The sequence below is a fragment of the Schistocerca cancellata genome, chromosome 5 (assembly GCF_023864275.1).
Source record: "Schistocerca cancellata isolate TAMUIC-IGC-003103 chromosome 5, iqSchCanc2.1, whole genome shotgun sequence".
NCBI classification, from domain to species: domain Eukaryota; kingdom Metazoa; phylum Arthropoda; class Insecta; order Orthoptera; family Acrididae; genus Schistocerca; species Schistocerca cancellata.
In genome coordinates, this window is record NC_064630.1 from 401762864 (window position 1) to 401834952 (window position 72089).

Below are 72089 nucleotides of genomic sequence, written 5' to 3' on the forward strand. Positions count from 1 at the left end.
CTGAGGAATGAAATAAATAGGAAGTGCAGGGAAGCTAAGACGAAATGGCTGCAAGAAAAATGTGAAGTCATCGAAAAAGATATGATTGTCGGAAGGACAGACTCAGCGTACAGGAATGTCAAAACAACCTTTTGTGACATTAAAAGCAACGGTGGTAACATTAAGAGTGCAACGGGAATTCCACTGTTAAATGCAGAGGAGAGAGCAGATAGGTGGAAAGAATACATTGAAAGCCTCTATGTGGGTGAAGATTTGTCTGATGTGATAGAAAAAGAAACAGGAGTCGATTTAGAAGAGATAAGGGATCCAGTATTAGAATCGGAATTTAAAAGAGCTTTGGAGGACTTACGGTCAAATAAGACAGAAGGGATAGATAACATTCCATCAGAATTTCTAAAATCATTGGGGGAAGTGGCAACAAAACGACTATTCACGTTGGTGTGTAGAATATATGAGTCTGGCGATATACCATCTGACTTTCGGAAAAGCATCATCCACACAATTCCGAAGACGGCAAGAGCTGACAAGTGCGAGAAATATCGCACAATCAGCTTAACAGCTCACGCATCGAAGCTGCTTACAAGAATAATATACAGAAGAATGGAAAAGAAAATGATAATGCGCTAGGTGACGATCAGTTTGGCTTTAGGAAAAGTAAATTTACGAGAGAGGCAATTCTGACGTTACGGCTAATAATGCAAGGAAGGCTAAAGAAAAATCAAGACACTTTCATAGGTTTTGAAGACCTGGAAAAAGCGTTCGACAATATAAAATGGTGCAAGCTGTTCGAGATTCTGAAAAAAGTAGGGGTAAGCTATAGGGAGAGACGGGTCATATACAATATGTACAACAACCAAGAGGGAATAATAAGAGTGGACGATCAAGAACGAAGTGCTCGTATTAAGAAGGGTGTAAGACAAGGCTGTAGCCTTTCGCCCCTACTCTTCAATCTGTACATCGAGGAACCTATGATGGAAATAAAAGAAAGGTTCAGGAGTGGAATTAAAATACAAGGTGAAAGGATATCAATGATACGATTCGCTGATGACATTGCTATCCTGAGTGCAGGTGAAAAAGAATTAAATGATCTGCTGAACGGAATGAACAGTCTAATGAGTACACAGTATGGTTTGAGAGTAAATCGGAGAAAGACGAAGGTAATGAGAAGTAGTAGAAATGAGAACAGCGAGAAACTTATCAGGATTGATGGTCACGAAGTCAATGAAGTTAAGGAATTCTGCTACCTAGGCAGTAAAATAACCAATGACGGACGGAGCAAGGAGGACATCAAAAGCAGACTCGCCATGGCAAAAAAGGCATTTCTGGCTAAGAGAAGTCTACTAATATCAAATACCGGCCTTAGTTTGAGGAAGAAATTTCTGAGGATGTACGTCTGGAGTACAGCATTGTATGGTAGTGAAACATGGACTGTGGGAAAACCAGAATAGAAGAGAATCGAAGCATTTGAGATGTGGTGCTATAGATGAATATTGAAAATTAGGTGGACTGATAAGGCAAGTAATCAGGAGGTTCTACGCAGAATCGGAGAGGAAAGGAATATGTGGAAAACACTGATAAGGAGAAGTGACAGGATGATAGGACATCTGCTAAGACATGAGGGAATGACTTCCATGGTACTAGAGGGAGCTGTAGAGGGCAAAAACTGTAGAGGAAGAGAGAGATTGGAATACGTGAAGCAAATAATTGAGGACGTAGGTTGCAAGTGCTACTCTGAGATGAAGAGGTTAGCATAGGAAAGGAATTCGTGGCGGGCCGCATCAAACGAGTCAGTAGACTGATGACAAAAAAAAAAAAAAACAAAAAACAAAAAAAAAGAACAAGTATATATACACCGAGGTGACAAAGGTCATGGGATACTCCCTAACATCGTGTCGCACCTCCTTCTGCCCTGGATACCGCAGGAACTCGACGTGGCACGGCTCAGTAAGTTGTTGGGAGACGTGCATATTTATGAGAATTGAAACTGGGAAATGCACATTTTGGAATTCCTAAAATAACTTAGTTCAGCCACATTTACACTTAGTATCACTGCAGGACTTGGGGAGAGACAAATCTGTAAGTTGACATATTTTCCATGTTTTCATTCAGTAATGTCGTATGGAATAATGTTGTGTGTTAACTCATGTTTACGAAAGAGAGTCTTCATTGCCCAAAAATGTGCTGTAAGAATAATATGTGGTGCTCACCTGCCATCATCTTGTAAACATATGTTTAAGTAGCTGGGTCTTCTGACTGCTGCTTCTTACTACATTTATTCCGCCATGAAGTTCGTTGTAAATAATATACTGTAGTTCAAAAGGAACAATGATGTACGTAATTACAATAACAGAAGAAAAATTACATTCATTACTCCACACTAAGATTGTCTCCAGCACAGGAAGGGTTGTACAGTGTTGCAACTAAAATGTTCGATTACTTATCCAGTGATATAAAATTTCTCACATACAGCAAAATAAAATTTTAATACCAACGGAAATAGTTTCCACTTTACAACTCTATCTTTTTCGTAGAAGAATTTCTATTATTGTAATATGTAAAAGGTGACGGTTAGGAATTACTAACTCACATCCACATATTTAAAACGTCTTATAAATGTTCAGCATGTAGCCGCATTTACGTATTACTTTAGAATGCTAATGTAACATGAATTGTTTCACACAATTGCGATTTATCGTGCAAAATGATCCATTGAATGTGAAAGTAACTAACTAATCAATTAACAGACGCAATGAGCATCCTTTGGCGCCTAAATATTTAATCTGCTCCACCTTCATATCATGTAAAAGAATTACTTTATCATTTTTCGGCTTACTTGTTAATAACTCTGTCATGTTCTTCCATGGAGATCTGAATTATGATCTTACCATTATCGATATCTATTTCTCGTTTCATTATGTGATATCTACGCAACACACTAATTTTCGGTTAAACAAGAGCTGACGAGCAGTCATATCAGAAGATGTGTTGATGCTCCTGAGAGCTATCTCGATAGCATTGTTATACCTTTGAATTAGCTTTTTGACTGCGCAAACACGTAGAGCTCTTAAATGATTGAACTAGAAAGATTTTGTTCGTCTGCAACATAAAGAAGGTTTAAAAGTTGGACAACAGCACTGTCATTCTGCAAAAAACGGCACAGGACGTCCAAGATTATTTGAACTGACTGAATGACGTCTTGGAAAGGTGTCGTAAAGCGAATATAAGTTAAACAATGATTGCATACTGTAGTAAAATGAAATTAGGCGATGCTGAAAGTGTTAGATTAGGAAGCAACATACCAATACTTTATGCGAGTTTTGTTTTTTAGCTGTTTTTAGCTGTTCACTACACACCGGAAGCAGCTACTAGGGTAGCAGAGTACGTGTGGCGTGCACACGGGGGTTTTTTAGGTTAGAGGGACCCCCCCTTGGGCGAAACGATAAAATACCTGACGGCTTACCAGAGAGGACATTATCATCGTTGATAAAGAACGTCCGTCCTCAGAGACCAAAAACAGGAAAAGTTAACGTAATATTGGTAAACTGCAGGAGTATCCAGGGCAAGGTTCCTGAATTAGTATCTCTTATTGAAGGAAATAGTGCGCATATAGTATTAGGAACGGAAAGTTGGTTAAAACCGGAAGTGAACAGTAACGAAATCCTAGACACAGAATGGAATATATACCGCAAGGATAGGATAAACGCCAATGGTGGAGGAGTATTTATAGCAGTAAAGAATTCAATAATATCCAGTGAAGTTATTAGCGAATGCGAATGTGAAATAATCTGGGTTAAGCTAAGTATCAAAGGTGGGTCAGATATGATAGTCGGATGCTTCTATAGACCACCTGCATCAGCAACCGTAGTAGTTGAGCGCCTCAGAGAGAACCTGCAGAACGTCGTGAAGAAGTTTCGTGATCATACTATTGTAATAGGGGGAGACTTCAATCTACCAGGTATAGAATGGGATAGTCACACAATCAGAACTGGAGCCAGGGACAGAGACTCTTGTGACATTATCCTGACTGCCTTGTCCGAGAATTACTTCGAGCAAATAGTTAGAGAACCAACTCGTGAAGCTAACGTTTTAGACCTCATAGCAACAAATAGACCGGAACTTTTCGACTCCGTGAATGTAGAAGAGGGTATCAGTGATCATAAGTCAGTGGTTGCATCAATGACTACAAGTGTAATAAGAAATGCCAAGAAAGGAAGGAAAATATATTTGCTTAACAAGAGTGATAGGGCACAAATCGCAGAATATCTGAGTGACCACCATCAAACGTTCATTTCTGAGGAAGAGGATGTGGAACAAAAATGGAAAAAATTCAGAAACATCGTCCAGTACGCCTTAGATAAGTTCGTACCGACTAAGGTCCAAAGCGAGGGGAAAGATCCACCGTGGTATAACAATCATGTACGAAAGGTACTACGGAAACAAAGAAAGCTTCATCATAGGTTTAAGAGTAGTCGAATCATAGCTGATAAGGAAAAGCTGAACGAAGCGAAAAAGAGCGTAAAGAGAGCAATGAGAGAAGCATTCAACGAATTCGAACATAAAACATTGGCAAACAATCTAAACAAGAACCCTAAAAAGTTTTGGTCATATGTAAAATCGGTAAGCGGATCTAAATCCCCTATTCAGTCACTCGTTGACCACGATGGCACCGAAACAGAGGACGACCGAAGAAAGGCAGAAATACTGAATTCAGTGTTCCGAAACTGTTTCACTACGGAAAATCGTAACACGGTCCCTGACTTCAGCCGTCGCACGGACGCCAAAATGGAAAATATTGAAATAAACGATATCGGAATTGAAAAACAACTGCTATCACTTAGTAGCGGAAAAGCATCCGGACCAGACGAGATACCCTTAAGATTCTACAGTGATTATGCTAAAGAACTTGCCCCCTTTCTATCAGCAATTTATCGTAGATCGCTGGAAGAACGTAAAGTACCTAGCGACTGGAAGAAAGCGCAGGTCGTTCCCATTTTCAAGAAGGGTAATAAATCAGATGCGAATAATTATAGGCCTATTTCGCTTACGTCAATCTGTTGTAGAATAATGGAACATGTTTTGTGTTCTCGTATTATGACGTTCTTAGATAATACAAATCTCCTTCATCATAACCAACATGGATTCCGCAAACAGAGATCATGTGAAACTCAGCTCGCCCTATTTGCCCAAGAAATTCACAGTGCCGTAGACACTGGCGAGCAGATTGATGCCGTATTCCTGGACTTCAGGAAGGCATTTGATACGGTTCCGCACTTACGTTTAGTGAAAAAAATACGAGCTTACGGAATATCGGACCAGGTTTGTGATTGGATTCAGGATTTCCTAGAAGAAAGAACACAACATGTCATTCTTAACGGTTCAAAATCTGCAGATGTAGAGGTAATTTCGGGAGTACCGCAAGGAAGCGTGATAGGACCTTTATTGTTTACAATATACGTAAATGACTTAGTTGACAACATCGGTAGCTCCGTGAGGCTATTTGCAGATGACACGGTTGTCTACAAGAAAGTAGCAACATCAGAAGACTCGTACGTACTCCAGGAAGACCTGCAGAGGATTAATGCATGGTGCGACAGCTGGCAGCTTTCCCTAAACGTAGATAAATGTAATATAATGCGCATACATAGGGGCAGAAATCCATTCCAGTACGATTATGCCATAGGTGGTAAATCATTGGAAGCGGTAACGACCGTAAAATACTTAGGAGTTACTATCCGGAGCGATCTGAAGTGGAATGATCACATAAAACAAATAGTGGGAAAAGCAGGCGCCAGGTTGAGATTCATAGGAAGAATTCTAAGAAAATGTGACTCATCGACGAAAGAAGTAGCTTACAAAACGCTTGTTCGTCCGATTCTTGAGTATTGCTCATCAGTATGGGACCCTTACCAGGTTGGATTAATAGAAGAGATAGACATGATCCAGCGAAAAGCAGCGCGATTCGTCATGGGGACATTTAGTCAGCGCGAGAGCGTTACGGAGATGCTGAACAAGCTCCTGTGGCGGACACTTCAAGAAAGGCGTTACGCAATACGGAGAGGTTTATTATCGAAATTACGAGAGAGCACATTCCGGGAAGAGATGGGCAACATATTACTACCGCCCACATATATCTCGCGTAATGATCACAACGAAAAGATCCGAGAAATTAGAGCAAATACGGAGACTTACAAGCAGTCGTTCTTCCCACGCACAATTCGTGAATGGAACAGGGAAGGGGGGATCAGATAGTGGTACAATAAGTACCCTCCGCCACACACCGTAAGGTGGCTCGCGGAGTATAGATGTAGATGTAGATGTAAAGAGAAGATGTAAAATTCATACTGGCAGTAGCAAGAATATGGTTTGTGAAAAAGTGAAATATTAACATCTATTTTAAGTCATATAAAGTCTTTTCTGTTGCTATTTGTTTGTATGATACCGAAGCCTGGGCAAGAAGCAGTTTGTGACAAGAAGACAATACAAAATTTTGAAACGCGGTGCTACGGATGCTGAAGACTAGCTGGAAAGATCGAATAACTCGTAAGGAGATAATAAATCGATTTAGGGGAAATGGAAATTTATGGCACAACTTCAGTATAACAAGATATCGCTTTGTAAAACACCTTCTGAGGCATCGATAAATCGGTAGTTTGATAACAAACGAAATTTTGAGCGTAAAATTTGTGTACCGAGACAAAAATTTGGCTAGAGTAAGCAGGTACACATTGATATAACTTCCACTGTTTATACAGAAATGGAAAGCCGTGTAGAAGATAGATTATCGTGGAGAGCTACATAAAGACCATATGAAAAACATTGTTCTTGATGTTCTGTTAGTAAGTAGTTGTCACTACACTTTTATTTATCAAACTGTTTCCCGATATAGATTGATGACGAACGAATCTTTACGGTCAATTTTTTAAACAGCAGAAAAAAGGAATCAAGGAATGTGTGAAGACCTCTATTTTCTTTCCTTATTTGAGTCGCACAGTTAGCTCATCTTGTTACTTTGTCAGTTCAGACACTGTCTGCTGCAAGTGCTCCAAGAGAACGAGGACACGGCGAGATGTAGTGCAAAGAGTGAAAAAAAAAAGTACGTCCCTGGTGCGCGGGTAACGAGTTAGGACTCTCAGTTGTTATAAAGAACGGCGAGGGCGCGGGACAGGAAAACATAGCGTTTTATGCACTCCCGGCAGGAAGCAATGGTCCTATCTTTACGGAGATCTCCCTTTCCTCACGGCAGGTCTGTCCTTACGAACTTTTGCAGCTTCTCCGCGACATTAAAAAGTCGGCTTATCCCTTCAAGAAGAGTTCTCCTGCAGAAACTTTTAATAATGCTCATTTCTTTTCCACAGTCGGGAGTATTTTTCCTTCGCCGGCCGTGTCACTTTCTTGTGACTGCAGTAAAGACAGTCTGCAATCAATGCCACAGAACAGGAAGGTGTGTTTGAATAGCACGCGCCCGGGAACTACTAGAAATCAGTGGCCCCTCTGGGAATTCGTCAAAAAGGGCGTACTTGAACGTTCTATTCAAAGTGACGACTCATACGTAACATGATTACCGAACTGTGTGGAACATTAGATGAAAAAAAAAACTAAATGTAAATTCCAATAACTACAGAAGTTCAGACTGCTATGTAGAAGATCTTCGGACCACTCGTCTACATCCACGACAATACTTCGCAAGCCACTTGATGATGTGTGGTGAGATTACTTCTGGTACCACAGAATGATCAACCCTTTCCTGTCCTGTTCGCGAACGGCGCAAGGGGGGAATGACTGTCGGTAAGCCTCCACATTAGCTTTAATTTCTGGAATTTTCTCATAGTGGTCCTTTCGCGAGACGTATGTGGGAAGGAGTGTCCAACTGTTCTTGGAAATTTCTCTCTCGAAATGTCCATAGTGTTGAGAAACGACTCTCTTGTAGCGTCTGCCACCGAGACTGTTCAGCACGCTCTCGCGCCGACTAAACGATCCCATGACGAAACGCAACTCTCTTCGTTGGATCTTACTTCTTCTAGTCATCCAACATTCTCATACCCCCAGAGTGATGGGCAATAGAGAAGAATTGGACTTACAATTATGTTGTGACCCACTTCTACCAGTTTTACCCGGTTAGGATCCTATATTGGTGAACAGTACTTATGAAATGGTCGACAAGCGTCTTTAAAGCTTTAGTGGATGACTTCCATAAGATTCTTCCGGTGAATCTCAGTCTCGTATCTGCTTTTCCTACAAACTCTTGTATGTAGTCTTTCCATTTGAGGTAGCTCCGGACAGCTATTCCTAAATATTTTATGGTGGACATTTTTTGCAGCAATTTGTCATTAATAGTGTAGTTGTACAGTAGTGGATTTCTTTTCGTACGTATGTAGTCTGTGTTACATTCCTTACGTTCAGGGTCAATTGCTAGAACTTACATCATTCATCCGTCCTCTGTAGAGGCTTCTGCAGACCGCTACAGTGTCCTGGCGCTGTTAACTTCCTACAGACAACCTCATCGTGTTAAAAAGTTTCTGACCCATTCTAATAGATCAAATGGTTCAAATGGCTCTGAGCACTATGGGACTCAATTGCTGTGGTCATAAGTCCCCTAGAACTTAGAACTACTTAAACCTAACTAACCTAAGGACATCACACACATCCATGCCCAAGGCAGGATTCGAACCTGCGACCGTAGCGGTCGTGCGGTTCCAGACTGTAGCGCCTTTAACCGCTCGGCCACTCCGGCCGGCTCTACTAGATCATTTATATACACTGTAGAGGTTGACGGTCCGGTCACACTTCCTCAGGGTATCCCGTTAGTTACTTTTACCTCTGTCGATTTTCTTCTGTTAAGATGGACGTGTTGAGTCCTATCTGCAAGTAAGTCTTTAATGCAGTCGCAAATCTGGTGCAATATTGTGTCACCAAATATTATTCCCTTATGTAGATTCGTTAAAATGTATGTGATTGCTTGATATATTTCTGCCTCACATTATCCTTCCCATAATTGGCCTCCGAATTTTCTTTTCCGTGGTCTCAGTAAGTCTTTTAGTTTTTGACGTTTCAGATTTCATCTCATATTTGTGTGTTATAGTTGGTGTCACAGTTATTTTGCATCTTACCTTTCCATTTTTAATTTGATGTTTGTGTTCGTAGATAGTATCATTTATATGCCCTGCACTTCGTTTGCTTTTTCTAGTTGTTTCCTAATCTCGTTTTCGACATTTCCATTGTCGCACAGCTTACTGAAAACGTATTTAAATGTCACTACTCAGTGAATAATTTTTGCATCTACTCCCAGACTGCATTTAATTGTAACCATAGATATGGGAATACAGTTTAATTTTGAGTGTACATGACCATATTTAGAATTTTGGGTGCCACTTTAAGCATATATAAACATTTCTACAGGTTATATTCCGTGCTTGCTAGCAGAACTGCGTCGTCAACATAACAGATGTTATGAAATTCTTTGTCCCATATTCTACATCCAGTATCAGGAAGTACCTTCTTCGAATTCATATAGTCACCTTGTCTAACACGACTGCTAACTGGAGTCACTGCATACCTGTATGTAGTTCCTAGAATAAATATATTCCGTTGTTTTTATTAAGTTGGAAGGAATGCTCGATTCTAGAGCAGTTTTCCCACATCTTTTAACTGAATCCTATTAAAAGCCTTCTGCAAGTCAATAAAACAAAGAGAATGTGGTCTGTTGTATTCAATGAACTTCTCTAAAACCTAACTAAGAATGAATGCTGCATTTGAGCATGACCGACATCATATATTACATTCCTAAGGCTTCCTCGAACACTTGTTGACAAACTGCCTCTTGACTTCTGTTCAATATGGTTCAGATGGCTCTGAGCACTATGGGACTAGGTCGTCAATCCCCTAGAACTTAGAACTACTTAAACCTAACTAACGTAAGGACATCACACACATCCATGCCCGAGGCAGGATTCGAATCTGCGGCCGTAGCGGTTCCAGACTGTAGCGCCTAGAACCGCTCAGCCACTCCGGCCGGCTGTTGATTCTCAAAGCTCCATTGCTAGTGGTGGACTGGAGTCGAACTTGTGACCGGCGCGCCAACGTGTAAGGGCTTTTTCGTGGTCATTTCCAGTATGGTTCTTCTCTTGTTACCTGCAACGGTCGTTCAGTACAGCACGGGAATCCAGGAACGGTTCGCCTCGAGGCTTTCTCCTTTCTTGTTGAAGCTATCCTCGTGCTTGTGTATTTCTATTGCTTCTCTGAACAAGCGGTGTGACAGCTCTTCTTTGCAGCCAGAACTTCCATCTCGTGGTCGGCCTCACACAGCGCGTGCTTTGCGACGGTCGATTTCTCCACCGGCCCCAAACTGCAATGCCACTTATGTTCGGTGATTCTGGTGTTGATTAGTCGTCCACACACTTCAACATAAAGTTTTCCGCATGTGCGTGGAATGTGGTATATTACCTACATTGCAGGCGGGTCAGTCCCTTTTCTCCTTTGCCGATCTGAGAGACTCTTTCGCCTTCTTTGTTGGAATATAAATAACCTTTACGTCATGTTTGTGAAATACACGGCCGATTCTGTCCGTCACATTGGGAGTGTAGGACTGTAAGGCAGAAAGACTGTATCCGACATTTCTTTTTCCGATGACTTTGCCGAGTGTTTGACTCTGTTACACTTCTTAGACAACTGGTGAAGTACCCTTTGCTCCTCAGGACTCTTTCCAGGTGATGTATCTCGCGTCTGAGTGCTTTGGCTCGCAACACTTGGCGATGTGACACATTGGAAAATGAAATATCGAGTACGGCCTTTCTGCCACACATTTCCAGAGTGACGGACAGAATCGGTCGTATATTCCGCAAACGCGGCGTAAAGACTACTTATAAACCGACAAAGAACATCAAAGAGTGTCTCATATCGGCAAAGAAGAAAATGGATCCACTTGCAATGTCGGTAATACACCGCATAACATGCCATTTTATATTGGAATGACTGGACGATTAGTCAACACTAGGAACACAGCACATTGTAGGTTGAGGCAGGTGGAGAAATAGGTCGTCCAACGGCACGATCTCTGTGAGGTTGACCACATACTAAAATTCGCTAGACGATGATTCTGGCTGTGGAAAATAGCTAACACACCGGCTTGCTCAGAGAACTATAGACTTACGCAAGCACGAGGATAGCTTCAACAAGAAAGAAGAAAGCTGCAAAGAGAAAAGTTTCTGGATTCTTGTGCTGCAGTGAACGACCGTTGCAGGTGACAAGAAGAAAAACGTACCTGAAATGACCACGGAAATGCCCTTGGACGTTGGCACGCCGGGTACGTATAATTCGGCCGAGGCCTCTTCATCACTCCACCACCATCAATGGAGGGTGACGCTTCGAGAATGCCAGCTACTCGTACTGGTGAAACGTCAGAAAAATCTTCACACAAAAGTCAGCCGAAGAAACCCAGACAGCCGGCCGCTGTGGCCGAGTAGTTCTAGGCACGTCAGTCCGGAACCTCTCTGCTGCCACGGTCGCAAGTTCTACATCTACATCTACATAATTACTCTGCAATTCACATTTAAGTGCTTGGCAGAGGGTTCATCGAACCACAATCATACTATCTCCCTACCATTCCACTCCCGAACAGCGCGCGGGAAAAACGAACACCTAAACATTTCTGTTCGAGCTCTGATTTCTCTTATTTTATTTTGATGATCATTCCTAGCTATGTAGGCTGGGCTCAACAAAATATTTTCGCATTCGGAAGAGAAAGTTGGTGACTGAAATTTCGTAAATAGATCCCGCCGCGACGAAAAACGTCTTTGCTTTAATGACTTCCATCCCAACTCGCGTATCACATCTGCCACACTCTCTCCCCTATTACGTGATAATGCAAAACGAGCTGCCCTTTTTTGCACCCTTTCGATGTGCTCCGTCAATCCTATTTGGTAAGGATCCCACACCGCGCAGCGATATTCTAACAGACGACGAACGAGTGTAGTGTAAGCTGTCTCTTTAGTGGACTTGCTGCATCTTCTAAGTGTCCTGCCAATGAAACGCAACCTTTGGCTCGCCTTCCCCACAATATTATCTATGTGGTCTTTCCAACTGAAGCTGTTCGTAATTTCTACACCCAGGTACTTAGTTGAATTGACAGCCTTGAGAATTGTACTATTTATCGAGTAATCGAATTCCAACGGATTTCTTTTGGAACTCATGTGGATCACCTCACACTTTTCGTTATTTAGCGTCAACTGCCACCTGCCACACAATACAGCAATCTTTTCTAAATCGCTTTGCAACTGGTACTGGTCTTCGGATGACCTTACTAGACGGTAAATTACAGCATCTTCTGCGAACAACCTAAGAGAACTGCTCAGATTGTCACCCAGGTCATTTATATAGATCAGGAACAGCAGAGGTCCCAGGACACTTCCCTGGGGAACACCTGATATTACTTCAGTTTTACTCGATGATTTGCCGTCTATTACTACGAACTGCGACCTTCCTGACAGGAAATCACGAATCCAGTCGCACAACTGAGACGTTATCCCATAGGCCCGCAGCTTGATTAGAAGACGCTTGTGAGGAACGGTGTCAAAAGCTTTCCGGAAATCTAGAAATACAGAATCAACTTGTGATCCCCTGTCGATAGCGGCCATTACTTCGTGCGAATAAAGAGCTAGCTGCGTTGCACAAGAACGATGTTTTCTGAAACCATGCTGATTACGTATCAATAGATCGATCCCTTCGAGGTGATTCATAATGTTTGAATACAGTACAGGCTCCAAAAACCTACTGCAAACCGACGTCAATGATACAGGTCTGTAGTTCGATTGATTACGCCTACTACCCTTCTTAAACACTGGTGCGACCTGCGCAATTCTCCAGTCTGCAGGTATAGGTCTATCGGTGAGCGAGCGGTTGTATATGATTGCTAAGTAGGGAGCTATTGTATCAGCATAATCTGAAAGGAACCTAATCGGTATACAACCTGGACCTGAAGACTTGCCCGTATCAAGCGATTTGAGTTGCTTCGCAACCCCTAAGGTATCTCATGCTAGCAGCTGTTCGTGTTTCAAATTCTGGAATATTCCATTCGTCCTCCCTGGTAAAGGAATTTCGGAAAACTGCGTTCAATAACTCCGCTTTAGCGGCACAGTCCTTGGTAACGGTACTATCGGCACTGCGCAGCGAAGGTATTGACTGCGTCTTGCCGCTTGTGTACTTTACATACGACCAGAATTTCTTCGGATTTTCTACCAAATTTCGAGACAATGTTTCGTTGTGGAACTTATTAAAGGCATCTCGCATTGAAGTCCGCGCCAAATTTCGCGCGTCTGTAAATTTTAGCCAATCATCAAGATTTCGCGTTCTTCTGAACTTCGCATGCTTTTTCCGTTGCCTCTGCAACAGCGTTCGGACCTGTTTTGTGTACCGTGGGGGATCAGTTCCATCTCTTACCAATTTATGGGGTATGAATCTCTCATTGCTGTTGCTACTATATCTTTGAATTTGAGCCACATCTCGTCTACATTTGCATAGTCAGTTCCGAAGGAATGGAGATTGTCTCTTAGGAAGGCTTCTAGTGACACTTTATCCACTTTTTTAAATAAAATTATTTTGCGTTTGTTCGAATCACGCTTTCGTCACGGATGTGTGTGATCTCCTTAGGTTAGTTAGTTTTAAGTAGTTCTAAGTCTAGGGGACGGATGACCTCAGAAGTTAAGCCCCATAGTGCTTAGTGGCCTTTTTGAACCCGAGACAGATGTCAACAGACAATTTGTCATAAACTACAACTATAGCGTTGCTCTGTAGGGTTTATAATGATTTTTGATTTTATTTCATATTATTTTTGTATGTGTTTATCCTTTTGTAGAAGGACGGGTCTTTTTTACCTTCTCCATTTATTGGAATTTTATTATGACTTACTGCATTGTTAACTAACTTAGTAACTGTTTAGTTAGTGGGCTTTAGTAATTCATTCGGGATTAGAAAGCTTAGTAACTGTTTAGTTAGTGGGTATTCTCCATGGTTTAGTTATTCATTCGGAATCCTGTCTTTCCCTCGAAACATCCTATTTCGCAACAGAATTACTTCTAATTGTATGACTGCCTGTGAAACAGTTACACCTCTAAAATCTTTCCGGTTTTGGTAATTTCTTACCTACAGACATATCTGTTAGGTATTTCATTCATGATCCTCATTTATGTGATTCACTTTTAGAATTCTGAGCCGTATTGGGACCGACGCCAAAAGGATCTCTGACATTGATCTATTTCCTAGCACAGAGATTTGTCTTGGGACTTTGGCAAGCACGGGATATGAGCGATTGCTGACCGCGAGTAAGGTGAACAACCCTTTGAGAACGGAAGGTGGCGGTGCGCAAGTCGGCAATTGGCTGGCGGGCAGAAGTGTAGACGGCGTGCCTGAGGGCGGGCGGCGTTATCACGTGGTTATACTGGAGGCGGCGGGAAATGGCCGGCACTGTGCATCCTCCGGCAACTTCGTGAGCTGTGGATGTGCCCCCTTCTTTGGAGGGACACGCTGTTAAGGTCTTGCAAAGTGATGGTCTGACATCATCGCAAAATCTCCTCACCATCAAGTCACCCAGTTAAGTACTCTAATAACTAAGAGTGCTTAGTTAATTGTGAGTGTGATCGCTCTTGGTATAGTAAGACGTTGCCGGACGCGTGATGGAAACAAAGCCACGTCTTGGTTCGAAGTTAAGTATTACTTCCCTCAGTCGGCTCCACCGTTCGTGGTTAAACATCGGCCTTACAAGCTTGGGCCTCACTTCTGTTGTTACACATTTATGACTGTACAAAGTTGCAACTTTCTATGCCCTAGAAGCCCATCTTACAAGCCAATGGGCATTTGAATAATTTAGTGGTTCGCCCTGCAAGGTTCTCTAGCCTAGTAATTTGCAAAATTGCACAAGTTACGTTTTAATAAATATGTTCTAAGTATTCGTGTTAAAACTGAGGCTGTGTTTCCACTGTTATTTTAAATGTAATGTATTGGAATTGAAAGGGTCTTAAGTAATGGGTCTTAACTATAGTTATTTTCTAAAAGCTATTGTCAGATTCAGCTTTAGTGGCGTTTATCGATGTTTATGGGAGATCGTTCGCTAATGATTTATTAACTTGCTTCTGATTTTATGTAATGAGCGTTCCGTAAATAATCTTGTCTGAGTGGCGTCTGTCAATTTTTATGTGAGATTGTTTTTGGTGGTTAATAAACACATTGGAATTGAACGATCATTTTAATGGGTCAGCTCTTCCAATCCCTTTAGATTTAAGGGTTCAACAAAGCAGGTGTTAAGTAAAAACGTTCCAAATTCTTTCCCTTGATGTCACATCATTCTCCAAATGAGATTCTGTCGCCAATGGAAATCATGGTATGTATTTTTAAAAAAATATTTCCCAGTGTTTCTTCTTACAACGATTCACTAGTTATCGTTTCTCATTTAGAGATCTTTTCTAATTTTCACTGTGTTTTGACAGTTTTATGTTTCAAATAGGAACACCTCCTTTTTTTCGTATTTCTCTGCGAAACTGTGGTATTTTGTTTGTTGTTCTCTTAAGATTATACCTTGTGTACCTAAAGTTTCCTGAACTTCTGCTTTAGTACTTTCCTTTTCACTCCCCTCTGATAGACATTATGTTCTCCATTATTGGGGTTTACCTTTACTTCGTCTGCTAATCGCTTCCTACATTAATTTTTTGTACTTTCTTTCCATCGTGACTATATTAAACCGTTCTTCTTCAGTGTCTTGAAAACAATTCTGATTTACGTCTGTTTTTGTTGAATTGCGCAGAGCAAAGTCACAGAGAATCAGTATAAGCGAGTGTGATGGTTGCGGAACCGTTGTGTTCCTGATGATCGACGCTATGTTGTAGGGAGCATTGTCGTGCTAGAGTCGCCAGAGAAGGAGGTGAAAGCAGCAACAGTACTTTCGTTCACCCGTGTATTTCTTTTTACACTGATATTGAACGGATTATCGTATTACAGTTTAAACAGAAATTTTGATACTTGCAGGTCAAGTTTCACAAGGATGAGGCAGGTGGTCAGCCGCGCTGGTACGAACCATCTCGACACGAGCCTGAAGTAATTTAGGGAAACCATAGCTATCAGGATTTCTCGATAGGGATTAGACCCTTCATCCTCCCGAATACAAAACCAATCTGTTAACAAGGAGATGCTACACGCTCCTAGACAGGTGTGCGCAAACTGGTATGTGGCCGTAATAGAGGAACTCCACACAGTATAACAAAGTCCATCGACCATGAATATTGTCTATGCAAGTCTTTACAGTACTTGTGACACTACAACGCAGTATGTCACGCTACGTTAGATCATTTTTATTTTTCGCTGCTAGCGTGTTATGAAGAATGTATATGATTTCGTTGTTTCTGTGTCAGCGTGGATCGAATGTGACGTTTTGCTATTAATTTCGTGTATACAATTTGAAACGATTTTATGTATTTTGTTAAGGAGACTCAATGACTGTGTCAGGGATATTGCATTGAATAAAATGAAAGCTAAGGTCTGAATGCTGCGAAGGATCATTGGCGTACGAAGCAGAGAGAGAGAGTCGGAAGTCTGCAGTGGGAGTGGACCGAAGGTAGCTGCATGATAAAGCTTGCGGAAGTGAGTATTTATGCGTCTGGCGTGCTGGTAGGGTTCATAGCAACGCTTAGTGGATGTGGTGGGCACACAGTTCTGTAGACCACTGTACGATGTTAGTTGATGAAGAGGTTTAATGAGAACTGTTATAGGAACAGTAGAATTGTACTATGTTGGTGGAGCATGGTTAAAAGGTATCCACACATGGAAGATGAGCAATTCTTACTGCCGAGCTCACACATCACACCCGGAAATTCACATCGACCAAGGTGGCTACACACGACCAGAAGTGTCTGCTCGACAACGGGCCCGACGAAGTCAGATGCGGCATTCACATAGCCCGACGTTGCGCTCGATTTCGTTTCTCACCTCTTGGCTTTTGTCGAGGAAACATGAGCGGGTGCGCCATGACCCCTGTTGTGTCGAAACAAAATAAAATTGGGCTCTCTGTGGCAGCATGGCTTCAACTCCATGCGTAAGAAACAGAACGATACGGCATGAAAAATGGTTGCTGAAACCAAAACGTTTAAGTCATATGACGTTATTGACAGAACTGAATGCTGACCATTTTCGCATTTACCTGATAATTGACTACGGCAGTTCCATTACATTGATTCACTTGCTGTCTCCATTGATTTCTCAACAGAACAGAGTTATCCTGAATAGATATTGGTTACCTCATTAAGATTATTCGCTACTAAAAGCAACTACACAGATCAGAAATACAGTACTGAAATCTGTCAACAGTTACTTTGAGTAATAATTGTTGAAACGTGAGAATCAATATGGAAAGTTCTGAGGAACTATATGCAAGCAAAGAAATCACTGTCCGAGAATATAAATCACTGGTGTAGTAGTTATTTCACGTGAAGAGACGTTTTAATGTGCTGTGTAAGCACTTTTCGCGTTCTTGTTCTCCTGCTTTACGTTGTGCACCAGAACAGATTTTATTTGAAGTAACTGTTGGAATTGCAGCAACTGAATTTTATTTGCCTGATGGTGACAGTGAACGCGAGGAAGAAGTCATCGATGATTTTACAGCGAGTTTTCCTAATTTTCCTCAAAAAATTACATCGATTACTAATTCTTTTGCAATGCTGCAAGGAACATCAACCCACCCGCATATCTGAGCTCATATATATATATATTCTTTTTAAGCTGAAAGAAATGATTTTTCGACGTCGTTTATCCTGTCCTACTTGCTTATGATATCAGTAGTACGTCTTTTCCTGCATGTAACTCGGCATGTTTCCTGCATCGGTGTTTCATATGCCTGGAACTCTTTTTACTGCTGGTATTTATAGTGACTGATTTCTGGCATGCTTGTAGCAGTACCATTTGTCAGAAGTACAACAAAAACATTCAAAATCCTTATAGAATCGTCAAAACTTCATAATGGTGTGTCGCTTAACAGCAACAGTGACCATTATGAGGCACGACGCATGACATTCTCGAGATGAAGTCCGAAGTACAGCTGACGAACGTTATCATGCAACGCCGCTACGGACGGACGGTATGACGCGGATAGACCGTCGGGTGGTGTGATGGTGCAGTCATCTAACTAGAACACTACATGAGATCCGTCAGCCGACACTGCCCCCACGGGCCCAAAACGCTTCCGATCTGACCAAATCCCCCCGACCACCTAATAAAATCAGATCGTGTGTGGGCCGTTTAACTCTATATTACTAAAGCCTCGTAAAATTTACGGTTGTAGTTGGCGACAATTCTCGGTTCCCGCCAGTCCGATGTGGTGATTATACTGTGTAAAACATGACGTTTTGTACGTATATTTTATGTGACGTACGCTTGGAGACTTTATAATTGTGGATAACTAGTGCATAAAGTATAAATTATGGCTTCCTTTGGAAAATGTGGAGAAGCAGATTTTACGGCGATTTAGTAACGATATCACATTTTCCCTACTTCAGTGTTTTAGGATAAGACTATAGCATTTCAGGCAACCAGTACTGTAAAAGACTCCCCATTGTGCTAGAGTGTTACCTGGATTATACACTGAGTATATAAAAATTAATCCTAATAATATGGCAATTATTATCCTAAGCCATTAATACCATAATTAGGTTCCATATTCTGTCACCCAAACACTCGAGTATCAGGTCACAAAAAAGGAAAATATTTCCATACAAAAATGATAGATATTACAAAAAGTAGAAATAATTATTTTCTCTTTCACTGAAAGAGCCATTCTTGCTGCTTAATTAAAGTTAATATTAACTAACATTTACAAAATTCAGAGGCGTAAATAACGGCGCTGCAGACCACGGAGTGCGGGGGTATGAGGGAGGGGTGGGGGGTGGGCGTACATTACTGAAGATGAGTGGCGTATTTTGAGGGCTGACTTTGGTGGTTTATTTAAAAATGTATTTTTGTATTCGGTTTAGCAATACAAACTCATTAAGGAGAACCGAAAAGAAGTGTGCCAGCAAACACTTCATACCTTCTCCTGTTTAATCTCAATAAGAATGCTAAGGCATGTGGTGCCCAGATTCCGTCAGTGCTATTTTTCTACACAAGCAGTCGTCGGTAAGTCACCCAGCATTCTGGAATGCGCTGTCGCCTTCATAGTGTATTTTCTTCAGTTTTTGTTGACAATTATAGGCTCTGCTACAAGTAATTACCAAACAAATGTTTGTGACGGACGCAGTGTTACAGTGGAAGTGAACTGCTGGCAAAACGTGGCTAGGACGTTACAACTAAGTACATGAGTCGTCTGTGTAATGCACTTTCTTTTCTCTTCATGTAAGATGTGAATATATTAGTGTAAAACGTATTGCTGGTATTTATTATATGGACTGCTCTTAAACGTTTACTTTAAATTAAAACCACAATAGGTAGAACTAAGTCAAATCTAAGAAGTCATATTTAAGTGGTGTTCGAAAGAGAAAATTGAAACCCTTCCGAGACGAAGAAATTAAGAAGACAGTGAAGATAGGTACACCCTTACAGCGGTCGGCTACTCGCCCAGAACAGCTATGTAGTAAAATTAGTAACGACAGAGAATCTAGAGAAAAGTTTCACGATTTAAAAGTTGAAACTGCAAGACGCTAAGACCAAAACATCCTGTAGCTGCAATTGTGTATTGTGTATTGAACCAGAGACCTAGGAACGACGGAGGGGCTTCATCCGCTCTGTAGCCCTCAGTAGTTCACAACCCCACAACAGGCTACAGCAGTCCACTCACCCCACCGCCGCCCCACGCCGCACCTAGGGTTAATGTGCAGTTCGGTCCCCCGTGGACCCCACCCGGGAACGTATCATACCAGACGAGTATAGCCCTAAACGTTTGCGTGATAGAGTAATGATGGTGTACGCATATGTTAACTACAGTACATCTATCCTGTGACCATATTAATATATGATTATATGTGTAATGTTCAATCATACTTTCAGTGGTAGTCCAAGTCGTGTATGTCTTGTAATGACTATGTTGACAAAGTTTGGGTTGGTTATATCGCTAAGTATTTTTGACAAAAGCTTCCACAAGATTTCCATATTTATGCCGTATGTAAACTTGCCCTTTTGGTTTTTTGAGTCAACGTTGTTAAACCTAATCAAGATTGCACTGGTCCAGCACCTTACCACTCTCCCAAGCCGTTCCCTACAGCTTCAGAGGTAGCGAGTTTGGTTTTGATCCACAGACCTCTGGCTGATGGCCCAAGCACACTTCCACAACTCCACAACAGCACAAATTTTTACCCTGTACATAGTCAATACTACCTTCCCTACCACTACGGATAATCAAAACCCTGGCACTCAACATTAACCATGCTCTAGTACCTTTGAAACGGAAGGGAGCGTGGGAGGGTAGTGGAGCACTGGATTACTTGCTACTGAAGGTTGGTTCAGCTGACATAAATTTGGTTTCCAGTTTCTTTATTCTTTTTCTTTTTTCTCAAATTTCATAACGCCAATTTGGAACGCTTGATGTCTCTGGAGAGAGCCAGGTACCAGATTGAAGAACCTGATCCAGCTGGACCTACACGACATCATTGGCAAGGATGGTATGCACCCATCAGCTGACGAGAGGAACACCACTGGCAAATGGAAGCACTCTGGCTCTGAACCAGAGATCTCAATAACGACGTGATCGCACTTCACCTAACAACATCGCTGACTGTCTATATTAATAATCACACCAAAGAATTCATTCAAGCAAATCACTAAAATTTTAGTGGAATAATCATTACATAAGTAATTCAACCTTTCCTGCCTCAATAAATATTAAACATCATGTCAAAGAACGCTAACAGCAAAGTAGTTACACATATTTTTTACAAGTACCCAGTTAGTAAAAAACAGTTACTAGACATTAGCAGACACAGTGGCAGACACACCCAGAGCTATTTAAGCTAGAACGCTCACTATTTGATAACTTTAATGAGGTTGTGAGGTGCCGGGGCTAGCAGTGTATTTAACACTCAATTCTTCTAGAATCTACATATGTACATGATGCTCTAAGCCCCCTATTCTAACTCTAACTTTTGCTGTTGCACAAGGATAAAAAAAATACGCGAACTGACTCTAATCAACCCTGCCAGTGGAGTAGAAGAGAGTTTGGCACCTGCAATAATTTAATTTGATAAATAAGTTAAATATCGAAGGTTTCATTAACATAGTGAGGAATGTTGGGGTTGCTCTAGCGATTAACAGAATGAAAGTTCTGTCCAAAATAACAATATGTTTTATTAAGACTAAACACAAAATAATAAACAAAAACACATGAAACAATACATCAAATTGGCTCAAATTGGATACTCAAACAAACGCTGTGAATGTGAAGTTGTCGCTAAACTAGATTGTGAGGATTATGATGAAGTGGTATGTGCAGCCAATTCCTTGCAACTCAAATCTTAGAGAAAACACATAGCCAACCCAACATTAATTGCTGCTACCCAAGACAGAACAAAGTTAGAAAAAAGATGAACAGGCGCGCTCTGCTGAGCTCTGATTATCACCTAGGAAAATCCCTATCTGCCGGTGCTGCGGACATACATTACCAGACTGTCTTGTTGACTGCCAGGACACGATCTGGCGTACTGGAGCCGTTGGCTGGTTGCTTCGACGTCCTCGACCGAAAGGCGAGAGCTGACTACCTACAAGAGCACCCGTACAAAACCGAACACAGAACATTCCCGCCCCCACGACAGTGGCCATGGTTAAACGTTCCAATCAGCAACTCGAAAACCGGCGGAAAATTCCACTCCATTGCCGGAACGCTACCATTCCACCAATGGAGATTCTTGGCGCCAATTTCTGGGCCGATCTTGCTATGTCATGGAGCTATGCCCTGAGCAAGCCAATCACAGTTACTATTTTGCAGAAAGCGCGGGAATTTTCCCGCCACAGCTGCCTGGGTACACAAGTCATTCCCACGCCTCACTGGTAGCCCGCCAGAAAGTGTTTTCGCTAAGTTTCTGCGAAGTAACGGAACCTCTAGCCCAGCCGCTACTTCAGGCCCTGCGGGCGTGCCTCTTGACAATGTCGGCGTCTGGAAAGCATTCACTCGACTCCCTCACACCTGTCGGCTTACCCTTTCAAAGTCAAACAGAGCCCGCCTGTCACTGGACCACCCGGGTGACGAGAGACGCTGCGTGGGAAGTCTGCGTGTTGAAGGAATAGCAACTTTCCACCGCATGCAATTAGAGAGGAGAATCGTAAGATAGAAATATGAGAGGGGGCTCATGCCACCTCTCATAGCCCCTACGCCATTTTAGATTGTAATTGGTGAGCGGTTAGCTCACTTAGGAGCAAGGTAGAGAGTCAATCGCCCAAGAACAATCTCGCAAACTGGCTGCACATGCCGCACTCTATAAAGAAAATCACTGCAACTGAAAAATGCAGCTCATAGAGGGAGGATTATTTATGATGTAGCCAACTTCACCTTCTTAATATGGAACACTAACACTCACATCACACATCCATACCCAGGGAGCCCCTTCCAAACACCGATTCACACAGACATTCACTCTCTAAATATGGCCCGGACATGTGAGCCAAATATGGAGCAATTTATTCTTTACAATCAGAGTTGGAGTGCTCCACAATTAAATGTCCAAGATGTTACAAAAATTTTAATCATTAAACTAACCTGAACTCACTCACACATGATACTATTTAAGTTAACAATCTCTTTGTGAGCTTTCAGAATCTAATTACAACCTCCGATTCGTTCTGTCTCTCTGCAGCAAGAATAACCTTTACAAAATGTTCCCTGAACTGATGGTCCATTCACAATGACAGTGGTGGTATCTGCTTCAGTTTATGGGGACTTCAGGCACACTGTTTGCATACACACAACAATAAATACAAGATACAAAAAAAACATGGTGTGGAGAACAATACAGTAATTTGTAATAAGAATTACAGTGTAAAACAGACACATACAAGGTATCACATACATTTCAAAAACAACACTAGAGAAAGAAATTTAAGAAAAAAACAAGGTTCATGGGACATTAAGTTGTGCGTGCACATTGCACACTGTTCACGACTGTGCTGAGAATGAGGCACTAAATCACATTGTTAGAAATGTTCGAAGCACTTCACAAATTCATTAGTTTCTCTGAGGGGGTTGGTATGTTGAGTCATATGCATTGATGCACGTGGTTCCATGTCTTGAGCATTGGAGGTGGGCTTTTGGGATGGGGCCACAGTACTGACATCACATATGGCTAAAAGTCGGGTGTTGTTGCTACGTTGTTGCAACAGCAATAGGGAGTGCTGGAGCGTCTGCAGTACGCTGTTGAGATTGTAGTCAGACCCACGCATATGATCACGGCAGTACGGTAGGAAGACACAGTGATAGGCCCTCCTCACGTCGATTAATTGTCTCTGAGGTCTACCTATTGTGATACATCGCTAGTCTAGGTCTCTTCTCTCGCTGGACAGTACTTTACGTTTCCCAATATTGCAGTTCGACGAGGGATGATGGCACGTGGAGTGACTCCACAAGTGTGTGAGGTCACCCATACAGGATCGAACTAGGAGCGACGATTGCTAAATCTGCTCTCTAATAGAGAGAAGAAGTTAGAAATGAGACCACACATTTGTTAATGTGGCACGATACTGCTTTGTGTATGCAGATCGGCCAATGCTAGTGAGTTGTAAAAACCCTAACAGGTGAGTATATAGCGTCCCTTTCTGTCCTGAGGCACATGAGATGCCGGTTATGACACCATATGTGATCTTCTTCGTGTACTCACGACAACGTGGTCTGCCGCAGGGAATCCCTCCAAACGGCTGCCGTGTCCGAAGAGCTAGCTGGCTGTCGTGTGTGGGTCACATGTCAGTGTCAATGGCCAGCCTCACTTTCGCTTGTGGCCCGGCGAGGGCTGTCTGCCGCCTAATCCCTCAGGTATACGGCCCGGTGACTGTCAGCTTGTAGAACCAGATGCTCTCGCGCCCTTCGCGTCAGGTGGCTGAAGACCTCTTGTTTTTGCGCTGGCTGGCCTCTGCATTGCCACGATACCCGTCATCTGCACAGTTCTGACAAAAATCTTATGCCTAACTTTTTTTTCATGACCTTCTATGTTATAATAAATTTACATAATGACACATTGATGGTCTGTCATTTCAGACACTCTTATTTTACTTTTATAGCTATTAATCTATGGCTATCATTATAACAAAATAGAGATCGGTCTCACTACTGTACATGGTGTGTAACGCTACACTGGATGAACAGCTAAATGTGTGGGCCCACACTAATATTACTATTAATTATATAGATCGACAGTAGACACGCTCAAGAATTAACTACCATTTGCCAACGATCTACATTCTATGTCTTTTAATTAAATTATGTTGTTATGCAGGTCTAAGTTTTACTGTGCTATAAAGAACATGCAACTACGCTACTTTCGCTCGCCAGTCTTCCCTCCATCTCGGGTCTGTGGTTTGGTGACCTGAAAAATAGCATCTCAACAGGCGCGCTCTGCTGAACACTAGTGGTAGAAAACCGCCACACTATTAAGGATCTAGTTATTGTAAAATTCTAAAGTTTAATTTATCCTAGTATATGGTACTCTCTCTATTATTATTATTATTATTTTTTACCTTATACAACACTCTTACATAATTCCTGTTCCGCTGAGATGTCTCGCTGCACGCTGCTATTAACGACAGTGATGTGCGCGCCGTACGACATGGCCTCCGAGTTCTCACTACGCCTCACTGAAACTCCAGAGACTGGGTTAGCCATGGCTATACACGACAATAAATTTATAGTTGCAACTTCCTTCTTTATGTGATGCGGTTTTCGCGATAAAAGCACACCTTTCCAGAAGCAATGTAATATGACCACGCCAGGACTGGTTCCTGTTGCGGATTCAGTCGCCCAACACACGCCAGCTACACAGTATGTCACGAATATCCAAGTATAAGTCCCTGGTTATTAATCTGTGACAGTCACGAGCAGCACGCTAAATCCCCAACCAGCACATTGGCATGGTAGGCTTTATGCCCGCATTTCTCTCGTCTAGGGCACCATTGGAGTCAAACGCTCACAGGTTCTCCCCGACTTGCAAGACAACGAAGCTGGCGCAACTCTGCATAAAAAACTATACTGCCTATATTCATCCTCGAAATCACGCAATATACCACAATCTTGCAGTGCACTGACGCGTGCCTGCAAGCATTGGTATGAACGTCTCACGAAGTGGTTGTGGCCGCTATGGAGCGTATCACGACTTCTCAGAACGCATCTAAGAGCACGTTCTTGTATGCGCCCGTTTGTGCGACATCTCGTCACTCATCACTATCCCTTAACATGGACACCAGATAGGAAAGGACAAAAACATTGGTCATGGAAATGTAGTGCCTCTTATCGCAACGACAGAGGAGATCCCGAACATAGACAAAAAAAAGTTAACAGCAGTAAATTCTTATGCGAGAAAACGCTGCGTGTTAATACTTTAACAATCTTAATCTATTAATGCAACGATTATTGTTCCCCGAAGGAAGGTTCATATATTTGCCTATTCTACTATGTACACGACTTAAACTACTATTATTCCACGAACTTCTTTGTGTGAGAGAAGTGGTGGAGTCCTATGGACTAGCGCCAATCCCTTCTTAGACTCCCCCTCTTTTGACGTGCATTAGGATTTGGAGGTCTAATTTCAATCTCCTGGTTCTCCTGTTGTCCTTGATTTCGCCCTCTCCAATTACGGTCGCTTTGCCGTTCGTCATTCCTCCTGTCCCAGATTGCTTGTCTAGATTGACCCTGTTCCCTGACGTTCTGGTTTCCGTGTCTCTGGTTTCCATAACCTTGAATAGCGTAACCTTGATTTCCGTAACCGTGGTTTCCTAACTGACCAGTGCTATTATGCTATCTGTTGTTGTCTTCCCTTGCTGGCCCGTGGTATTTGTTATTTTGCGACTTCTTCCTGTCCTTTGCGTCTTGCTTATCGAAGACTACTTCGAGTTCGCGCAGTAGACTCTTGAATGCATCTACGTCAGACCCACACTTCCCGACAAGTGTCTGTTGATACCTAACTGGCAATTTGGAAAAGTAAAATTTAATGATTTCTCCGTTGCTATATGGACTATCTAAAAACTGATTCTTCTTGAGTAAATCATCAAAAAATTTGGTAGCGCTTCTATGCCCGGACACTTGCAGTTCAGGACAAAATATTATTTCCTCTTTAATTCTGTCTTGCGTTTATTTTGACCAGTAGGTCCGCAGGAATGCACCAACAAATTCCTGGTAAGTCCGACACGTCGCTGCCACACCTCGCATCTTTTCCGCGGCTTGGCCTTCGATGTGTCCACACATGAATTCTAATTTTGCCTGGGTTGGCCATGATGCCGGTAATGAATTTGTAAACTGCATCAATCAGCTCTTCGGATGCATCGACCCTCCATTTTCTTTGAACTTCTGGAATTTTAGTATCGACAGGAAGTGATTGTGATCAAAATCCTGTCTGATCCTCGCACTGGTGTTGTCACTCGTTTCCGATACTTGCACGTCTGCTGAGTGTCCTGATCTACCTTGCTGATAACTGTGATTTCCTACCTCTGTATCACAGTGGCACTCAGAATTCACTCTCCTAAGTGGGCTATAATTATTGGAGCTATTACTCGCTTTTTCTCCGTGTGCATTGTTGGTTCCGCACTCGGTCATTGGGCTAGAGCACGGCGAGCTTTTCCTCGGAGACACAATTCTGTGTACTCCATCATTGGTATCCGAACGCGCAGTGCTCGTGTGCCTGTTCCGCTCTAGTTTTGCTATCCGGCTCTCTACTTCTTTCATTCGTTTCGCGATGTTCGTAACCGCGATGTTACCTTGGGTTTTTAAGAACGCTAGGGATTTTGAGTGAGCTTGTGTTGCACGTCGCAAGCGCCCTGCGAGTTTAGAAGTTGCTTCCGCGATTTTCATTGCCCCTGTTGCTGCCGTTTTGGCTAGGCCTGCTACTTTTTGTGCTACAAGTGACATTTGTTTTGCTTTTCCACATTCTTTCTTTATTGTTAGTAATTCCCCACGAATTTTCCCTATATGCGAAATTATTGCCTGAGTGTCCTTATTACGCTGTTCGTCAGCTTCTTCCTTCTCCTTCTTACGTTGTTCGTCAGCTTCTTCTTTCATTGATCGTAGGAAGCTCAGTATTGGGTTTACGTCATCTTTTTGATCCTCTTCAAACGTGGGAGATGTAACTCTGGACACCTGGGCGCTAGAGCTCTGACGTGACCGAGCTGGCCCCTGTCTGCTCTCGTTCGTTTGATTATAAACTTCTGCTACCGTCTCGACCTGTGTGCCTGTCTCTGTTTCATCCTCTACTTCACTATCATAATCACGGCCGCAACGCTGCTCTGAGATCGCGTCCAAATCACCTTCCACATCAAAGACCCTGGAGTCCTGTCCTGCTAAAAATGTACCCATCTCATCTCCGAACCTATCCCCATCAGTAAATTGCCCCTTATCCATTATGTATCCTCTTTTGTTTTAGCTTCGCTGGATAATAGTCGTGCCTTACTTCTCGTGATCATTCATGAAAAACTAATTTATCTACGATGCACAATAAAAATAATCTACTCCATATATTTTTCCACATAGACATAAAATTTCAACAACGCTGTAATTACATGCACGATTTGTTGTGGTACAGAAACTGCACACAAACACGACAAAATGTGATGTGGTGCGGACACCACATCAAAGAAACGCATAAAACAATGAACAAACAAACAAATATATACGCTGAAAACAAAAACAGTAATCATGCACTGCTACTTAAAACTAATCATGGAACTACAAGAAAAAGAACTAGGGTATTAATCATAAAAAGTAGAGAAAAAAATTTGAATGTTCGTACTAAGAATACTGTTTGTTAATCAGTGATTCTCAGGAAAGATCCGAGGCTAAGGGTCGCCATTTTATGCGAGGTGCCGGGGCTAGCAGTATATTTAACACTCAATTCTTCTAGAATCTACTTATGTACATGATGCCCCCCCTATTCTAACGCCAACTTTTGCTGTTGCACAAGGATAAAAAAAAATACGCGAACTGACTCTAATCAACCCTGCCAGTGGAGTAGAAGAGAGTTTGGCACCTGCAATAATTTAATTTGATAAATAAGTTAAATAAAAAAATGGTTCAAATGGCTCTGAGCACTATGGGACTTAACTAATGTGGTCATCAGTCCCCTAGAACTTAGAACTTCTTAAACCTAACTAACCTAAGGACATCACGCACATCCATGCCCGAGGCAGGATTCGAACCTGCGACCGTAGCAGTCCCGCGGTTCCGGACTGAGCGCCTTAACCGTGAGACCACCACAGCCGGCTAAGTTAAATAAACGAAGGTTTCATTAACATAGTGAGGAATGATGGGGTTGCTCTACCGATTAACAGAATGAAAGGTCTGTCCAAAATAACAATATGATTTATTAAGACTAAACACAAAATAATAAACAAAAAGACATGAAACAATACATCAAATTGGCTCAAATTGGATACTCAAACAAACGCTGTGAATGTGAAGTTGTCCCTAAACTAGATTGTGAGGATTATGATGAAGTGGTATGTGCAGCCAATTCCTTGCAACTCAAATCTTAGAGAAAACACATAACCAACCCAACATTAATTGCTGCTACCCAAGACAGAACAAAGTTAGAAAAAAGACGGACAGGCGCGCTCTGCTGAGCTCTGATTATCACCTAGGAAAATCCCTATCTGCCGGTGCTGCGGACATACATCACCAGACTGTCTTGTTGACTGCCAGGACACGATATGGCGTACTGGAGCCGTTGGCTGGTTGCTTCGACGTCCTTGACCGAAAGGCGAGATCCGACTACCTACAAGAGCACCCGTACAAAACCGAATACAGAACATTCCCGCCCCCACGACAGTGGCCATGGTTAAACGTTCCAATCAGCAACTCGAAAACCGGCGGAAAATTCCACTCCATTGCCGGAACGCTACCATTCCACCAATGGAGATTCTTGGCGCCAATTTCTGGGCCGATCTTGCTACATCACGGAGCTATGCCCTGAGCAAGCCAATCACAGTTACTATTTTGCAGAAAGCGTGGGAATTTTCCCGCCACAGCTGCCTGGGTACACAAGTCATTCCCACGCCTCGCTGGTAGCCCGTCAGAAAGTGTTTTCGCTAAGTTTCTGCAAAGTAACGGAACCTCTAGCCCAGCCGCTACTTCAGGCCCTGCGGGCGTGCCTCTTGACAGTGTTGGCGCCTGTAAAGCATTCACTCGACTCCCTCACACCTGTCGGCTTACCCTTTCAAACTCAAACAGGGCCCACCTGTCACTGGACCACCCGGGTGACGAGAGACGCTGCGTGGGAAGTCTGCGTGTGAAGGAATAGCAACTTTCCACCGCATGCAATTAGAGAGGAGAATCGTAAGATAGAAATATGAGAGGGGGCTCATGCCACCTCTCAAGGTTAACGTCAGTTATACCTGTGTCATAGACATTTATGATGAAATATCACTCAACTAATCGGCAGTAGCCGTAGCTTCATCTAGGTTTTCAGTTTACAGGTGGGGACTTAAGTCGCTTATAATTAAACAGGTACAAGCCTGATCAACACTAACAGTAAAACCTGGAATACGGCGGCAGCCTTACTAGGAACCAGAGCTCTAGGCTAATGTATGACTGAAATAATTGTAATAGTTCTCGCAGTAGGACTTAGCAGAAAAGATCTCAAGATAGCCACTGAGAAAAGTGTGCAGGCTCGACAATGAACGAACGTCCATTGTTTCTTAAGCTACGCAAGGGCGCAATTTAATACACCTGGTCACGACTATAAAGTATTCTGCACGGACAAGTGCAAGAAATGCTCACATAACTCAACCGAAAAAAACATTATTCCTCAGAAAGAGTCAAAAAACAGAACGGCAATCCTCAAGCCACAAGCTGATCAGCACATTCCGACGGCTTAAAATGAATGCGCGGACGTGTGTTCAACGCATAAGTAATATCACAATCATGACGAGAATATTCAAGGCAAATACATAGTGACACAAATCTACAACATAATTAGGGCCACCCACGTTCGTTCAACAGCCACACAATCAAAAAGGCAATGACAAATTAATGAAATACAGACATTCAAATTAACAACTCTCGCAAATTAAAAGTCTTCAGATAACGCCAGTGAGTCCCCATCTAACTCAAGTGGTGTCTCCAATCTTAATTTAGTTGCTCAAGATTCCGTACATTACACACACTCGAATGGCATGCAAAACGTATTTCCTCATCAATAAACTCACAACTCGTGCCATACCATTGAGATACAGACTGAATCTAAGTTTTCCAACGGGTGCCATAAAGTCCTTGCGTCATAACAGCTAATACAAGACACCAGACAGACCAATTACGAGCAACTAATCTTTCACGTGGTTCACATACGAGACACACACGACACATGCGTGCCTCACCACCGATCACACGTCATTACGCGACATCTACGATGGAGCCAAAACCGATTCCCGAACACATGATAGATGACTGAGCAGGAACACTTACCCGACTAAACTCACTACAAAACTACTCTGACAACAGCTTGTCCGTGGCTGTAGTAGGAAACAAATGTTAACGTGCTGTTGATAGAACACTACCGAAGGTAGTCAGTACTTTCACATTCAACTTTTGCAGAACATCTAATGAACAAAAACCATAATCCCACTAATATCGAAAACGATCTACACATTCAGAGAAACAGCAACAGTCCATACCGACACACACCCAGTTACAGAAACCCAGTTCAGTAACTCATACGGAGGAACTCAGATCTCAAAGTACGGGTGACGGTACCAAGCTTCGGGAACAAACTTTCGAGGAATAACCCTCCAGGCGTTTCGCACACGTGGCAAACCTATAAACCCCGTTTGGAATGGAACATCACTCTGCAAAACTAGCAAAACGATCCTAAACCGATTTTCCTAAACGTGATGCCTAAACCCGCTGGGCACACACGCACACTCACTGGTGCAAGATATGGGACCGACACATATTGAAAAGTAACACTACATGACGTTCACACATGAAAGAAACACAATACGTGCCATTAATAACTAAACACATGTCATTGCTAAATCACTCACAATGGAGACAAAATATTTCTGGACATTTGATGCACGATTGACTAGGAATACAAACACACACTAAACTACAGCTAAACCACCTAGACGTCAACTTCACGGTCCCGACAAGAAACATACTACAGCTGATAAAGATAAGAATTCTACCCAATGCCATCAACATTCGACAACTGAGTAACCACGGTCGAACAACTAAGCAAAATACACACATCAAAATACACACCCGCTTCCCAGCACTCCTGAAGATAGACGTTGACTGTGGATATTGCACCACAGACACAGTCCCTTTGACTGTTCAGAGATGTCACTAAATCCGCCAGAAGATCTAAACAATCATTCATGAGCCGCGCCTATTAGACGGAGGGGGTCCGACAGCCAATCAGTTCAATTCATACCATCAGGAACGAGGTACACGACTCCTATTGTCTGTAGTTCAACTATGCCTAGACGGTCAGTACCGCGGTTCGATGGCGTCCGCATTGTTACTTTGTGCGAGGAAGGGCTTTCAACAAGAGAAGTGTCCAGGTGTCTCGGAGTGAACCAAGGCGATACAGAGACAAGAGCTGTCTATGACATCCCTCGCTCAGGCCGCCCAAGGGGTACTACGGATTACGGCTCGGAACTCTGACAGCAACGCCACCATGTTGAATGATGCTTTTAGCGCAGCCGCAGGATATCGTGTTACGACTCAAACTGTGCCCAACAGGCTGCATGATGTGCAACTTCACACCCGACGTCCACGGCGAGGTCCATCTTTGCAACCACGATACCATGCATCTTGGTACAGGTCGGCCCAACAACATGCCGAATCGACTGCTCAGGATTGGCATCACGTTCTCTTCGCCGATGAGTGTCGCAGGTGCCTTCAACCAGACGTATTTGGAGACAACGCGGTCAGGCTGAACGACTTAGAAACTCTGTCCAGCGAGTGCAGCAAGGTGTTTTGCTTTTTTGGAGTGACATTGTGAAGGGGCCAATATACGCCGCAGGTGCTCATGGAATGCGGGGTAACTGCTGTACGATAGATGAATACCATGCTCTGTCCGATAGTGCAACCGTATGAACAGCATATTAGAGAGGCATTCGTCTTCATGGACGACAATTCGCGCCCCCATCGTGCACATCTTGTGAATGACTTCCTTCAGGATAACGACATCGCTCCAGGCATGAACCCTGTCGAACATGCCTCGGATAGATTGAAAAGGGCTGTTTATGGACGACGTGAACCACCAACCACCCTGAGGGATCCACGCCGAATCGCCGTTAAGGAGTGGGACAATCTGGACTAACAGTGCGTTGACGAACTTGTGGATAGTATGATACGACTAGTACAGTCGTGCTACTGGGTGTTATAGGTACCGGTGTGTACTGAAAATCTCGACCACCACCTCTGAATTTCTCGCTGTGTGGTAGTACAACATGCAATGTGTGGCTTTCATGAGCAATGAAAAAGGCGGAAATGTTGATCTCTATTCCAATTTTCTGTACAGGTGCTGGAACTCTTGGAACCAAGGTGATACAAAACATTTCTGATGTGTGTACGTGAAGCACTTCAACTGCTTAGGAGAATACTGAACAGTATGGAACTCCAATCTATTGCCCATGATGGTACGATGGATCAATATACCGTAAGACTTTCAGAAGGTTTCCGGATACTTAAATCTCTATTCGATGTTAACATTTTTTTACTTCAGGAACGTTCTTCTTGCCCTTGCCAATATATATTTTGTGCCCTCTCAACTTAGACCATCATCAGCTATTTAGCAGCCAAAATAACAAAACTCTACTGATTTAAGTGTCTTGTTTCCTAATCTAATTCCCTCAGCATCACCTGAGTTAATTAGACTAAACTTCATTATCCTTGCTGTGGTTTTGTTGAGTGTCACCTTATATTCTCCTTTGAAGACATTGTCCACTTCTTTCAACTATTCCTCCAAGTCCTTTGCTGTCTCTGACAGACTTTATATGTCATCGGCAAACAACAGAGTCTGCATGTAGATACCGCTTACTCCTCATGCTAATTAATCTTGCAACCACAAACTTGTGAGTCACTGTAAAAGCGTTTCAGTGGCTCAGTGACTACTTTGCAGAAACATGGCAAAGAAGGAAATGATCCAAAGATTTTTAGAGCAGTTGCACTACTTTGTCATCTTTACAATATGCAAGTAAGACTGGTTTTAAATCACCTATCATCCCTCACTTAAACCTCAGCAGTCTGGATTTAATCCAAGTAAAGGCTGTACTGGACAACTGCTAAATCTCACACAGTTTATAGAAGATTGCTGAAGCTCGACGGGTGACAAGAGAGTGGCATTTGTCGACTTATCAATGACGTGTGACCAACTATTACTAGTGAAGGTCTACAATCTGACCAAAGATTAACGTCTAAGAAGACTTATCGCCTCCCTTCAGCAGACTCGAAGGTTCTTCGTCAAATTTCAAGAACAGATTAGTCGATGGAGACTACAAAAGAATGGCCTCCCGCAAGAAAATGTTTTGGCCCCAATTGTGTTTAATATATATCTCGAACGAACGACCTATTGCTCCAAACACCAGGAGCTTCTTATATGCTGACGACGTCGCTATAGCCCCCCAGAGCACAGATTTTGAATCAGTGGAAAACGACTTCACCAATGACCTTGAAGATCTATCCGGATACTAGAATACAAAGCAGCTTAAACCACACCCTTTATAGGCCGAAGAGTATGCTTTTCCTTTGAGAAGCCAGGAAGCCACTCGCAAATTTAAAACAGTATGGTCGTGGGTCGAACTGGAACACTACTAGACCTCAAAATACCCTGGAGTGACACTTGACAGATCTCTCACTTTCAAAATGCACTTAGTGAAATGCAAGTTGAAAGTTTCCACCATGAACAATCGCCTATGGAAACTGGCCGGATCACAGTGGGGTAGTTAATCTGAAACAATCCGAACATTTGCAATGGCACTATGCTATTCTGCGGCAAAGTATGCCTTTCCTGTTTGATGCCAAACAGGTGGATGTAGCTCTCAACGAAAACTCCAGAATTATAACGGGTTGCTGGAAATCAGTCGAATGGCTTTACCATTTCACAGCAATAGAACCACCATCTGTTCGACGAGAGTTAGTTGGCAACAAGGAAAGAAAGGCAGTGGAACCCATCCTCTGTATGGGCATGAACCACATCCGCAACGACTGAAGTCACGGAAAAGTTGCCTTACGACATCAGAGGAACTTCGAACCACTGCTGAAAAGGTAGGTTACAATTATGGAGGGCTACGAGCTACCATCCCCGTGGTTGGAAAAGAGTTGTTGAAGCTTTTCCTCCAGGCCATGGCGGGGAATGGACAACTTGGAAGTCCCCGAATAGACTGAGATCTGGAGTTGGAAGATCAAAAGTTAACTTGGCAAGATGAGGATACACCCAAACGACATTCGGTGTGACTGTGAAGAAGAGGAGACAGTTCGGCACATGCTTCGGTGTCGATTGTGTCCAGTCTCCTGTTCAGAACATGATCTTCAACAAGCAACGGAAAATGCATTGGATTTGGCCAAGTTTTGGTCAAGAGTAATTTAATCATAACTATGTATAGTAGATGTACATGCACCTGTATGCTTCTGACTCGAGAATAATTATAAGTCGCAGCGTGACCACGAAATCGATGGATTCACTTTCGCATTTTCGTGAAGGACACGTATCGCATCCTAAGAGCGAGAACAAATTTCGTAAAAAAATTTTCATGCTGAAGTGTGGATACGCAAACATGTCGCCCTCAACATCTATGTCTGGTTCAGATTCCCCTTTTCATATTTCAGGCAATACTATGTTGATTCCATTTATTTTAGTGACTAAAACTTAGGCCTGTCCACGGCATTCTCTTAAAGAAGAGTCTTCGAATCAATTCCCACACAACGAAGACTAAACGTCAATCCTAGAACGAATTGAGTGTGTGTGTGTGTGTGTGTGTGTGTGTGTGTGTGTGTGTGTGTGTGTGAAAGAGAGAGAGAGAGAGAGAGAGATAGAGAGAGAAATAATATACAATCTTTTCTTCCCATCAACGTCATATCACAATTTTGTGACGTTCCCAGTGACAGAGTGGTGACGCGATAGAAACTGTTTTAAATCGGAAAGGCACCAGATCCGCTTTGCATTATGTGTGCTCTACAAGACATTCTAGAACGCCGTTTCGTGTGCACGAGTCAAAACAAAACGTGCTCGTGGTGCAGTGCTCCCTTCCTTACCTAATTTAACGCAAAAGAAATGGCGTACCGCTGCGCAATATTATGCAGTTCCATTTCCGTGACGAGAGACACAAACACGTGTTAACTTATTGCAGCACGACTCACGACTGAGCTGTTGCATCGATGTGCTACTTGGACTAGAAGCAGCTTATAGACCAAAGTCAAAGATATTGTGCCTACGCAAGCCTGCAGGGTTGCCACATATTGCAAAGAAAATCAGTCTTATCACTTTATTGTCGCACCTCGTATATCTACTGGCCTACTTACATCAATTCAGTTACAATTGGCGGCCTTTAATACCTCTCTTTCCACACCGATAACTCTAATTATTCTGCGTCACCAGCCTTATCATAAAAGATGGCACAAGCGGAACTAATCTTAACGGAAACTATTGACCCATTTTATAGTCGCGAAGACCCAGGATCGTCGAACTGCAGGGAAACGAATTTAGCTAACACAGACACTATACGTAAACATAGCGCAACACAAAGTTTACTGCCAGCCGTTGTGGAAGAGCGGTTCTAGGCGCTTCAGTCTGGAACCGCGCGACCGCTACGGTCACACATTCGAAACCTGGGCATGGATGTGTGTGATATCAATAGGTTAGTTAGGTTTAAGTTCTAGGGGACTGATGACCTCAGATGTTAAGTCCCATAGTGCTCAGAGCCATATGAACCATTTGAACAAAGATTACTGAAGGCACTGAAAAGAAAATGACAGCACTTACGACATGTATCACATACTGGTGTAGGGACTAACTCTTAAAGGTACTTTCAATATAAATTAAAAGTGATCAAGATTTTATTTATATCCCTTAATAATTGTTTACATCCTTTTACATTTTGATAAGTAGGTTTTCATCTAGTCTCTGTATTTATAATTTCTAATAAACTATGACAAATATGTTTTAATCTAGCCTCTGTTACACACTTAGAGACTTCCTGAGAACTATAAAACTTGCAAACTACCCGACCGATCAGAATTCTTTGCTTCCACCCATAAATGAAACTACACAAAGACTACAACGGAGTTTTACCTTTGACAGTGAGCGCTGTGCCTCTCTAGTCTCCACTAGTCCTTGACGACCTGCTACACTCGTCCTACGAGCTATTTCAGACACCTCACGCCGCTCATACCACTTCGCAATTACACTACCAGCCCCCACTCAAGACCAACACTCACTGACTTCACTACTAAGTATTTTCACGTCTGTTCCTCTATACATAAACCTTCGCCTCTGCCCTCTTTTGACTGTCTGTCTCATAAACAACCACAGCGACGAGATGCCCTTGGCCACTCAGTTCATTAAAACCCCTACCGCCTCTCTTTCTCCTTCCACATGAATCTCCCAGTGTAACGGTGGTCTGGATACCACAGTTCTTAAACTTCCTGGCAGATTAAAACTGTGTGCCCGACCGAGACTCGAACTCGGGACCTTTGCCTTTCGCGGGCAAGTGCTCTACCGTCTGAGCTACCGAAGCACGACTCACTCCCGCTCCTCACAGCTTTACTTCTGCCAGTATCTCGTCTCCCACCTTCCAAACTTTACAGAAGCCCTCCTGCGAAACTTGCAGAACTAGCACTCCTGAAAGAAAGGATAATGCGGGGACATGGCTTAGCCACAGCCTGGGGGATGTTTCCAGAATGAGATTTTCACTCTGCAGCGGAGTGTGCGCTGATATGAAACTTCCTGGCAGATTCGCAGGAGAGCTTCTGTAAAGTTTGGACGGTAGGAGACGAGATACTGGCAGAAGTAAAGCTGTGACGAAAATGCGTGAGTCGTGCTTCGGGAGCTCAGACGGTAGAGCACTTGCCCGCGAAAGGCATAGGTCCCGAGTTCGAGTCCCGGTCGGGCACACAGTTTTAATCTGCCACGAACTTTCATATCAGCGCACACTCCGCTGCAGAGTGAAAATCTCATTCTGGAACCACAGTTATTACTACTCATGGAAAAGAAACACTTGGCAGCTGCCGGGTTTGCAGAACAGCCTCGGAGTTCCCAGAGCCGCTACGGTTCTATAACGATTCCAGCAGTAGCAAGGCGTCCGTGAACAGTTTAACTTGGATGTCTCTGGCGTTTGGCAATACCCAGGAGACCTTCCTTCTATATATGCGAAGGACACTCGGAGTTCCCACAGCGACATTGTTCAACAGGCACTCCAAGGGTCGAAAGGCGTTTTCCAAGAACGGGATGAATTCTCTGTGTCCAGCGTTTCCAGGACTCTCGTCACCGAGTGAGCGACCAGTCACCCTCTCCATTGCCGGAAACCATTGTCCAGCAAGCCATTCTCCTTGCGGCCGAGGCAGCAGGTTTGCCACCAGTTCCCTTTAACTAGCGCATGGTCAATATCGAGCTTAACTACATCTCCAGACTGTAGTCGTAGTGAATGAGCCCTCAAAGTGGGTTCGATTGTCCCACACTACCCGCACGGCACCTTCAACAACAGGGCCTGCTACTAGGAAATGCATTACATTGGTACATCTATTTGGCTGTAAAGCAGAACAGCTGTGTTCGGAACGTTGCTCACTTTGCCTGTTACACACTGTTGCCTTTTACGCTGGCAACAGCGGGCATTAGAGACTATTTAATTCAACAAGATTAGCAATTAAAAAACAAGTTACAATAGAAGTAGAAAGATTTTTCGGCTTTTGTTTTTTTAACTGTTCAGGGAAATTCTTTTTCTCAGGTCTAGGAAAGTTCCAACATTTCTCAAAAAGAGTCTAAGCACTGTGTTTTCTTTTTTCCAACATATTTCAATTGCGTCTTCATGAGGAGTGGCTATTGGTCTATCAGAAGAGGTTTTTCCTGTTGTCCACCAGTGTAACTTGTCATAATATCTTAATTTCCCAAGAGGAGGTTTACTTATTTTTCTGTCCACGAGGAGGTTGTTGTATTTGTTTACAATGAGAAGATATTCATGCGCTTTTCATGAAGAAGTTCATGTTCTACCACGATGAGTTACTTAAGGAATCTGGAAAACATCTAAGGACATTGTCTGCCGGGAGAACGTAATTCCGAGTTACAAGTTTAAGCCGACTGAGGCGCTTTTTATGCCGGGCTTAATGTAGGACTAAAGAGGAGGGCAGAGGTCCCCTTAAAAAAAAGTGGTTGTGTGACATACTACAAATCCGAAGATCTCCGGTTCGATACCCGGCCAGTCTAAGATTTTTATCTATGACTTAACACTTCAGTCGAGTTGCATCGTGCCTCGGAAGACCGTAGGTCTTCCCATAACTACCTGGGTAAGTCAGTTCAATGGACGCAGGAGGGAAATGGTACACCACCTCCCACAGGACCACATCTAGGAAAGCACTTTGGTATTCAAAACAGTATTTCGATTGATGACTGCTTTACTTATAAAAGTGCATATTTCTCAACTTTAATTATTCAGACATTACACACGTAGTGATTTTTTTATCAACTCTCGTACTCTAGAGGTTACAGTCTGACAATTTCTCAAAAGTGTTTCATTATTCTTTACTGTTGGAGACACTTGCTGACAGACGAACGTCTTTGTATTCCCTGTCGCACTACATTTCAATTACTTGAAGCTGCATATCAGCATGAAAGTTTACAGTGCTCACTGAATATAAAGATGAAAGTCACCCTCAAGCACGATCACATACTTAAATCAAAACTGGAGTTACTCCTTAAAGTTAAGTAGAATACGTGGACAGCCCTCAAGGCATCTAACCAGTCTGGCGGCATAAAAACAGATGAAAAAAGGGTGTTTTATATTCTTAAATGAAGAGGAAATCAGACAGAAAAATTTTAATGTATTTCTGCAGGTGGTTCATGGTGTGGGTTCCTGTAGTCATGTCCTAGTTCATGAACCACGGGCAACGTATGAGTGGCCAAGTAAGTGGTCCCGACAGTCGGGATACCAGTTACTTTGGAATAAGGCTGGGCATCTCGGACATATTCTGAGTCGTGGTCACCTTTGTGCTCATACGGCAAAGACTACCAAATCTACCGGTTAGTCCCTCAGCCGTTAGGGGTAAAACCCAATGGGACTCGGGGCAAGTAAGGCTAGCAACCTGCTTCCCTGGTACTTTAAATATGATGCTGGCAACAATCAGAGCAAAATGCCTCGGACCTTTGGAGGTGACGGAGTCCCACCTCTAACTGACAAACCAGGGACTCCTAAGATACGACTTGTTAAACAAATGATAATGAGATGGGGAGCTATTAATATCAATGGGGGCTACTCTGGGAAGAGGGTAGAGCTGGCAGAGGCTGCAAGTAAGATGGGGCTGGACGTTTTAGCTGTTAGTGACATTCGGGTAAGGGGTGAGAAAGAAGAGGAAGTGGGAGAATACAAGGTCTACCTGTCAGGAGTCAAAGCAGGAATAGCAGAATGGGGTGTAGGGCTTTACATCAGGAAAGAAATGGAACCCAGCGTAGTTGCAATAAGGTATGTAAACGAAGGACTGATGTGGATAGATTTGACAGTGTCTAGCAAGAAAATTAGGATTGTGTCTGTATATTCGCATTGTGAAGGGACAGATCAAGATAAGATGGATAGTTTTTATGAGACACTCAGTGATGTAGTTCTTAGAGTAAAGGACAATGACAGTGTTCTGCTCATGGGTGATTTTAACGCCAGGATTGGAAATCGAACAGAAGGGTATGAAAAGGTTATGGGTAAATTTGGAGAGGATATGGAGGCCAACAGGAACAGGAAACAACTCTTGGATTTCTGTGCCAGTATGGGCTTAGTAATCACAAACTCCTTTTTTAAACATAAGAACATTCACCGGTATACTTGGGAAGGCAGGGGAACCAGATCTGTCATTGACTATATAATAACAGATCAGGAATTCAGGAAGGCTGTGAGGGACACACGTGTATTCAGGGGATTCTTTGATGACACTGATCATTATTTAATCTGCAGTGAAATTTGGATTGTGAGGCCGAAAGTGCAGGAGGTCAGGTCCATATGTAGGAGGATAAGAGTGGAGAAACTTCAGGATAAGGAAATCAGGCACAAGTACATAACAGCGATCTCAGAAAGGTACCAGTTAGTTGAATGTAGTCAATTACAGTCACTGGAAAAGGAATGGACAAGGTACAGGGACACAGTACTAGAAGTGGCTAAAGAATGTCTTGGAACAGTAGTGTGTAAAAGTAGGATGAAGCAAACAGCTTGGTAGAATGATACAGTCAAGGCAGCCTGTAAAAGGAAAAAGAAGGCGTATCAAAAATGGCTACATACTAGAACCCAGGTAGACAGAGAAAGTTATGTTGAAGAAAGAAACAAAGCCAAACAGATAATTGCAGCATCCAAGAAGAAATCGTGGGAAGACTTTGGAAACAGGTTGGAGACTATGGGTCAAGCTGCTGGAAAACCATTCTGGAGTGTAATTAGCAGTCTTCGATAGGGAGGTAAGAAGGAAATGACAAGTATTTTGGACAGGTCAGGAAAACTGCTGGTGAACCCTGTGGATGCCTTGGGCAGATGGAGGGAGTATTTTGAAGAGTTGCTCAATGTAGGTGAAAATGCGATCAGTAATGTTTCAGATTTCGAGGTAGAATGGGATAGGAATGATGATGGAAATAGGATTACATTTGAGGAAGTGGAAAAAATGGTTAATAGATTGCAGTGCAATAAAGCGGCTGGGGTGGATGAAATTAAGTCGGAACTCATCAAATACAATGGAATGTCAGGTCTTAAATGGCTACACAGGATAATTGAAATGGCGTGGGAGTCGGGACAGGTTCCATCAGATTGGACAAAAGCAGTAATCACACCAATCTTTAAACATGGAAACAGAAAATATTGTAACAACTACAGAGGTATCTCTTTAATCAGCGTTGTGGGTAAAATCTTCTCAGGTATTGTTGAAAGGAAAGTACGAGTATTAGTTGAGGACCAATTGGATGAAAATCAGTGTGGGTTTAGGCCTCTTAGAGGTTTTCAGGACCAGATCTTTAGCTTACGGCAAATAATGGAGAAGTGTTATGAGTGGAACAGGGAATTGTATCTATGCTTTATAGATCTAGAAAAGGCATATGACCGGGTTCCTAGGAGGAAGTTATTGTCTGTTCTACAAGATTATGGAATAGGAGGCAAACTTTTGCAAGCAATTAAAGGTCTTTACATGGATAGTCAGGCAGCAGTTAGAGTTGACGGTAAATTGAGTTCATGGTTCAGAGCAGTTTCAGGGGTAAGACAAGGCTGCAACCTGTCTCTACTGTTGTTCATATTATTTATGGATCATATGTTGCAAACAATAGACTGGCTGGGTGAAATTAAGATATGTGAACACAAAGTAAGCAGTCTTGCATAAGCGGATGACTTAGTTGTGATGGCAGATTCGATTGAAAGTTTGCAAAGTAATATTTCAGAGGTAGATCAGAAATGTAAGGACTATGGTATGAAGATTAGCATCTCCAAAACGAAAGTAATGTCAGTGGGAAAGAAATATAAACGGATTGAGTGCCAAATAGGAGGAACAAAGTTAGAACAGGTGGACGGTTTCAAGTACTTAGGATGCATATTCTCACAGGATGGCAACATAGTGAAAGAACTGGAAGCGAGGTGTAGCAAATCTAATGCAGTGAGCGCTCAGCTACGATCTACTCTCTTCTGCAAGAAGGAAGTCAGTACCAAGACTAAGTTATCTGTGCACCGTTCAATCTTTCGACCAACTTTGTTGTATGGGAGCGAAAGCTGGGTGGATTCAGGTTACCTTATCAACAAGGTTGAGGTTACGGATATGAAAGTAGCTAGGATGATTGCAGGTACTAGTAGATGGGAACAATGGCAGGAGGGTGTCCACAATGAGGAAATCAAAGAAAAACTGGGAATGAACTCTATAGATGTAGCAGTCAGGGCAAACAGGCTTAGATGGTGGGGTCATGTTACACGCATGGGAGAAGCAAGGTTACCCAAGAGACTCATGGATTCAGCAGTAGAGGGTAGGAGGGGTCGGGGCAGACCGAGGAGAAGGTACCTGGATTTGGTTACGAATGATTTTGAAGTAATAGGTTTAACATCAGAAGAGGCACCAATGTTAGCACTGAATAGGGGATCATGGAGGAACTGTATAAGGGGGGCTATGCTCCAGACTGAACGCTGAAAGGCATAATCAGTCTTAAATGATGATGATGATGATGAAGAAGTATTTCTGCAAAAACTTCAAGTTTTAATACCACATCAGGGCGACCTAACGCCCAAAAGATTCTGTTCAGATTGACAGATGGTCAGTATTCAGGAATGTGAGACGTATGATAATTCGAAATTGCATTAAACATGGGTTCTAAAATGTGTACCTTAAGAGATATGAGCACTTGTCCATCTTCCCTACTATAAAACAAATCTCTTCTACTGAACGACCACTCATAGTTCTTCAAATATGCATTTTAGAACCCATGTTTACAAGACGATTTCTTCTTGTTTTGACACCCATACCACCTCCTCCCAAAATATGAAAAATGAAGATCTTGTAGTAGAAGCGATTTGTTTCACAATATCGGAGATGAATATGTGAATATAGCTCTTAAGGCATGCATTTCAGAGCCCACCAGTAAACACTCGATTCTTTAAAGAATAGATATCTCACGTAACAACTTCAAACGTTCGGTAACAAATGACATGATGCGTTAAATATTCGCCTTTAAGCATATGAGAGAAAATTCTTACGAAAGATTTGAAACTGCATTTAAATTTTGTTGGTAGTCATTGAATTCTCTCATTATGCCACAATGGATGCATATAAACTGATTAATTTGCTCTCAGTATTAAGCAAATGCTAGTTTTCCACAGATCTCAATGTTTATGACGTAGTATCTCCAGAACTGTGTATCTTACAATGATATTATTTTGCACGTAATTACGTGATGTCTGTAGAGACAGTATTTGAAGCGTGTATGAGAATAGAGTAAGCAGTAAAGAAGTAATAAATTAAAACGTCATACGGTCGCAGGTTCGAATCCTGCCTCTGGCATGGATGTGTGTGATGTCCTTAGGTTAGTTAGGTTTAAGTAGTTCTAAATTCTAGGGGACTGATGACCTCAGAAGTTAAGTCCCATTGTGCCCAGAGCCATTTGAACCAAAACGTCGTACCAGATGATGGAGTGTGACTGCACAAACACAGAAATTTAATAAGTGATAATCTTTTCCTTTCATCATTGCAAATTGGATGGAGGGGAGCTGTTAGCGAGAAGAATTTCTGTAAGAGTCTGAAATTAACTGTCAGTTTAATTGGAAGGCATTAAGTGTTCTCATTCTCAAATACTGGTTGAATAAAGTCTACATATTTTCACGACGCCACTTACGTTACAGCTGTTTCCAGCTGTAATACTTTACTTAATCCGTTAAACTCTTGACAAAAGATTAACCTCTTACTGAGAAGATTACGACAACATTCAAAATTTTTAAATTAGAAATATTGAAAATCGGTTTTTTGTTGCCCCTACACTGCAACTGGTAGTGTTACTATCAACAGTTCCGAGACAGCGTTTTAGTAACATAAATGTTTACTAGATTTTCTTACTTGGAATGATCGTTCCTGGGATATCCTTGAATACTGACCATTCCTCTGTATATCAGGATCTTCTTTCTGCCGTATTTCCCCAACTTATAGGGTCGCAGCTGCTCAGACAATATTTTTTCCTTTTTTTTCTTTTCATCCAGCACTATTCATTGGTGTTAGTCACGGCTGTCGTCACGGCTCATGAAGCTGTTCTCAGTGCCGCTAGCTCAGCGATGGGTCATTAGGGCAAGTGTTTGTGCCCCTCAGGCACAAACACAAACAACCACCCCTACCTCCGAGGTCCGCGGAGCAGGCTGTGGCGTCCGATCGTGTCTCCCCCAGGCTTCCTGCCATCTCTCTCTGTCCCTGTCTCTCTCTCTCTCTCTCTCTCTCTGATTGTGTCTCACTCTCCCCCCGCGCCGGGCCGCACGCGAGCTGTGTTTGTGTGCAGCTGGACCCTGTGTGTGTGCCTGTATGTGCAGCTAAATTGAATGTAGTGGAGGAGGGTGCGGAGGGGGCTATCGGCTCCAATTACGCCAGTTGACAATTGTGCACGCCTGAGCGATAGATAGTCCCCACAACAGCGGCGCCCTGCAGCCTGCATTAGCCGCCTGCGTCCCAACCAGCAGTCCCCGAGCAACCGCTAAAAATTACGCTGTAAGTAAACACTCGTGTACAAACACCGTAACGCGCAGAGTCCGCACACTCTAGCGTTTATATGGTGCGCTAAAGAAGGCTAAGGTTTAGTAGATCTTTATATCAGCAGCTGTGCTGTCTGAATCGAACTCCTGCTCTTAAACACGTTGCTGTTACCTTCCAAATGAAGGCTGTCCGTTTCGACAACACTCGGCAGGCAGTGATGGGATATTGCTACTCATTAGCAGAGAATACAGGAGGATGAAAATTTATGGCGAGTTAACCAGTCTGCCTGACCAGGACTAAATCGTAGTTCAGTGAAAATTACGGGCAGTGCGCAGTCAAATACCTTCTCCGAAATTACATACCAACTAATTGCTTTAAGGGGGTCGAACAGAGTGACACTCGATTTTGTAACCGATATTCATGAGACTTTTCAATAAGATAATAATTTTACTGCACATCTTTAAGGTTGTAGCATTTATTTTTAAAGTAAGAAACTTGCACCCAGAGCACATTAAAAAATATCAACGACACACTTTCGTGGAGTGTGAGGACGGTTGTGGGAGCTCTGAACGCAACCATTTCCAGCCTACGACAAAATTTCACAAACTGCTTTGAGATTGATCATATTGTCTAACGTAGTATGTAGCGATATTTTGCAAAAATTGTTTTTAACAAAATGGCGGCAATAAAAGTCAGTGTTTTCCGCAAAAAAGTCGTTATAAAATGTGCACCTAAAGTTGAAATTAAAGTATATCGCAAAAATCCGACATATTATAGTAGAATAAACGCCATTCACCTGTTAAAAAAGATAAAATGTAATTGCATATAAAGTTCATGAGATGTAGCCGCCGCTAATTTGAAAAAAATGTTGTTGCGGAGAAACAGGCATTTAAGGTTTCAACTTGAGTTTTTACTGTATCTGAAACACCATAGAACTGGCTTTTTTTTTTCAAAGATGTCGAAACACTCTCATGTTGACATAACAAATCGTATGATTAACCGGCTTTCGCTTACCGATCGACTCGTTTATTGCACGATTGAGATTACTTTACGAACCTTTTCTAATCATATAAATACGTTTGTTTGTCATTCTCAAGCACTCGCGTTTTACTTTGCATAAAAAACAGGCGAAATGACAAGTTAAGCAGACGTGAGACAATTACATTCTTTCAGACTCTTTACCAAAAACCAATCATACTATGATTTATTCCAGTTGATACCAATGCTCTCTGTCACACTATCCGAAACTAACTGTATTTCTATTCCGTCGATAACTATTATAGTATTATCTCGATTGCATACGACTTCTCCGATGTGCCAGATCCCCATGCAGTATGGCGGTTTCAACATACATTAACATTTATGGCAGACTTTATATAAATGAATCTCAAAAATAAAATTTCCTAGGAACCTTTTAAGAATATAATTAGGCTAAAAAGCTCTACCCTAGACTAACCCTTAACTTTCCACTCCATTTTCCCTTTACCATAGAGTTTCCGTTATGATGTCGATGGACAGCTACCTCTGCAGAGTATTACACCCGTCCATAGAAACGTAAACATGCGTACAGGAATTGTAACTCCGCTTGTTCCGTCTCCACGACACTGTTTTGTTGATAGACTTCTCTCTTTCCTTATCAAACACAGCTCAGGATTTTCTTCGAACAAATTTCATCTCATTATCTGCTCAAAAGTTGTTTTAATCAATCGTATTCGGATTTTTATAAATAAAACAATCCGTTACTCATTTATGTGACATTTTTATTTGTAATTGTGTTTCGATTCAGATATGAATCGTGTGTATGTCGAAGGCAGCAAGGTCGCATGATGAAACGTACTACGTTTCATGATATTCCGTTACATTTTTCACGTATTTCAAGTCTCACATCTGAAGAAAACTTCTCTTTCTTCGATGGTACAAGAGAGAAGTTCTGCATCACTGAGAACTTGAGTGCTAGCTGTACGGGTCGAGAAACGTGTCACTTCCTTTCTAATACACCTCACGTAAAAATCCTGAAGGATGGAAAGAATACAGAAATTGGAGTATACTCGTATACACAGGAGTACTAAACGAATTTCGTTCTGTATACGGCCCGGAACGGACAGAAAAGAAGGGATAAATGTTCTCCACCAAACAAGGGACAGCGACATAAGAAGTACGTGTGTAAATGTTCAGTCAGGAAAAAACTGCAACACTCTCGAAGAAAAGCTCATTATATTGATAAGTTATGTGACAGGTAGTTCAACATAAACAGGAGACTATGATAAGAAATTCTGTCCAAAAGAAACACGAATGTTACGGTAAAGTATGTCGTAACAGTCGCGTCAGTATACAGTGTCGCCCCACCTGCCGGCAACGAAGGAGTGTTTTCTCATATGCAAACGATCATAAACCTGCCGACTGGCATTCTGCAATAAATTGTACCAAGCATCTTCCACCTTTTCCTGCCATTCGCCAATTGTTCTTGCAAGCTAAGAAGAACAAGTAAGTTTCTCCTTCATCATGTCCCACACTTGTTCATTTGCTGAGAGATATGATGATCTAGCTGTCGAGAGCACTGTTACACCACGAAGATCACGTTGCTTCGCAACAGCCATATGTAGACGTGCACTGCCCTGCTGCAAAAGGACATCAGCTCTCTATTCAAGAAATAGCAGTAGCACGGGGATAACAATACATGCAATGTATAGGGCACTAAGACACAGAAAATGTGACCGTGAGTTGTAACTGATGCCTCCCCTCCCCTACACCATCAAGCCTGGGATGGGACCTGTGTGTTGTAGGTGAATGCACTCTGGAATTGACCACTCTTCTGGCCTACGTCATGGACGTGTACAGCCATCTCTCTCATGCAGACAGGACGTACCCTCAAGCAGAAGTCGGTGATAACAGCACCTGTTAATGTGTTTGGCAATGTGTATAGCCATATGAGGTTGTCAAATTGTTCAAATGACTAAACCCTATGGGAGTTAACATCTGAGGTCATCAGACCCCTAGACTTAGAACTACTTAAATCTAACTTAAGGACATCACACACATCCATGCCCGAGGCAGGATTCGAACCTGCGACCGTAGCTGCAGCTCGGTTCTGGACGGAAGCGCCTACAACCACTCGGCCACAGCGGCCGGCTATGAGTCTGTCACCGACAATTAATGCCAATACACAAAATAGGAACAGCATCCCTACAAAACAGTTTCTATTAATAAACAAAACTAATAAAATAAAATAAAGTTAGTACTTGACAAGGCTACCTCAGGAGATGTAAAACACGGAGAGTGGTACACAAACCAATTAAAAAAAGAAACAATTATCAATATAACAACAGAATATATGAGGAACTTAAGCAATACCAATAAGATAAACAGAAATGAATAAATGCAGGAAAATGAAGTAGATTGAGGGAACGCACAGTAAGTGTAATCTTTGAGAGTGTGGTGGTACTGCATTTTAAAAGGCTGAACAATCCACAAACAGGAGTATATTGCTAATGTTTCTACTGTTTGCTCCTCTTGTATTTGTGTTTCCATAAATTTGCGCAACAGGTTTTCCTTCATAAAAAGATTTCAAAACTGAAACGGTACTGTTCGCATTAATGACTTTAACAGAGCTCTGTAATAAGTCAATTGGTGGACAACGGGGGGGGGGTGTTATTCGTTATCCTATTTTTATCGATGTTGACTACATCATTGGCCATTCATTGCTGACATTTCTTTGCTCCCCGGCTACAGGTAACACTACCAACCCTTCTCTAAACAGTCGAACAGTTCCCCAAACCAATTTACCTGTAAATTTCACTTCTCGTACCGCTAAAGCTGAAGTCGTTTGTGGTCTCTGTTTCTCATCTTGGTTGCTCACAGCAATCTGCAACACCTAGTTGGTGGGTAGCACACAAACAAAGAAAAGATTTGCCTCTTTATGGCCACTTGACACACAGTGTCATCGTTACAACATTTTTCAGGCTGCGCTGTGCATGTGACATAAGAGTACTAAAAAACTGAATTTATGCCCATTTCTTTCTTACCCAAAACGACCAAATTCTGTTTCACTCTCTGTTCTCATGTCTACCCATGCATTACTCATCCCACAAATAATCACATCTTCACGTCCTCCTGGAGGCTGACAACTTTTTTTCTGGTGAAAAGTAGCTATCATATGGCAGAAAATCGACCTTGACAGAAGGTCGAAGATTTGGAATACTCCGGCGGGTAGGGAAACAGTGCTGCAAGCAAGTGACGAGAGCCGCTAAATGTACTAAGCAACGGAGTTATAAATTCCGCTGCCTTCCTGCTCTTAGGCATTTGATGCTGTCATACAGATCTGTTCGTCTCCAGCCGTGTCACTATCAGCATAACGACTCTACTTGCCTTTGGATTTCCGTGGCAAAGTGTTGCGGGATTGTGAGATTACGACTTTGGACAGCTTCCGCTATCCACAACGTTTTCGCTTCGTAATGGAGTTCAGTTTGTGAATCCCATCGCTCGCAAACCTGACATTGCAGGTGGGCTACACTGACCACGCTAACACACTTCACTAATTTCCGTTCAGAGGACGACACCAAAGTATCGAGAAAGGCTGCTTACGGAAATGCCGACAAATCTAACAAGGTCGGTCCTCTTTCAAGGTTTGGAACAGATGCCAGTTACCTGAAGCAGTACGGTACATAACTAAGAACAGAGGGTAAAACATCGCCTTTGATTACATGAAGGTTTTCGTATGTTATTAAGTACAAAAGAATTACTGCATTTTCAACAGAGCATTCGGTAACTCAGTTCGTATCGTCCTGTAAGCGCAAAACCGTTTCAACAGTGTCTCCCTTACACTGGTACAGCCATTTCTTTTATTCATTGCTTAGTGTAAATCATTGAAAGGACGATGATAATGTTTGATCTTTGCATAAACATTCCGGCCGGAACTATGTCTGAGATTTGATGTTTTCCCGGATTCCTAATATTCACTGTACGCTCGGTAAATGGCCGTACGGGAAAATCCCTACCAGATCGCTACCTCGAAGATGCTGCGTGCCACCGCTCGTGCGCCAAGTTTAACACCACGTTCAAACTCCCTTTAATCTTGATAACCTCCCATTTTAGCACCAGTAACCGATCTAACAGCTGCGCTAGACACTCGTTGTATATAGGCGTTTCAAACCTCAGCGCCGTTTACATATCTCTGTATTTGAATACGCCGGCCTACACTAGTTTCTTTGGCGCTTCATTGTAGATATTGAGTACTGTTAATATTACGCAATCAGATTATAGAAAAACATAGTCATTACGGAACAAAAGGTTTAAGTGAGAATTATATGGCTACGAGTAGTAGAAAAGAAATGAGTAGTTAAAAGTTGTAAACTTAATATCCAACAATGGTGCAGTTAATTTACATTTGGATTTCGGCCCCAAAATAGAATTAAATTCTTACTCCATTCTCATTCGTATGACAGAATCTACGTAAGTGGGTAATTGGCGCTGCGGATACCCTGAAGTGCGTTGTCCGGAGTGCTGCGGGGCTCTCCGCCTGTGGCGACTGGCTCGGTGCCTCTACCGGGACGGGGAGCTGGCTGGTCCCTGGCTGTGAGGTGTGTGATCCGCGGACAAACAGCCGCTGCACGTGGGCCAGCCACCGCCCGCAGCCTGTTTGCCGTCTCGGTCGGCGCGCGGCAAACACCAAATACGCCGATGTTCCCCGGCGTCTCTGCCACAGGTGAGGCGGGCTCGCTGGCGGGCGGCCACACCTGCTGCTTGTCAACACGCCATCAGCTGCGGTGTCGCAAAAACAAACGGCGAGCGGCGGCGGCTGCTGACACCGCTTACTGAAAAAGAAAGAACCTCACGTCTGGCTCGGATGAGAAGCGTTGTTTACTGTCACACTGGTCGTTCTGGGGCGGATTAGTGAGCATTACAGAAAGGTGTCAGTTACCCCTGTTACTTTGGTGTCAGTGTAAATATGTTTTGGTACTATTATCCGGTAAAGCGAACAGAAGACCTGGCTAGGGCAGCGCCACCGTCGTGTTTTCGCCAGAAAATCGGGGAGGGCGAAGCGGGGAGGTGGGAAATGTGTAAACGCCAGTATTCTTGCAAGTGGAGCGCTGACACGGTACATTTTAATATGCTAAGGCCCTGTGTTGCTAAATAATTAGTCAATGCTCTTCACTTTCTTCTTACAATGCGTCTTTCACACTGTCACTGTGACAGGAATAATTAACGGTGAGAAAATGTATGAACCCGTAATTCATCTCAGTGTACAACCAACCAATCTTGTTATCCTTGTTTTAATTCTAATTTTTCAGTGCTTGCCAAGAAATACTGAAGCATGATACGTCCATTACCATGTATTTTGGTATGGAGAACCTGACTCTATCGTTCAAAATGACCTAGAACGTACGACTTTGAGTTTTTAAGGTATTTATGTTTATTTTTTATTTTCGATACTTCGCTGTTTACCGTGCTACTTGACAAATTTGCTGGATTTTTTTTTTACGTGACAGGTACAACTTTCTCGAAGGCAATCAAGGTGTAACATGAACACTGCATTTGTATAGTCCCTTTTAGTGTTAATTAATTTAATTAGTGGTCCTTGCGTTTTGTCTAAAACCTAGGTCGTGTGTACGACTTTATCCAAATAAATGATTTGTCAAGTACGACTCCAGCGGATTTATTCATCATGATAAAAATATGGTCTTGTGTAGATGTCTGTTTTTTAAATTTTTAGTTTTTTGATACAGAAGTGCTGGAAGATTACGAATAGTCACCAGACTTCAGCTAAGATAAACATTATAAACTTTGCTCACCTGAAGGCAAGATAATCCATTGTGCGGAAAGGACTTTATGCTCTAGTGATTGTTGAAATCAGCTTCGTGCACTTATCATACGTACCTCGGCTTCGCACTGAATTACGAGTTTTCCGTGTTTCAGTAAGTGTTGTCGCTGTTGTCTAACACTAGAACCGCGGCTGGGTCACTCGTGACCCACTTGATAATTCTTTTGTTTGTCACTCTTTTGTGTTATGGCCTAGAGTGCTAAATTTCTGTGACTTTTTATGAAATAAGGTAATTAGTGATTATATTTCATTTCACGTTCTATAGCAAAAACATAAAAGAGAAATGTGAAGATTCACCTAGAACTGCGGATCGGTCAGTTCTGACCCGCCCGACGCAGTCGCTGTAAGAATTGCATTTTTCATGTAGCTTCATGCCTATTGTTAGTGTGTGTTTGGTCAACAATTGCAAAACTCGTTTTTACTTCACTTCCGGCTGACGTTCCAGTTTTCAGCAGGGGGCGAGAGGGAGAGAGGTTCAAACATGTCTGACCTTGTATGCAGATATTGCGCACCCAGAGTTTTGTACCAAGAAAACGGGTTTAGTAGTGCATTTTGTCTGTGTAGATAGCGCTTATAACTTACGAATACATTATGGACAAATTTCTACGCACAGAAGAGGACATTATAAATGCTCTAAATGAGATTTTAGATAATGAATCTGCGGGCGAACCACTGGAGTCTTTATCTGAGGAAGAATTTCCATCGTCAATAGTTCCGGATTCTTCATCAGAGAAGGTTCCACTGAATGTTGATGAGAAAGGTATGCTTGTTTATGTGTTTCTTTTATAATAATTTTTGTTTATGTGTATGTTGCGTAGACACTAATTTCAATTGCAACTCTTATGTTTATACTTTGTTTCGTGTTGAATTTTTACAAGTTATATATTACATTTATGAAGGTGTTTTTTCGTTCTAATATTACACAATATATTCAATATTAAATCGCGTTCTAATACGTATAACTAATATTAGAGGAACAGCTGCGACAAAGACTAAGTCAAGTCGAGAAAGTGGACTTCCTCGAGGTCGGCGTGGACAACAAAATGCCCATGGTTCTGGACTACTTCAGTTTCCTTCAGGTAGCGATATTGTAGCACCCAATGGAACAACCCGGAAAGTTGGAGTAATAGGTGACTGTTCAGCTGGAAGATATGGACAACAGAATGTTTTCAAAGATAGGACAGGACCATCTGCGCATGCAAAGCTAAACGTGAATGAGACCTGTTACAGTGCATGGCATCTAATGATAACGGACAAAATTTTGGAACATATTGTAAAACGTACAGGGCACTGAGCGCTATGGGACTTAACATCTATGGTCATCAGTCCCCTAGAACTTAGAACTACTTAAACCTAACTAACCTAAGGACAGCACACAACACCCAGTCATCACGAGGCAGCGAAAATCCCTGACCCCACCGGGAATCGAACCCGGGAACCCGGGCGTGGGAAGCGAGAACGGTAAAACGTACAGAAACTGAAGCACATCGTGTACTGAGCTCAGATGAGTGGACTATAAAAATTGAATAACTGGAAGCTTTTATAGCTATATTGTACGTCCGTGGTGCTATTGGAGCTAAGAGCTTAGAACTAGACACATTGTGGTCAATGAAGTGGGAAATAATTTTGTGAAATCAACAATGGCTCGTGACAGATTCAGAGAGATAATGCGTTATCTCAGATTTGACATTAGTTTCACAAGATCAGAACGACTAAGAGAAGACAAGTTTGCTTTGATATCAGAAATCTGGAATAAGTTCATTGCGAATGCACAATCGAGATACATATCGGGTCCATGTATAACAATCGACGAACAGCTTTTTCCTTCAAAGTGCCGTTGCAGATTCACGCTGTTTATGGCCTCAAAATCGGAGAAATACGGTCTTGGTAACTTTGTTGCAGAAACATTGATGCAACCTTACGTCAACAAAGGAATAAACGTCACATGTGACAATTTTTTCACCTCCTTAGCACTCTCTGAGACACTGAAAGCTAATTCTACGAGTTTTGTGCGCACAATAAATCGATCTCGCAGGGAAATACCAGTCTGTATCAAGAAGGCAAGAGAACAGATATGCAGCTCAGTATTGTTGAAAAAAGATGGTACCACACTGACTGTTTATCAGGGTAACAGCAACAAGAATGTCCTGATTATGAGCACTATGCATCCGTATGTGACGATTGAGGATGGTATAAACAAGAATCCAGATACAGTTACGTTTTATAACTGCTCTAAATATGGAGTGGACGTGGTCGACCAAATGGCTCGCAAATACACTGTCAAAGCAACATCGAGACGTTGGCCTGTTCAAACATTTTACAACTTGCTGGATTTGGCTGGGATAAATGCGTGGGTATTGTTCAGTTCTCTACATGATAAAAAAAATAAAAAAAAATAAAACATTGAAACGCAGGGATCTCATCCTGCAGCTGGGGGAGGAGCCTGCTGAGAAGTACGCAGCGACTAGAAATACTAGCGTCCCTGTCAGACCTGAAGATATTCCTGAGAGACAAAAAAAGCGAACACGTTGCCTTCTAAAGTCTAGCTGTGAAGGAAACAAATCATTTGTTAAGTGCCACATCTGCAAGAAAATTGTGTGCAACAAATGTACATCAAAAGACTATTATTTGTGTTCATTATGTAACGGTAGCCAGTAAAAACACTCAGCAAATACATGTAAGATTTAAAATATAAAATTATAATTTGTGTAAACCTTGTTTATTTTTGTTATTTTTCATTCTAAATTTCCAAGTGCTTCTAACAATAGATTCATTGGCAGTAACAATAACCCATTGACATAGGGGAAATAAAGGAAAGATCGCTGGTCATTGGTGACCCAGCGGCGGTTCTAGATATGTCCAAATATCAGCGGTTCTAGTGCTAAATCACCCCGACAACTATTACTATGTGTGTGGGAAATGCACCCCAAAATCTCGAGGATAACGAGTTACTGATTTAGTTAAGAAGGCGTATAAAGTGTATTTCAGTTGTCCTATTACTGATAGAGATAAGACATTTTGCACCTCATATTGCCAGCATAGCTTCTGTCACCAACTTAACCGAGTGGTTGGGCGGAACAAGGCGAACCATGCCATTCGCTGATCCAATGGCCTTCTGTGGGATTAAAGATTATTTTTCAGACTGTAGTGCATTCAAGCAAAACTAAACATAAAATAAAGTATCCAAATGTATCTTTAGTAGTTTAATGGGTGCCCCGAGATGAACGGTTGCCTCTTCCTATCTATAGCTTGCAAGTTGTATGTTTACTGGGTGGGTTCACTAAACACTGCTGTTACTTTGTGCCTTTGGGACAGCCGTGACTGTCAGAACCATTATAGAGTCAAGGAATGGTCGATAAGGAACTCATACATTTCTGGAAATGAAAATGTAAAGAACACTGACTGAGCCCCACACAAACGTTTTGCCCCTTCTTCATCTTAAGTTGGGCATTATAAAGAACTTTGTAAAAGCTATGGATAAAGGAGATGGGGTCTTCAAGAGTTTGAAAGAAAAGTATCATAAAATGAGTGAAGAAAAGCTGAAAGAAGGTATATTTGTTGGACCATAAAGAATAAAACTGATGAAAACTCCAACCTTTGGTACGAAACTCACTAGTATCTAATTAGTTGCTAGGACCTCTTTCCAAACAATTCTGAAAGGGTTTTGGGCAACAGAAGAGATGATCATTATGTTTCCATTGTGAATGTCTGTTAAACACCTAAAAGAGCATGGGGTGTAGAATGTCGCTTAAAATTTACTTTTTCCATTCTCATCTTGATTTCTGTCCTGAAGTGTTGGTAGTCTCAAATGACGATCTGGGTGAGCGCTTTCACCAAGACATCCCAGCGATGGAAGACCGTTCTCAAGGCCACTGGAACACTGCGACGATGGGTGACTACTGGGGTGCTGTTAGAAAGAGTGGTGAAACGGCAGACATCGCTGTCACGTTTTTCGATTATCGAAGAAGATTAAAGTTGAAAGCGTCTTGTGAATTAATTTATCTCATCTACAGGTTCAAATGGCTCTGAGCACTATGGGACTTAACTCCCCTAGAACTTAGAACTACTTAAACCGAACTAATCTAAGGACATCATACACATCCATGCTCGAGGCAGGATTCGAACCTGCGACCGTAGCAGTCGCGCGGTTCCGGACTGAAGTGCCTAGAACCGCTCGGTCACCACGGCCGGCCGGTGAATTGCATATGTGAGGACAATCGAATGGAAATGCTGCAGTTATGGATGTACTTACACGAACAGCACTAGAAGATACAGCTTCGAACGAAATATGGAACACATTATGTCAAAATCTTAAGGAGAATACTCGTAAATCCTACCAGCAGTTGGGGTGTTCCAATTCTGAGAAGTTTTATTTCGTATTTAATTTCGATTGGATACACAAACGAACTCTATGGAACGTGGATTCTAGGAACCTGACTGGCTCTCATCTGCCGAGAGTTGGAAATTAGAATGTTCTTTTTATTTATTTATTTATTTATTTAACCTGGCAAGAATAGGCCCATCAGGCCCTCTCTTACATCTAACCAGGCATTCTACTTATTTTACATTCGTATGTTTCAGTAGGCATGTTAAAGTACATCTAGTACAAAAAGTGAAATAAACAATTACAAAGGCACACTTGGAAAAATACATACATATAGAGTTTGTATTCGTAGATGATAAGTGCTGTTATAATTAGACATTATGAAAGATACAGATTTTAGATAGAAGTGCTAGCAGCAGGGAGTATGATGGAGACTGATGGTGAAGGGAGGAGAAGAATAGGGACATGATGTAACATAATTAAGGAAAAATAAAGGAAAAGAAGATTGCGTGGTTAATACAGATAGATGAAGAGGAAGAAGAGAAAGGAGCCAGGTAGGAGACACAAGCTTTGCTATTTGACAGAGGAGAGGATTGGCCTTGTACATTAATTTTATGAGAAACGTTATGAGGATGATAGTAGGAAATGCTTCAACTTCTCCTTAAAAAAAGCAGGGGATTGAATTTTGCGCAAGGTAAGGGGCAATTTATTCCAGAGGCGGACAGCGGCAACTGAGAAGGAGTTTGCAAAAGTTTTGTTTTGTGAATGGACACAGTTAGGATACCAAATAAGAGTGACCTCGTGTTTCGATTATGATGGCATGAAAGGTGTTCAATCTCTGAAGCAAGATACTGGGGTACTTGCGCGACGAGTAGTCGGTGAAGTAGACATAGAGTGTGGTAGTCACGCAATTTGTCAAGCCACAGCCACCCTAGCTCGGAGTATGAAGCACTAACATGATCATATCGGCGAATGTTGCAGGTATAACGCACACAGGCATTCATGGTTAGTTGTAGCCGTCTTTTGTTTTCACTACTCATGCCTTGTTGAATCACATCACAATAGTGGAGGTTCGGTAGAACGAGTACTTGCACAAGCTGGCGTTTCAAGTCCTGTGGAAATACGGTCCGAAACTTTATGAGAGCATAGAGACAAGCGGACGTCTTCCGGCACACTGCGACTGTATTCTCCGCCCAGTTGATATGCTCATCCAAACTTAGATCCAAGTTCTGAACTGTTTTCTGATATTGTATTGGAATACGTTGAGCAGAAAAGGAGGCAGCCGTTCACGGAAATCTGAACTTATTAATTTCTGATGCGCTCTTAAGATTACTTGTGTCTTTTTTGCATTTAGTTTAAGCCCCAGGTTTTTCGCCCATATCACTACTGAAGACAGATTGTCATTCATGAAGTGTTGGCAGAAGCGCCAACACTGTGTTGCTATAGGAGGCCGAAATGCACGCTGTTAAAGCTCACACAAACTCACAGGTCAGAGAAATAAGACTAGCAAACAGGAGGTAACTGGTAGAATACTTAACTTTATTCCATAATTGGAGAACATAGGTCTGACGGTACAGGCTGTATAAGATAACCAGCAAAAGATAAATGGCGCCTTGCTAGGTCGTAGCAATTGACGTAGCTGAAGGCTATGCTAACTATCGTCTCGGCAAATGAGAGCGTAATTCTCAGTGAACCATGGCTAGCAACGTCGGCTGTACAACTGGGGCGAGTGCTAGTAAGTCTCTCAGACCTGCCATGTGGCGGCGCTCGGTCTGCCATCACTGACAGTGGCGACACGCGGGTCCGTCGTATACTAGCGGACCGCGGCCGATTTAAAAGCTACCACCTAGCAAGCGTGGTGTCTGGCGGTGACACCACAATTCATCTGAGCGATTTCAGTGTTCATATCTTCAGGTCTGACGCTTAGGTAAAACTGGAGGTCGTCGGCATACAAATGATATTTACAGGAGGACATAACCGACGAAATATCATTGACATATAAAGAAAACAAAATTTGTCCTCACACTGATCCTTGTGGCACTCCCGAGGAAACATGTTTCCAGGAAGATTTTTCATTTACGCAGACAACACATTGCTGTCTGTCTTTTAAGTAGCTTTCAAACCATCTCATTGCACTATCTGAGAAATTACGCCGTTGCATTTTTTTGAGCAATATGTCAAAGTTAACAGTAACAAAAGCTTTACTGAAATAAAGTAGCGTCAATATTGTTGCCTTTCGGCTGTCGATGGCTTATTCAGGTCATAAGTTACTTTAATTGGAGCAGTGTTTGTGCTGTGATGTTTACGGAAACCGGATTGAAATTTGTCATATAGGCTGAATTCATGCAGGTGTTCAGTGATTTGATCATGAACAGTATGTTCAAGTGCTCTGCAAACAGCATAGAGTATACTACATTTTATTTGGCATAGTGTTGCAAGTCAGTTATTTTCACTTATTGTAGAAATGCGTACCTAATTGTTTTATTACAGTTCTTGAATTTTATGGCATTTTGTTATTTCATGTGTTTTCCTGTGAAATATGTAGAACAAATTTCAGATATATTTGTAAAAACAGCTGACCATCATGTTAGCACTCCACACTGGTTTCTAGTTACGGCGGAGAGAGCGCTACGAACCATGTTTTCATACGTTTTATTTGCATACCAGCATGCGTTCAAACAGAAGTGGCGTTACTTTAGTGCAATTTTCAGCTCTAGTTCAAAGACAAAAGCGTAATATTATTGCTATACTCACAGTGTGCTATAGCACATTAGCACATGATAAGCGTCCACCACCGCTATGAAGACATTTTCCGCGATCACTTTCCGTACTCGTAATGTGAGGTCACAATGCGGAATATTTTAACTGGTACGTGGCTGTACGTAGTATCATGACCAAGTTGCTTCGCGCTGTGACCAGCTTTACAGTTGACTATCTCGAGTAATGTGTGATATTTTTATGGTATCATCATACTTAAATGGCAAGATAAGTTTTAAAACAGCTACCGTCGACTAAATTAATGACATTTTACTGTTTCTTACCACTACCTGTGAAAAGCGCCTAGAGCGTATTCGTGTCTATGTTCAGGTTCTTTATGTCTGTTTTCATGTGAAAATGACTTCGTAAACAGAAAGAGCTTCCATTTCACGTAAACAGCTTTCAATTCTCGCACAAATATTGGAACTAGTTTCGGTCAAAGGCAGTTTTACTCTACCATTGTACCATTATCACCTGTTATGGGCAAACTAGCATCGAAATTGCAGACCGATGATTAACGTTCATGACGTCACGAGAAAGACAGTCTGTCACATTCTGATTGTAATATCAAACCGGATTTATCTACGAAGTCTGATGTTTCCACCGTTTGTATGAAAGACAATATCTGTGAAAGAACTTAAATGCCCAGACTCTAGATGCTTGCTAGAACTAAAAACAACTTCATAACATGTTACATAGGATTAATATGGAGGCAGAGAGACCCGCCAGGGTAGCCGAAAGCACTAATGCGCTGCTTCCTGGACTTGGGTAGGCGCACCGGCCCCGAATCGGATGCGCCCAATGGACTATCGACGAGGGCCGGCGTACCGGCCAGCCTGGATGTGGTTTTAGGCGGTATTCCACATCCTGATAGGTGAATGCTAGGCTGGTCCCCATGTTCTGCCTCAGTTACACAACTCGCAGACATTTGAAAACGATTGCACTCTTTCTTGGCTTACACTAGACGCAGACAGCTAGGGTACACTTATTCTATCCTGGGGGGTACAGGGTGGCGGCAGGAAGGGAATCCGGCCACCCCTTAAAACTAACACGCCACGTCCGTTTAACCATAACAGCAGACCCTGCATTGTTGGGATTAATGCTTGGAAAGAGAGAGAGAGAGAATACGGAGGCAGAGTCTTCGAGATGAGAGAACGTGACCTTTCAAAAAATGATAAGCCTAAACTGAAGAGAAAAATAATTCCAGGTTTGTAAAGTGATATATGTTCAAAGAATAGTTAGTAGGGCATCTGAGAAGGAGACTGCTTACACAATACTTGTTTCTTCTCATCTCTGAATACTTCTCTAGCATGTAGCACCGAAATAATGCGTACAGGGGGATACTAACCTAACCTTAGAATTTGCTTATAGGTTTAACGAGGCATTTTATATTGAGTTTGGATGACTGAGAGCTACCCTTGTATCACTGGCTAGTGGGTCGTTTGAAATGAACTGGACACTCGTTGATCAAAAACACGTTACCGATTTATTTCAAGCAACAAATTTGAAAGTGTATAAGGTTTAGGGCCCTGACCGCATTCGGTCAGAAACACACATGGTAGGAAGCAGATTACAGCCGAGACAGTCGCAGGCGAGTTAGCCTTACAAAACATAACACAGCCTTCGCATGTTGCGAGGTGAGCGGACCACATGAGGTGTGGAAGTAGTTAAACGGCACCATCCAAGCGGGAAAAGGCGGAATCCTTTCAACAACCGCAACCACGGAAGTGTTTAGTATACGTGCCGCATGGCATAGCGAAGCTCAAGCAAGTGCTGTAGTGGGCGTATAAACACATAACCACTTTCCTACTGAAATCATATTGTCGTCCGCCGCTCGTGGTCTCGCGGTGGCGTTCTCGCTTCCCGAGCACGGGGTCCCGGGTTCGATTCCCGCCGGAGTCAGGGATTTTCACCTGCCTCGAGATGACTGGATGTTTGTGTTGTCCTCATCATTTCATCATCATCCAGGAAAGTGGCGAAATTGGAATGAGCAAAGGTTGGGAAATTGTACGGGCGCTGATAACCACGCAGTTGAGCGCCCCAAAAACCAAACATCATCATCATCATCATATTGTCTTAGTATCACCAAACTACCACCTGTGACACCTGAGACATCATTTGGAATGGTGTACAGGATCTGCAGTTTGACCCTGCATGAGGGCAGCATACTTTGAGACACGAGACGCCAGGGGGCCAGAACCACGCGGCTGCTACGGTCGCAGGTTCGAATCCTGCGTCAGGCATGCATGTGTGGGATGTCCTTAGGTTAGTTACGTTTAAGTAGTTCTAAGTCTAGGTGACACATGACCTCAGATGTTAAGTGCTTAGAGCCATTTGAACCGTGGGGCCAGCCGAGGCCAGGGACATAATGCGCCAGCCACAGTAGTACAGCAGTGGTTGATGGTCACTGTGCCACAGATTGCAGCAACACTGCCGACATCAGCTGAGCCACACCCTCCGACGCTTTAGCCGCCGAGTCCCGGGATGTCGCTGACAGAAGCTGATGTGTTACACCACTGCTCGGCTACGTAGCCCTTGTCAGCATCGCTGGACATTACTTACACACACGCTAGAGGCGACTGGATTCCTCACCCAAAGTACCACTGCTCGTAATTTATCACGTCGAAGAGACGTAATAAAGGGATATGAAAGGCCTTCTTGAGGGATGTGCTCTCAGTTTTACATCATGGTCGCCGGCCTCCTGTGTGACTTTATGCCATAGGGAAGTGAAAGAGGCGGTAATGAAATAAATTTCAGACTTTCAATACGATGTTTACTGACCGAGGCACCGAGCTCAAAGATAAATAATTGTCACAGTTACTGTAGTGGTCACATTATGATAAAAATGGCTCTGAGCACTATGGAACTTAACATCTGATGACTTAGAATTACTTAAAGCGAACTAACCTAAAGACGTAACACACATCCATGCCCGAGGTAGGATTCGAACCTGCGACCGTAGCAGCAGCACGGTTCCGGACTGAAGTGTCTAGAACCGATCGGCCACAGCGGCCGGGTCACTATGATACAACTACTACGAATGGGTGGTAAGGCGTTCTTTTAGTTGTCAGAAAGGTGTTCTGCTCTCTCACCCAACCACTGTGGGTCCATGAGCTGCCGATGACTACAAGAATCCGTCAGACGTGGCAGCAATGAGTGGAGTTTAAGATAGCTCCTTACTATTCATCAAGTTGAGAGAGTGGTTGCACCCGCGTCTGGTGCCCGCAGCCTAGTCTTGATCCAAGGCGTCTTTATGTCGATGCAGCGATGGTGGACATTTCATCTACATCTACATCTACATCTACATCCATACTCCGCAAGCTACCTGACGGTGTGTGGCGGAGGGTACCTTGAGTACCTCTATCGGCTCTCCCTTCTGTTCCAGTCTCATATTGTTCGTGGAAAGAAGGATTGTCGGTATGCCTCTGTGTGAGCTCTAATCTCTCTGATTTTATCCTCATGGTCTCTTAGCGAGATATACGTAGGAGGGAGCAATATACTGCTTGACATTTCGGTGAAGGTATGTTCTCGAAACTTAAAAAAAAAAAACCGTACCGAGCTACTGAGCGTCTCTCCTGCAGAGTGTTCCACTGGGATTCATCTATCATTTCCGTAACGCTTTCGCGATTACTGAATGATCCTGTAACGAAGCGCGCTGCTCTCCATTGGATCTTCTCTATCTCTTCTATCAACCCCATCTGGTACGGATCCCACACTGCTGAGCAGTATTCAACCAGTGGGCGAACACGCGTACTGTAACCTACTTCCTTTCTTTTCAGATTGCATTTCCTTAGGATTCTTGCAATGAACCTCAGTCTGGCATCTGCTTTACCGACGATCAACTTTATATGATCATTCCATTTTAAATCACTCCTAATGCATACTCCTAGATAATTTATGGAATTAACTGCTTCCAGTTGCTGACCTACTATATTGTAGCTAAATGTTATGGGATCTTTCTTTCTATGTATTCGCAGCACATTACACTTGTCTACATTGAGATTCAATTGCGAATCCCTGCACCATGCGTCCATTCGCTGCAGATCCTCCTGCATTTCAGTACAATTTTCCATTGTTACAATCTCTCGATATACCACAGCATCATCCGCAAAAAGCCACAGTGAACTTCCGATGTCATCCACAAGGTCATTTATGTATATTGTGAATAGCAACGGTCCTACGACACTCCCCTGCGGCACACCTGAAATCACTCTTACTTCGGAAGACTTCTCTCCATTGAGAATGACATGCTGCGTCCTGTTATCTAGGAACTCTTCAATTCAATCACACAATTGGTCTGATAGTCCATATGCTCTTACTTTGTTCATTAAACGACTGTGGTTGGAACTGTATGGAACGCCTTGCGGAAGTCAAGAAACACGGCATCTACCTGGGAACCCGTGTCTATGGCACTCTGAGTCTCGTGGACGAATAGCGCGAGCTGGGTTTCACACGATCGTCTTTTTCGAAACCCATGATGATTCCTACTGAGTAGATTTCTAGTCTCCAGAAAAGTCATTATACTCGAACATAACACGTGTTCCAAAATTCTACAACTGATAGACGTTAGAGATATAGGTCTATTGTTCTGCACATCTGTTCGACATTTCTGGAAGTGACACTGTTGGCAGGCAGCACGCTTACAAAACGCTGAACAGCTACCGCTGGTGGCCAAATGGCGGTAGCACAGCCTTCTTATGGTGCGCGGCAACAGCGGTTCTGTGCGGCTGGCCTTAGCTGCTGCTATTGTCACACTGCCGAAGCGACCGAAACCTCATTAGCAGCTTGCATCTGTAGTACAACTGTTGTTATCATTATACATTTCGAGAATTCTATACATCGATATTTAAAAAATATCGTTTCCGCGTCTCTGTAAATCGAAAATTATATCGATATGTGTTCGGGAAAAAAATGTCGACGTGCCGACCTACAAAAATATTGGCTGCACACTGTAAATATACTCCAGGTTTTAGAGCTGTGTATTTCAGTGTTGATTTATTATTAGATAAGCTGTACATCGACAAGGCAGCAGCCTGCTTATAGCCCTTAGAACAAGAATTGAAAGGACATCGTTGACGCTTGGCGGTAACCACTTTATTAACAGTGGTAACTGCATGAAAGTGGCACAATAAGGGGTGCGGTGGGTCCATCGGTCGGTTTCGTCACATGTCGTATTTGTCCGGAACACTTCATGTCGACTACCCTGTTTCACTCATTTCTGGAAACGCCAGCGACCTAGCAGTCGCAGTTCATGTTGGTAACGCCGACAGTCGAATAAGTCAGCATTTATATGAAGATGGTATCTGTTCCATCGGCAATGTCCGAAAGAACAGATACCATCTTCACGGCCATTGACCTCCTTCTTCTGTGCGGATGCACACGTATTGCCCGAACTCTTACCGAGCGTACTGGGCAGGGGCACTACGAATGTATTGTGTGGACATTGAGTTGGGAATGTGGGTCTCACGGGTAGCTTGCCAAGGATAAGTCCCTGCAGTCACCCTATCCACTATGCCGTCTGTGGATCAGACGGATAGAGCCTCTACCATGTAAACAGGAGATCTAGAGTTCGAGTCCCGGTCAGAGCACACAATTTTAACTGTCCCCGTAGTTGTATATCAACGCCTGTCGACAGCTTAAGGTCTTGATTTCAAGTCAGCATTTATCCCACCCAGCTGTGTTGTTAGCTGCATGACTTCAGGACGATAAGTGGATCACTGCGTCTCGAAATTCCTTTGTAGTGCAGTATTTCACTACAATATAAATACAATATTTTACTTGTGGCGGACTTCTTTCTTTCAATAAAACTCCTGTAATTAGAGAAAATGAAGTTGTTAGGTAGTCTGTTTCGGAGATAATAGCTTCCATTATTGGAATGAAAGACCGACTTGTTAGCAGTAACGCCAGAAGAGAGAGCCAATGATGGTCTTGGTGAGACTGCTTCCGAGCATTACTGCATCTAACACTGGACATCCAACTCTGGCCTCTGTCGAATGATCCTTACTGCCCATCGCATCCACGCCACCGCTAGGGGATACTGCCACCTAACACCATCGCAATTCAGCCCAACGCTGATTACTCAAGGATAAATCCTAGGAAATATGCCTTCCAATTCCTTCCGTTCACTAACAACTATGATCAAAAGCCGTGGTAATGACAGCAAGTGTTCCTTTCATTAATAACGGGCATGCGATTATTTTATTTTATTAATAATTGTGATTCGTGAAGTATGTATAGCAATGAGCAACAATACATTTGTCTGTCAGCACAAACTACATTCTAGCAGCAGGCGTTCCCAACCTCCTTATTTATCATACAAATACCGCACTTAAGTGGAAGTAAAATGAAATAAAAAATTATAAAATCCGCGACAAGTGAAAAATTATTATTCACACATCAAAAAAAGTTATGCACCACCTCGGTTCCGAGAGTTCCGTTACCCGTACAGAAAACTGGAACAGACATCACTTCCGCCATTTTCATTGCTCATGGAAACCACACATTGCATGATGTACCACCATACAGCGAGACCCTCAGAGGTGGTAGTCCAGATTGATGTACACACCGGTATCTTTCTAATACCCAATAGAACATCCACTTGCATAGATGCATGCCTGTATTCGTCGTGACATACTATCCACAAGTTCATCAAGGCATTGTTGATCCAGATTGTCCCACTCCTCAACGGCGATTCCGCATAAATCCCTCAGACTGTTTGGTAGCTCTCGGCGAAAATAAACAGCCTTTTTCAGTCTATCCCAGGCATATTCGATATGGTTGCACTATAAGTCGGAGGATAGCATCCACGTATTGTACAGCCGTTGCGGCGCCTTCCATGACCACCAGGGGCGTACATCTGCCCCAAGTAATGAAACCTCTAAACAGCAGGGAACTTCCATCTTGCTGCACACGCTGGAAGGTGTGTCTAAGGCGTTCAGCCTGACCGGGTTGTCTTCAAACACGTGTCCGACGATTGTCTGGTTGAAAGCATATGGGACACTCATCGGTGAAGAGAACGTGATGCCAATCCTGAGAGGTGCACTCTGCTTGTTGTTATTGGCCCATCTGTTCCGCGATGCATGGAGTCATGGTTGCAAAGATCGACCTCGCCATGGACGTCGGGAGAGAAGTTGCGCTACATGAAGCCTATTGTACACAGTTTGAGTCGTAACACGACGTCCTGTGGATGCACGGAAAGAGTTTTTGAACATGGTGGTGTTGCCGTCAGGGTTCCTCCGAGCCACAATCCGTAGCCAGCGATCTTCCACTGCAGTAGTAGCCCTTGGGGCTGAGCGGGGCATATCAACGACAGTTCCTTTTTCTCTGTATCTCCTCCATGTCCGAACAACAGCGCTTTGGTTCACTCCGAGACGCCTGGACGATTCCCTTGTTGAAAGCCCTTCTTGGCGCAAAGTAACGATGCGGATGCAATCGATCCGCGGTATTTACCGTCTAGACATGGTTGAACTTCAGAGACCTCTAGCCGCGTGCCTCTTTCCTGGTGGTGTGATTGGAACTGATCCGCTGTCAAAGTAGGCGCTGCTCATGCATGGTTGTTTACATCTTTGGGCGGATTTAGTTACATCTCTGTACAGTGAAAGGGACTGTGTTTGTGATACAATATCCACAGTCAACGTCTATATTCAGTTCTGGGAACCGGGGTGATGCAAAGCTTTCTTGATGTGTGTATGAAAGAATCTAGCATAATTCGGTTCCAAGCGTCCCATCTTCAGTTGCATCTGGAAAAGTGTAAATCAGTGTGAACGTCGATTCACTCTGTTAATGCCAGAAAACCTAAACGGTACCTACAGAAAATTTTAGAAAAAAACTCTGCAATTAATTTACAATGAGGGATTTGGGATGTCGAACAATTTAACAATGGTGTCGCCCTTTTAAATCCGGATCTTTGTCCTTTCATGTAAGTTTTTCTCTGCGAGAGGCATTCTGGCAGGCCTAAAATTAAAAAGGATATCCTGTTTCATGTTATGTACCAGAGATGTATTATTTTAACCAATTTTTATCTGTTTAACCTTAGTCCGTTATCGGCTAACGTTTTAATGTACGTAGTGGTATTTTCGAATAAATTCTGCTGGTTCTCTCTAGATTTCTTATTTTGACAAAGTGGACAGGTGTTATTACTGATTTATAATTTTGCAGATGCATGGTGTCATGGTTGCAAAGATGGACCTAGCCATGGACGTCGGGAGTGAAGTTGAGCCACATGTAGCCTATTGTGCACAGTTTGAGTCGTAACACGACGTCCTGTGGATGCACGAAAAGAATTATTGAAAATGGTGGCGTTGCCGTCAGGTTTCCTCCGAACCGTAAACAGTAGGTAGTGATCATCCACTAGCCGGCCACGGTGGCCGTGCGGTTCTAGGCGCTCCAGTCCGGAGCCGCGCTGTTGCTACGGTCGCAGGTTCGAATCCTGTATGTGATGTCCTTCGGTTAGTTAGGTTTAAGTAGTTCTAAGTTCTAGGGGACTGATGACGACAGCAGTTGAGTCCCATAGTGCTCAGAGCCATTTGAACCATTTGATCATCCACTGCAGTAGTAGCCCTAGGGCGGCCTGAGCGGGGCATATCAACGACAGTTCCTGACAGGTCCTGAAACCACACTGTACCTTTCTTTTTAGAAATTACAGTTCCTATCGTAGATGAACTGAACAATGGTGAATGTCCCATCAAGAGTAACGTCAGCAAAACTGGGCGATAGTAAAAGTCGACACAAAAATCAACTCACTGCCATAATCTTCTGTCAGTCTCCAAATACAATGTATTGCAAAAGTATCTGGACACCCTTGTGTAATGCGATACTGACCACTGAGATGATACGAGAGGAAGATCACCCAGACTAGAAGGGACGTTGCCTTCTGAATGTCTTATCCAGTATATTGAGCATGTTGATGCTGGTGCCACGTCTGTAGTGTTGATTTTGAAAGAAATGCACTCCGTCTTCAGGCCACGAGTGGCCTACCGGGACCATCCCACCGCCGTGTCATCCTCAGTGGAGGATGTGGATAGGAGGGGCGTGAGGTCAGCACACCGCTCTCCCGATCGTTATGATGGTATTCTTGACCGAAGCCGCTACTATTCGGTCGAGTACCTCCTCAATTGGCAACACGAGTCTGAGGGCACCCCGGAAAATGGCAACAGCATCCAAGTGCCGACCACGCCCGAGAGCGCTTAACTTCGGTGATCTCATGGCAACCGGTGTATCCACTGCGGCAAGACCGATGCCCATTTTGAAAGAAATGCCAGCACTAATTCCATTTTTTTTAAATTTGAAAGACCACTACCGGTTTCGACTCCCAATTGCAGATATAGGTCTGCTGGCGTCCTCTGACCTCTCAGTACACCTGACATATACCACTGGATAACATGCTTGAGGGTAATGTATTTATTGAAGCGAACACGTGAAGAAACAACCACAACTAAACCAAAACCAGGCCCACCTAATGTACTGGCGGATAGGGAATGCCGAGAATCGCGAAAGGTGATTGTCAAAAATCGTATGAAATCAGTGGAACGAATCTATCGTGAGTTCCAAAATGCTACCAGCAGTGCAAATAGTTCATTGAAAGTGCGTTGTGAGTTAAAATGAAGGGGTACAATGTTCTAACAGTTCCTCGTAAGCCATACATTTCTGTAGTCTAAGTTAAGTGTCTCTTGGAGTGGTGTAAATAGCGACACCAGTGGACAGTGGGCGGCTGAATACGAAATTGTGGCAGTAGTGGATCACGCTATACCCTGTGAAAACCCGATCAAAGGATTTGTCTTCCGCGAACGACTGGAAAACGATTCCTGCCAGCATGGGTATTGCTTCAGCGGAAGAGGTGTTACGATATGGGGGCGTTTCTTGTGGTTATGGGGTGGCTTCGTTACTGTGGTTACGAAAACGCTAAATGCTGAAGGATATGAATAAATTTTACAGCATTACGTACTGCCGTCAGTAGCGGAATATTTCGGAGCCGATGATCGTATAAGTGTCTTTGTGACAATGATCTGTGGACAATAACATTCCTGAAGTTTACCGGCCTGCCCAGAGTCCCATCCTGGACCCAATGAGACAAAAATGGTTCAAATTGCTCTGAACACTATGGGACTTAACTTCTGAAGTCATTAGTCCCCTAGAACTTAGAACTACTTAACCCTAACTAACCTAAGTACATCACACACACCCATGCCTGAGGCAGGATTCGAACCTACGACCGTAGCGGTCGCGCGGTTCCAGACTGTAGCGCCTAGAACGGCTCGGCCACACTGGCCGCCCCAATGAGACCCTTTAGGGGCGAATTAGGACATCGATTTCCCTCCAGACACCGGGGTCCAGCATCTTCTCTGGTTTTGTCTTCTGAAGAAGAATGGGTGTACATTCTGACATTCTAGCCGGCCGTGGTGGCCGAGTGGTTCTAGGCGCTTCAGCCCGGAACTGCGCGACTGCTACGGTCGCAGGTTCGAATCCTGCCTCGGGCATGGATGTGTGTGATGTCCTTAGGTTAGTTAGGTTTAAGTAGTTCTAAGTTCTAGAGGACTGATGACCTCAGATGTTAAGTCCTATAGTGCTCAGAGCCATTTGAACCATTTGACCCGACATTCAGACACAGATATTCAGATATCTCATCAAAAGTATCACCAGCAGAGTTCCTTTTAAAGGCGAAGGTTGTACGCACTGCATATTCATGTCCACTAATAAATGTCGGAATACCTTTGATCTAACTGTGTAATGTCGTTGATTAAGCGTGAGAAAATCGGGATCTGCACATCACCTACGTGGATAGAAACAACCTGAATTTTGGGAAGAGTGACTGTGTATCTAGACCCCTTGCGTATCCAAATGATGTTTTTACTGTAAATACGGATCTTATTGTAAACACTCGGCCCTTGCAAGATTCCTCAGAATGGAGAATTTCGATATGTGTGTTTCATTATTATTAATGACTCGAGCGTACTTTTAGTGTAACTTTCCTATGTGTATTCTGCTTATAATGTTTCTTTGGTGCACCGAATTATGGAATATAGATTCATTATCAAAAGTTACTACTACTAATTATAACGAGAAGTCCCTAAGTCCCTAAATGTCTTTGTCTCGACTACGCCACATGTGGCCAGGATAGAGTTTGTCGGCAGCACGTCTATTTATTAGAAACTATTGCACGTTACTACTTTACTTTCAGTCTACTGCTCCAGTCATGGACGCTCTGCTAACAAGATAAGAAAGAAGTGGAAAATTTTGCCTTGTTTCACGTGAATGCTATAGCTTAAGCCCCATGTCGTCAGGTACAGAACAATCAAAGCAGAATAATGGGAGAGTTTCACACAGTCTGAATCAATGTCATCTGGTAATCAATTTTTGGTCACAGAGTGCCGAAATAATTGAGTTATAATTCATGAGATTATTCTTATTTCTTTCTGATGAGCCTTAATGATTAACTACTTTTACAGTGAGTGTAAGATTTTTTAATTCCACGAGTTAGAGCTCGACGCTGGATTTCTTCTATACGCAGACTTGTTTCTTCCGTTAGGCTGAGATGTCTGATGCTTAATATTATGAGCTCTCTTTCGTTAGTGGTTCCCGTTTACCATCAAGATTTCTTTTAACAAGTCAGTTTCACATGTTTCGAACATTTTGCTCATCGTCAGATTGATAACGTAATTTATAGTTTCCAGCTTGTCGTTACCAGATCTCTTCTGCTCACGATACAAACAGTTGAAACATGATGGGCAACGAAGCATATATTTGAGGTATGGTTGAGAATAAAAAAAATTCGTAAAATGGGAAATATTGCAGGAAAATTAAGGTCTAACGTACCATCAACGTGTAGGTCGCTAAAGCACAGTACACTGTAAAACTGAAGAAAGAAATCGGAAGTGTCTTATCAAGAGAAACAATGTCGGCCTTTTTCTTAGCGATATAGAGAAACCACGAAAAAACCTAAATAAACAAGGTCATACGGAGATTAGAGCCTCTGTTATCCCGAATACGAATCGTTTGTCTTAAATAATCAGTGCAGATATCGAGTCAGAAACGGTGTTGAACTACGCCCTTGTGGATGTTTAGCTGCAGCATTTATGGGGAGGTATTTATTGCTGTCTCACTAAAACAAGTCTCAGCCATAAAGACAGAAATTATAGTAACATTCCGTTATGCCTACGAAGCGCTATGATGGTACAATGGATGTGTTAACGGTGGAACCAGCTCGTGAGCTGTGCGAGGTAAACACGTGTTTCTCCGTAATGCACACATGGCTGCTGAAGTATTAGTAGTGTGCACGATGCCGTTATCCGACTTCGCATTAACTGCCCCGATAATGATAAATTTTGCTAAATGAATGCTTTTAATTTGGCACCTGTTATTAACAATGTACTTTACTGTCATGTGTCTACTTTACTGTCATGTGTTACAATTCGTAACAGCAGTGTGTCGCCCCCAGTCAGCATACTGAGCTAATAAAACGACTCAATGATGGATTATTTTCTTTTGTGAACCTCGGCAGAAGTGAATACGAGTTTTTCGAAGTGCGTAACATCGGAAAAGTTTGGACCACCTCACTGTCTTTCGGCGTCTAGAAACCATAACTATAAGACTTAACAATTGTCTCGACTAGCGATAAATTTTATAAAAAGCAAAATATGGTCGTTGCTTTCTGTATATTTATCTGTTAACAGTGTGGTTTGCACAATAATAAGAAAAAAGAATAGGTAAAATTCCTAAAGATCCACTGAAGCATCAAACCTTAGTATGAGAACAAAACGCTGCTAGATTTAGAATTCCTTAGGCTTAAAAATGCAGTTTTGCTGCACATCATTATAAAATTGTAGACAGAATCGTTCTAAGCATAGAATTTGTATTCTACAGTGACTGGCCATACTCTGTTGAGACCGTGTAACCAACTGATGCCACAATCACAAAGCATGAAAATAAGAGAATGCAATGTTATACGTAGTATTTAATTAACGCCATTTCAATAGAGCTGATCTCTAATACAAGCAGCCCGATTGTTTTCGTGTTCCAAACACGTCACTGGACGTTTATATTGGCAGAGTTTCACAAATGTGACGACACTGGCCTTTCATATAAACTAACAAGTGGTTGTCAGGGTTCTGTGTACACTATTCTGAATTGTTTCTAGTTTTAATTGCTGAATGAACAAACGATATTTAATTAAATTCATTGTAATAGAACGAATGGAACAAATGGGAATGAAATCAATAAAATGCAGTGATGCAGAATGACACCACTAAAATTCGTTCTGCAGACTTTGAACCTGCAGTGTAAGTAGTTTGTGCAGACAAAGAAAAGAAAAATACTAGGTATTCCTGGAGGAGTGTTGATGCAATGTTGCCGGTTGAGACGACTGCTTGTCGTAGTCAGAAGATCAGTTCTCATAATAATTTTTATGAATTTATTTTGTATGAATGATTTATATCTGAATGCACCGTACCGGCCTTGACTGCAAACGCAAAGTGCACCTTACAGGACAAATAAATCGTGTACACTGATATAAGCTCTCATCAAACTACATACAGTCGCACCAAAAAGTATTGGCACAGTCACATTTTAGTGGCTGTAGGTTAAACAAAGCATATATTTCAGAACAGAACCCAGACACGTGCCACCTTACATTACATACGTTACAAATATGTTCAAATCACCTGTCCGTATAGTAACAT